Source organism: Oryctolagus cuniculus, chromosome 4 (assembly GCF_964237555.1).
Source record: "Oryctolagus cuniculus chromosome 4, mOryCun1.1, whole genome shotgun sequence".
NCBI lineage: Eukaryota > Metazoa > Chordata > Mammalia > Lagomorpha > Leporidae > Oryctolagus > Oryctolagus cuniculus.
The window spans coordinates 168,807,875-168,877,541 of record NC_091435.1 but is presented as its reverse complement, the minus strand read 5'-3'; the positions used below and the strand labels follow the sequence as shown (position 1 = coordinate 168,877,541).

At 54.4% G+C, this 69,667-nt stretch overlaps 1 protein-coding gene and 2 long non-coding RNA genes across 5 annotated transcripts; 2 read left to right on the top strand and 1 right to left on the bottom strand.

Annotated features, from left to right (window-relative positions):
• Window positions 1–9,109: 9,109 nt before the first annotated feature.
• GPD1L (glycerol-3-phosphate dehydrogenase 1 like) lies at window positions 9,110–58,248 on the bottom strand. 3 transcript variants are annotated; one of them, XM_051858915.2, is made up of 8 exons: window positions 58,070–58,248; window positions 40,446–40,623; window positions 30,382–30,522; window positions 28,443–28,581; window positions 21,822–21,934; window positions 16,894–17,127; window positions 16,568–16,674; window positions 9,110–11,549 (listed from the first exon to the last, which is right to left on the bottom strand). In XM_051858915.2, exons 1-8 carry the CDS (start codon window positions 58,114–58,116, stop codon window positions 11,453–11,455), a joined length of 1,056 nt encoding a protein of 351 aa, XP_051714875.1. In that variant the 5' UTR covers window positions 58,117–58,248; the 3' UTR covers window positions 9,110–11,452. The 3 variants fall into 3 exon arrangements, with proteins under 3 accessions (XP_051714875.1, XP_051714876.1, XP_051714877.1); XM_051858916.2 differs by having other exon boundaries at window positions 40,449–40,623; window positions 58,070–58,233; XM_051858917.2 differs by lacking the exon at window positions 30,382–30,522 and having other exon boundaries at window positions 58,070–58,234.
• Window positions 55,749–57,161, top strand: LOC138849410 (uncharacterized). Its single transcript, XR_011388237.1, has 2 exons — window positions 55,749–55,843; window positions 56,952–57,161. It is a non-coding gene; the product is annotated as an uncharacterized lncRNA (long non-coding RNA).
• Window positions 58,249–58,356: 108 nt separating the features above from the next.
• On the top strand, window positions 58,357–68,680 carry LOC138843062 (uncharacterized). The gene is made up of 3 exons (XR_007924465.2): window positions 58,357–58,507; window positions 61,314–61,404; window positions 64,118–68,680. It is a non-coding gene; the product is annotated as an uncharacterized lncRNA (long non-coding RNA).
• The last annotated feature ends 987 nt before the right edge of the window (window positions 68,681–69,667 follow it).

Sequence of the window (69,667 nt, the reverse complement as noted above, 5' to 3'; positions counted from 1 at the left end):
TTTGAGGTCTTGGTGACACTTTTTAAAAATACTACATTATTTCATATCCTTAAAAAAATGTTTTAAAAGTGGCCTCAGGGCAGAACATCCCAAATAGTTATGAACAAAGTGGAAAGATTGCAGCCTGCGAGAATTCTTCACGTCACACGTGTTTTCCTTTGATGTTGCGCCTTTGGTTTAAGCTGGGACACTCTGCAACACTGTTTCAAGAGCCTGGGAATCAGGGGGCGGGGTTGTGGCAGGGTGGCGTAAACCTCAGTCTGTGATGCCAGCAATCCCACATGAGTGCCAGTTCAAGTCCTGGCTGATCCATTTCCAATTCAGCTCCCTGCTAAGGTGCCCAGGATGGTAGCGCAGGATGGCCCAAGTCCTTGGACCACCTGGGAGACCTGGATGGAATTCCTGGCTCCTGCTTTGGCCAGGGCCAGGCCTGACTGTTACAAGCATTTGGGGAATGAACCAGTGGATAGAAAAATCTCTCTCTCTCTTTTACTCTGCCTTCCAAATAAATAAATAAATAAATCTTTTTTTAAAAGAGATTGGGAATTAAACTTCTGCATAATTCGTCATTTTCTGGGACAAAAATGAATGGAAGATCTTTGCAGAGCATATAAATAGCCAAATACAAAGAATAAAGAGTTTACATGCACTGCCTAAACTCCATTATATTCTTTGTGTGCTACATTTATGTTATACGGATGCACATTTGTACAGAATATAAATACATAGATTGCATACTCTGTAAGAAGCAAGTTGACTTAAAATACAGTAATACCTGCAACAGAATAGAAGACACACACAGCCGGTCCACAGGGGAAACCACGAGGGCCAGTGAGCGCCACAGACAGACTCAGCCTCTTTGGGAGTCAGGGAGAGGAAACATCAACCACAGGGCCGGTGCTGCGGCGCAGTAGGTCAAGCCTCTGCCTGCGGCGCTAACAGCCCAGCTGGGCGCTATTTCGAGTCCCAGCTGCTCCACTTCCCATCCAGCTCCCTGCTAAAGGCCTGGGAAAGCCGCGGAGGGTGGCCTAAGTGCTTGGGCCCCTGCACCCATGTGGGAGACCTGCAAGAAGCTCCTGGCTCCTGGCTCTGGATCGGCCCAGCGCTGGCCGCTGTGGCCACTTGGGGAGTGAACCAGCAGTGAAAGGCCTCTCTCTGTCACTCCCTATCTCTCTGTAACTTTGCCTCTCAAATAAACAAATAAATAAATCTTAAAAAAAAAAAAAACAGACAGACACTATTTCAGAGCTGTCCAATTGGCAAAAACAAAACAAACAAAAAGCCCTACAAACATCTGTATAGCATTCGACGATGCCCAGTGTGGGAAAAGAACTCTCGTATACTCCGCAAATACGGCTGCTGGGAAAGTATATTGGGCCAAAATCTTAGGAAAGCAGTTTCGCAGCATTTTAGTAAAACGGAAGAGGTGTGTACGCCATGACTTGCCAGTATACACCCCTGAGAAAGTGCTGCCAGCCAGGAGCTATGCACACCAATACGCTTCTACGCTTTTCTGTGTCAGTAAAAATTTCAAACGACCCGAAGGGAAATGGATACTCCTACTGGGATTTATTTGAGCGATGCAAAATGAGACAGCAGGTCAATGACTTCGAGCTACTGTATGTAATAAACGATTCATATTTTTGCTCCTAGAAATGAGACCAAAGAGTTAAAGGGAAAGCCAAGTTGATAAACACTCACAAGGCTGCTTCAAAAATCTCATGGAAAAATGGAGTTAAAAGGTCAATTTATTTTGGTGCAAAAAAAATAGAAATCCATGCATAGTTTTTATAACACACATTTTCCATCAACTTGGTGAAGACCCCGGTGTGCTGCCTGGACCTGCGCTGCCATCAGTTCCCCCTGCACTGGCACAGCCACGAGGCTGGGCTCAGGACTCTGCTCAGCAGGTCTTGGGGCTACAGGCGTGGACACAGACAGGGCCAAGGCACCGGTGCCACGAGTGTAGTCTGTCACACCGCTGCGTCATGGTGCCTGAGCCAGACAGGAGTCTACTGGGGACACACGCAGGGTCAGCAGGGCCCCCGGCTCAGGGAGACCCGGCCCGGTTGGCAGGACAGGACAGATGCAGACTGGTCAGAGGGAGATTCAGCTTGAAGAGAGAAGGGCCCCACGTGACAGAGGAGAGCTAGGACTCGGTGCGGGTGGGAAGAGGATTCTGGGAGGGAAAGGTGGTTGGAAGCAAGGCCGGGGTAGCCACGCACGCCTCCCTGCTGGCGCTGCCGTAGGACTGCCACTGCGTCCAGGTGAACTAGGTCATGGGAGAGAGCCTGGCACAGAGGGGACTCGCAGTAAACACTGGCACAATGGGAACAGGACCTCCCTGAACACCCCCTGCAGGGCCCCAGTTCACGCTCGTCCCAACACCTCTCCCGCCCCTATTTAATTCAACTCTATCTTGCTGCATGGCTCAGGGGCCACTTCCTCAGGGAAGCCTCGCCTGATCGCCCGGGATGGGTCAATGCCTTAGTCACAAACGGGCCTCCTACGGGTCTGGCCCTCAGGACCTGTGCAATCAATGATGGGGGTTGGACAACCGGTGCTCGGTGCTGCCCTCACGTGAGTCCTCTGAGTACTGCAGCCTTTCCCCTCCTGTGGCCCCAGACCAGGGCTTTGAATGAACCACTCCTGAGGAATGCGGTGCAAGCTTTCAAATGCCCCAGAGGGACAGGACGTGAACTTCCGTCCAGCCCCCCCCCCTTTAAAGATTTATTTATTTATTTGCAAGTCAGAGTTACAAAGAGAGGAGAGGCAGAGAGAGAGAGAGAGAGAGAGAGAGATCTTCCATCCGATGGTTCACTCCCCAGATGGCTGCAACAGCCGGAGCTGTGCCGATCTGAAGCCAGGAGCCAGGAGCTTCTTTCAGGTCTCCCACGTGGGTGCAGGGGCCCAAGGACTTGGGCCATCTTGTGCTGCTTTCCCAGAACATAACAGAGAGCTGGATAGGAAGTGGAGCAGCCGGGTCTCGAACCGGCACCCATATGGGATGCTGGCACTGCAGGCGGCGGCTTTTCCCACTACGCCACAGAGCTGGCCCCAGACCCTGCAGTCTTATTTAGCCACTACTGGGGCTGGGTTCCCACATCCCCCAGGGTCTCACACATACCCCCCTTATCTTCCACCAGCAGTAACTGCCTGGATGCTAACCTCACCCTAACAATGGCTCCCCGCCGCATCCTCCTGGGACCGGTAGTCCAGAATGTTCTCTGGCTTCCTGTACATCTCCTGGTGGATGCCCCAAGCAATTCAAACCCACACAGCTGACTTCTCCAGAAACTGACTCAGGCTATCATTTGTAGACACGGACACTGAGGCCTGGAGAGGTTGAGAAACGCGCCCAGTGTGGGTGGTGCCGTACAGCAGTATGGTGAGCCTGTGCCGGCATCCCACAGATTCGAAAAACAGCAGATGAGCAATTCGGAGGGAAGGCCGGGTGCTGAGAGCTTTCTCTTCCGATGCCCACCACTCCCCTGGCTCCCAAGCACGGCCGACTCCCTGTCCCCTCGAGTGTTTTCCTGGGGCTCCTGGAATCTCTCCCAAGAGCAAGCGGCAGGCCGCGGGCGTTACTGCTCTCCTTGGAATATCAGTGTCAGACTGGGAGAAAAGAAAACAGGACGGAGCAGAGGTGTTCCCAAGAGGGTTCCTAACACTCTGCACCCACAAGCGACAGCACTCCAGTCAGGTGTGGAGAGGATCCAGGCTGGAGGCAAAGACGACGCCGCTGGCCCATTCTGAGTTCAAGTCACAGCACTGCACGCCTCCTAGCACAAGCACAGCTGGGTTCCTAAGAAAGAGTGTCCGAAATCCCTGAACAATGGCAGCAGGGATGACGACGCTATTTTTGTTACAGGAGCCAGCTGCCCAGGGGTGGGGACCTTTTTTTCGGCCAAGGGCCATTTGGATATTGATAACATCTCATATGGACACCGGTTCAAGTCCTGGCTGCTCCATTTCCGATCCAGCTCTCTGCTATGGGCTGGGAAAGCAGTAGAAGATGGCCCAAGTCCTTGGGCCCCTGCACCCACGTGGGAGACCCTGAAGCAGCTCCTGGCTCCTGGCTTTGGATCAGCCCAGCTCTGGCTGTTGTGGCCATTTTGGGAGTGAACCAGGGGATGAAAGATTCCCTCTCTCTGCCTCCTCCTCTCAGTAACTCTGCCTTTCAAATAAATAAATAAATCTTAAAAAATAATAACATTAAAAAAATTAGCCTGCTACACATTTATTGAATTTCGAGCCCCTCCCACAGTTACCTCCGCAGGGCCAGGCCTAATGATTTGGGGACCTTCTACAGGCCCCTTGGGCCGGACATTCCCCACCCCTGGAGGGAAAGGGCACTGGGGACAGCGACCTCTAGTGGACATGAGGATCAAGCTTCCTAGGGAGCTGGAACTCACCCAGAAAAGCCACTCGCCCCCATTCTGCTTGTTTCTAAACAGCCCCCGGGGAGGGGGGTTTTGCCTACAGGCTGAACTTGTGCCGTTGGTGTTGCTTATTTCAACCCTCCTTGCAAACAGTCCCCTTCCTTGAACCATTTTGTGCCTACGCAACTTTTGTTTTGACAGGCAGAGTGGACAGTGAGAGAGACAGAGAGAGAAAGGTCTTCCTTTTCCGTTGGTTCATCCTCCAATGGCCGCCACGGCCGGCACACCACACTGATCCGAAGGCAGGAGCCAGGTGCTTCTCCTGGTCTCCCATGGGGTGCAGGGCCCAAGCACCTGGGCCATCCTCCACTGCACTCCCGGGCCACAGCAGAGAGCTGGCCTGGAAGAGGGGCAACCGGGACAGAATCCGGCGCCCCAACCGGGACTAGAACCTGGTGTGCCAGCGCCGCATGGCGGAGGATTAGCCTAGTGAGCCGTGGCGCCGGCCAATGCCTATGCAACTTTGACCACTACCAACTGTTAACAATTATTAAGGTGGCTGCTTTAGCACAATTACAGTTTTATTTAAAGATTTATTTATTTGAAATAGTTAGAGAGAGACAGAGAGAGAGATCTTCCATCCACTGGTTCACTCCCCTGATGGCCGAAACAGTCGGGGCAGGGCCAGGCAGAAGCCAGGAGCCTGTAATCCCACCCTGGTCTCCCACATGAGTGGTGGGGGCCCCAGCCTAGGACCATCTTCCGCTGCTTTCCCAGGCGTGTTAGCCGGGAGCTGCATCAGAAGTGGAGCAGCTGGGACTGGCGCTCCAGTATGTAGTGGTGGTGCCCAGGCCAGCCCCCATGCAGACATTTGAAACAATGTGCTCCTTCGCCGTTGCTATGGCAATTTCTTGTGTAGTGACTATCACAAGGTGTCAGAGTAACAGTGTGTCCGAGATGCTGATGTACAAACGCAGTACTCTGAGGAAAGCCTGCAAAAGCTTCGCGGCTTCTAACCTGCCAATCACTGGTTCTGCTTAATTCCGAATCCTCCTTACTCAAAGGAGGTCACGGAGCGCAGAGCATGAGCGCTTAAGGCAAGCCGTGTTCACACGCTGGCTTCAGCAGTCACTACCTCTGCTACTGGGCAAGCTATTCAGCTGCCTTGGGCTTTAGTTTCCCCACGAGGGGAGCAAGCTATTTTTTTTAAAAGGTCTATTTTATTTATTTGAAAGGCACAGTGACAGGGAGAAAGGGAAGGAGAGAGATCTTCCATCTGCCAGCTTACTCTCCAAATGGCTGCGATAGTTGGGCTTGGGCCAGTCCCAAACCAGAGGCCATGACCTCTACCCAGGTCTCCCACGCGGGTGCAGGGACCCACGGCCTTTGGACATCTGCCACTGCCTTCCCAGGCACATTAGGAGGGAGGGGGATCGATGTGGAGCAGCTGGGACTGCAACTGGTACTCCTATGCTGGCACTGCAGGTGCCACAATGCTGGCCCTGGTAAGCTCAATTTTGTGTAGAGAAATAGCAGTGCTGGCATCCCATATGGGTGCCAGTTTGTGTCCTAGTTGCTCCTCTTCTGATCCAGCTCTGTGCTTTGGCCTGGGAAAGCAGTAGAAGATGGCCCCAGTGCTTGGGCCCCCATACCTGGTGGGAGACCTGGAAGAAGCTCCTGGCTCCTGGCTCCTGGCTTCGGATCGGCCTGGCTCCAGCTGTTGCAACCACTTGGGGAGTGAACCAGTGGATGGAAGATCTTTCTCTCTGTCTCTCCCTCTCTCTGCAGCTCTGCCTCTCCAATAAATAAGTAAAATCATTTTATAAATAATATTAGAATTAAAAAAGGAACATATACAGACAGCCCTGTGGGGGATGCATGGACACCCAAACCCACAGGTGTTCAAGCCCCTTATATAAATGCCACAGTATTTGCATATAACCTGTGTAATCCTCTCGTCCATTGCAAGCCCTCCCTAGATTACATGTCATATGTAATACACTCGAAATGCTACTTACACAGTTGTTATACTCCCGTGTTTAGGGAATAACGAAAAGTCTGCCCATGTTCAGATGAAATAATACGCCCAGGGCCGGCGCCGCGGCTCACTAGGCTAATCCTCCACCTGCGGCACCGGCACCCCAGGTTCTAGTCCCGGTTGGGGTCGCTGGATTTTGTCCTGGTTGCTCCTCTTCCAGTCCAGCTCTCTGCTGTGGCCTGGGAGGACAGTGGAGGATGGCCCAAGTGCTTGGGCCCTGCACCCCATGGGAGACCAGGAGAAGCACCTGGCTCCTGGCTTTGGATTGGTGCAGCGCCAGCCGTAGAGGCCATGTAGTTAAAAAAAAAAAAAAAAAAAAAAAAAGACAGCATACGCCCAGCAACGTTTCTGACCTGCAGCTGGCTGCATCATGGGTACAGAACCCAGGGACACAGAACACTCGCTGTGTTTGAGCACAGAAGTAAAATTCTAGAGCACATTAAAAGCTGGGAACAGCGCCTGCATGGGGAACATGCTTCATTCGGACTCTGTGACCTGCTGAGAAGTTACTTTAAGAAAGTAGAGGTGGGCCTTTGGCCTAGCAGTTAAGATGCCCATTGGGGCACGTGAAAGGGAAAAATAAAGAGGGGCTGGTGCTGTGGTGCAGCAGGTAAAGCCACTGCCAGCAGTGCCGGCATCCCATATGGGCGCCGGTTCTAGTCCCAGCTGCTCCTCTTCCCATCCAGCTCTCTGCTATGGCCTGGGGAAGCAGTAGAAGATGGCCCAAGTGCTTGGGCCCCTGCACCCACTTGGGAGACCTGGAAGAAGCTCCTGGCTCCTGGCTTTGGATCAGCACAGCTCCAGCCGTTGTGGCCAGTTGGGGAGTGACCCAGCGGGTGTGGATGTCTCTGCCTCTCCTCTCTCTGTGTGTAACTCTGACTTTCAAATAAATAATCTTAAAAAAAATAAAATGCGCAGGGATTCCTGTCCTGATTCCAGCTCCCTGCTGATACAGACCCCAGGAGGCCGCAGAAGACGTCCCAAGAACTCGGAGCACCGCCACCCATGTGGGGCCTGGGGTTCCCGGTGCCCAGCTTTGGGGTCCTGGCTGCAGGAATTTGGTGCATCAACTAGCAGATGAGAGCTCTCTCACTCTTTGTCTTCTGCCTCTCAAATAAGTAGGAAAGAGAGGGAGAGAGCAATGATAAAAAAAAAAAAAGAACTGTAAATAGCACGGCTATCATAGCATAAAAGCATTTCTATTTGCAACAAGTTAAGTGACAGATTTGACAAATTACAGGGTACATTGAGCATGAGGGGAGGTACCTTCCTCTGGTTCTCTTTCCCCGACAACGTGCAAAGCACAGAGACGGGGAATTCCTTCATTTCTGAGGGCGTGAGAGCTGACGGCTGGCACGGGGCCCTGTCTCGGATCCAGCGACATTTCCAATTAAGAGCTACTGGAACAAACCCAACGTTCTGCGGACCCCCGCACCTGGCCAAGGCTTCTCCAGTGTTAAGGCAGCCGGGGTTGTAAATCCCACACCTTGTTGGCCACGGTCCTGGGGACACAGGGACAGCTGGGGACACAAACATCGCGTCTGGATTCTGCTTCTTACCTCGATGTCTTTTTAGTCAGTTAACGCTGGCTGCTGTGACAAGCTGGAAGGGCCACAAACAATGGTTTCTGTTTTGTGCCCGTCACAGTCCCCTGTGTACCACGGACGGGGTCTGCATCCACCGTGCTCTGTAGGGATCTGGGCTAAGAGCAGCTCTCCAATCTTCAGTCTTCCAGGTCGTCTTGGAAACTGGTGCTTGGCTGGCCCGCAGAAGACAGCAGGCGATCAGAGCACGGCACCCAGAAGTGGCCCTCGTTCGCTGCCATTGGCTGGTGCCACGGCACCCAGAAGTGGCCCTCATTCGCTGCCATTGGCTGGCGCCCCGAGACACGGTGCACCTCACTGCCTGGGCTGAGATGTGGTTTCACAGTGCATCTGCACCAAAGTTTAAAATAGCGCGGTGGGCGCGTGGCCCGGTTTCTTCCATGAGCAGCTGCTGCCACGGTCGTGACGTTTCTCCGTCGTCTTCCTTTGAGCCGACCTGCACAGCTGTTCCTCCCACTTTGCAATGAGGATGATGAACCGATTTGACTAAATGACATGAATATTCAATGGCTATGCAGAAGCTAAAGCTTATAAAAATGCTCACCATCAACTTAGTTTATAGTTAGTCATAAAAGGTTACAAAGACCATGTGATAAATGCTTAATGGAAATCCATTATGGAAAATACCATAGTATTGAATGCATACAATTAATTCTGGACAACTTCAGCCTTTGCTTTCTACAAAAATTGCCTCTTTCTTTTCTCTCTTCCACACCCCAATCAGATGTACATAGAATCTTACCCCTCTCTCCACTTACTTGTTAAATTCTCACTTCTTTTCTTTGCTATTTGCTAATATCCTCAGATTTATTTTCCAGTTTGTTAATCTATCTGCAGCTCTGTCAGATCGGCTGATAGGGCTGTCCACTGGATGGCTGGACCTGGAAAGTCCCCACCGCAAATGACAACAAAGTAAAAATAGCAGCAGGCGATGGAAAGAGATATTTGGGGGCTGGGACTGGACACAAAAGGCTTCAGCCTTTCTGGCAAAAACCGCCTTTAGCATCGATGATGCGACAATACAAAAGAGCTGGCTTCCATAAAACCGTTCACTAGGCTGAGAAAAAGAAAAACAGGATGCAGAGTACACGTGTAGAGGGGTCAACGTTTATTAAATCAAGCCTTTTAAATTATATGCCCACCCACAGTCTGTCAAAATATACAGTACACATGTAAGCGAAAGGCTGGCGGACCGATCCGGCAGAACCACCACAGGGCCCTTGCACATGCACCTCACCCAACACACTGGTGGGGCTGCTGCCGCGGGGCACGGCGTGGTGGTGGGGGTGGGGGTGAGTGGATCGCCGGCACGCAGCTCGCCCCCAGCTCCCCCAGGCCAGGCGTGTGTTCCGTATCGGAGTGGGGTGGGTTACAGCAAGGCAGCGGTGTAGTTTTACATTCACAGGTTGGCTGAAGTAGTACGAATTCAGATCCTGATCTGGGCGTCTCCCTCCCTGTTAGCGCGATCAGTGAGAAATGGGAGCGAAAAGAAACGACGGACCACGGGGGATCACAAAGATAGGTACCTCGGAGAATACACCTCAGCAGGGAACAGAGCTTAAGCTTGGAAACGCCGCCTTTTACATAACGTGCAGAAGCTATTCGGAGTGTGGCCAAGAGGTACAGTCAGCAGAGTTCAGATGAACAAAACCTAAAGTACAAAGCCCAGAGGAGGAAGCGGGGAGCAGAGGGAACGCAGGAAACACATAAACCCCCATCCTCACACCCTGCCAGGCCACCCAAAGCCGCCGCAGCTAGCTCGCCGCCCTCTACTCTGTGACTTGCGTACAAGCTTTGAAAAAAAAAATCCACCGTGAGACAAGCAAAACAGGTTAACAGTGGCCCCAGAACCGCGGGCACTTGCAATATTTTGTGCGCTTGCGTAAGTGTCCATGTCTCGGGTTTTTAGAACGCCCCGGATGTTTAGGGTAGAGTTTTCAAAAACTGCCACGGAAATCTATCATCATTTTAGGTGCAGAAGGTGGGGAAAAAAATCTAAGACTGCGAGGGAGGAGCAGGCCAAAATCCTACAAAGTCGGTGAAAATCCACGCATGAGGAAGTGACACTCATGCGCTCCCTAGCTTATCAAATGCTGCATAAGGTATCGGTGCAATGCTGTCCCGAAACCTTAACCTCGTCTAAAAAGACCCGGGACTCCCACCCTGACTCTAGAGGTCCAAGCACTTCTCCCTAGATTGTGCGTTTTCAGCGAGGTCGGCGTCTACCTGGCGTCAGTCGGCACCCGGCCTGAAAGCTTCACCAGAGGTGGCCTGAGTGGCACTGCCCGCCCCCCCCCCCCCGGCCACGGAGCTGTGCCAGGCCCGGAGCCCGCAGGGCGGCAGGCGGTCGCCCCTCGGATTCCTCCAGGGAGCCGAGCGGCCGTGGGAGCCGTCCCAGGGTCACCCTGGCCTTGAACAGTGCCCCGTGCGGACCCTGGCCGAGACGGCTCCATAGCTAACTGCCCCTCTGTGCCTCCGAGAGGGCGTACACACGCGGCTTCTCCCAGGGGACCCCGGGGACAACCGCTCGCTTCCCTAAGGGACAGGGTTTCAGGCATGCTTTGTATTTTCCCAGAGTAGTGGTTCTCGGCTGCAGTGAGTGTCGGGCACCAAGGCTTGGGGAAGCTGGGGCACCACACCACCTCGGAGCGCCGGGTGGGACCTGGGAGCCTGCACTGCCGAGCCCCCCCCAGGAGGTGGGCGACGCCTCTGCTCTGAGGACCAGGTGGAGGAGCGCTGCCCGTGACTCCTGGCTCCGTCCCTTGTTAGGCGGAAGAAAGTGGGTCCCGGCAGGAAAATCCCCGCCGAGGCTCCTGCCGTCTGCCAGTGCCCAGCCCTTACAAAGCACACGCCGGCAGCCAGCGAAGAAAGAGGCCAACGGCGCAGAGCCTTATGGCAAGGAGCAGATAGGACGTGGAGCCTCTGATTAAAAAGAGCTAATTGTTTAAAAAAAGATCAATCAACCCCCAATCAAAGGGGTTAATTCGGTTGGCTTGGAGAGAGTGATTGCGAGTTAAATACGTTCATCTCTGAAACGCACTCCGCCGTCTACCTTCCGGCTCGATGCTGATTAAACTTATCATCAAAATATGTGATGAACAACGTCTAAAACATCTGGCTGAGACAGTTCCGATCTTCAAGGCTACCACCGTGGGGGACACTCCCCAGCCATTTTTAAAAAGGGCATTGGATCTGCTGTGGAGACATCCACAGCATGGGAGTTGCACACACACGCCCACGTCCACACGTGCGTCTCCGCCAGTGAACTCCCTCTCACAGTTAAAAAAGTGAACCTGTAAAAATTCACACACATCCACAATGGGGTGACCGTCAGACGAGCATCCTGTTGCCAAGTCCTGGTTTCCACGCGAGCCCGCGACACGGACGAGAAAGGCAGGACTTGCCCGAAACGCGCGGCGGGATTCACTTTAGATGTGCTCTGGGTGGCTCTGGAGACAGGACAGCATCTCCTGGACCGGTCTGCCCTCGTAGCAGATCTGGTAGACGGCGGTGAACAACGGGAACCTGGTCAGGGAGAGGGCGGAGGGAGGGAGAGGGAGAGGGAGAGGGAGAGGGGGGTGGAGAGGGAGAAAGAGGGAGAGGGAGAGGGAGGAGGATGGGGAGGGGCAGGGAGAGAGGGAGGGGGATGAGGAGGGGCAGGGAGAGAGGGAGGGGGATGAGGAGGGGCAGGGAGAGAGGGAGGGACAGGGAGAGGGGGAGGGGGAGAGAGGGAGGGGAGGGGGAGGGGGGAAAGAGGGAAGGGAGGAGGAGGGGGCAGGGAGAGAGGGAGAGGGGGAGAAGGAGGAGGAGAATGGGGAGGGGCAGGGAGAGAGGGAGGGGGAGGGGGAGAAGGACAGAGGGAGAGGGAGAGAGAGAGGGAGGGAGAGAGGGAGAGGGAGGGGGGAGGGAGAGGGAGAGGGAGAGGGAGAAGGATGGGGGAAGGGGGAGGGAGGAGGAGAGGAGAGGGAGAGAGAGAGAGAGAAATAGAGAGGAGGTGAGGCCATCTGGTCGACTCCGAAGTCTGCCTCCCACACTGCACTTGCCTCGCTCCTTTGAAACCACAGTGCCCACTTCCCACGTCTCTGCACCGTTCGGTCTGCACTGAGCCTCTGCACGGCGGCAGTGAGGCCCTGGGTCCACCAGGCCCATGACGATTAAGTCCGGAGGGTGAACGGCGAGCATTTTTACCAAGAAGTCGTGGCCCCGGCTCCAGGGCAAAAACCAGAAGGGGTCCAAGGTTGTGTCGCTATTCACAAATGCACAGCGGGCAGGGGTGCTGTCCCCCACTCCACAAGGGACAGCCATGGTAACTCAGGCCTGGGGCGTGCCCGTGAGGACCACAGGGGCAGGGGTGCTGTCCCCCACTCCACAAGGGACAGCCACGGTAACTCGGGCCTGGGGTGAGCCCGCGAGGACCACAGGGGCAGGGGTGCTGTCCCCCACTCCACAAGGGACAGCCACGGTAACTCGGGCCTGGGGCGAGCCCACGAGGACCACAGGGGCAGGGGTGCTGTCCCCCACTCCACAAGGGACAGCCACGGTAACTCGGGCCTGGGGTGAGCCCGCGAGGACCACAGGGGCAGGGGTGCTGTCCCCTACTCCACAAGGGACAGCCATGGTAACTCGGGCCTGGGGCATGCCCGCGAGGACCACAGGGGCAGGGGTGCTGTCCCCACTCCACAAGGGACAGGGGTGCTGTCCCCCACTCCACAAGGGACAGCCATGGTAACTCGGGCCAGGGGCGTGCCTGCGAGGACCACAGCGGGCAGGGGTGCTGTCCCCCACTCCACAAGGGACAGCCACGGTAACTCGGGCCTGGGGCGTGCCCGCAAGGACCACAGCGGGCACCCACGATGAGCCAGGTGCTGACCTCACGTGGGAAGCTGGATTTACTGGGCCTGTTCTTCCAAGACTTACGCGAGGGGCGGGGATGGCTGAGGGTACAAAGCAGTGGGCTGGGAAGAATCACCGTAAGAGGATAACTCGCACCCAGGGAACGCTGGCTCTGCAAGTTTGCTTCTAGTGATAGAAATCGCTTTTAAAAAACAAAAACCAAACTAATTTCTGGCAGGCTTTTAAACACACACACACACACACACACACAGCCCAAAGTGAGCCTGACAGAATCAGCAGCATCTTAGAGTCCATTCTGAAAATGAGCTGGGTAGCATCTGTAACAACTGTTACTTGGCAACAGCAACAGCGCTGACAGATCACATCTCTATTAGAGTCCATCACCGTGGCTTTATGTTTTTTCTCCTCTTTTCTTTTCATTGTAGATTTAAGGAGTGGAATGTTTTGTTGTGTTTTGCAGTCGGGTCGGACTAACTCTGGGGAAGTTCACCAAGCCCTCTGCCTCGGCTCGCTCGTGTGTAAAATGGGGCTGGACACACGGGCCTGCTCCGAGTCCTGGGGGACTGACACGTCCAGGGCACGGTGCACTGAGCCCACGGGGGACAGGCGAGCGACGGCTCCTCAATGCCGCCACGAGATGGTCACAGGGCCTGAGTCCGCCTTGCAGCCTGGCACAGCGCACAGCCAGGGACAGGCGCCCAGGGAGTATCTGCCCAGTGGGTTCTTGTGAGTGAGCCTCAGAGCTGGGACATTGTCTTTCCGTGTCTGAGTTTCCCTGATCCTAACATGGGAACTACGCAGTATGGCACGTGCTGACCGGCCACCCAAAGTCTTCCCCACCCTGCCTCTCCTCTGACCAGGGCGGATACAGCCTCACACATGTATCTCCCACCTTTCTCTCATAGAACTAGCCATGTGACCCATTCAAGTCAGCCAGATCTAAGACCTCTGGGAGAATCTCTCCTTGAGACGTACTGGGGGGAGAGACTTGCTGCCCCCACTGCTCTTGCTCTCTCCCTGAGCTCAGCAGTGTGTGTAATGGTGGGAGCTGCTGCAGCCATCTTGAGGTTCAGGGGAAGGCTAAGTGGAGACTCTTAACCAGAGCCAGGAGCCAACACCCACCCTGCCCACTGCCACGCCCCTCGCTGAGCCACCCTTGCAGCCCAAAGCACTCCCAGCTCTGCAAACCAGCATTTCCCAATTACACGGCACAGACAGGAAGCTGAGCAGAGAACAGAGTGTGGCTGGTGCAGGCCTCGCGCTGACCCTACAGGCTAGAAAACAGTCTCGCCCCCATCCTAGACACAAGGAGACGGAGGCCCGGTCTCTGACTCTGGAGCCCACACCCCAGCCCCAGACCATGGCACCCAATTTCTGTGATACAAAAATGCTTATGGGGCCCGGGGGGTTCTGGGAGCTTTCTCTACAGGTGCAGGTAGAACAAAAGACATTTCAGACTCATGGTTGATGCATCTCCAAGTGCCAGCCATCCCCAGTCAGGGACACGGACGGCTGAGGCTGAGGTGCGTGGCTGTGCCCTCTGGAGCTGGCAACCCTGTGCCCGGCCCTGTGCCTACGATGAAGCCCTCGCCCCCGGCATCTCAGAAGGGGGCTGCGCTCGCAGGCTGGGCCTGCAGGGAGGCGGCTAGGTTCACCCGAGGGCATCCAGGTGGGCCCTCGGCTGCCCCGGGGAGGCTGGCGGTGGGGAGAGAGGACGCAGGCGGGAGAAGCGGGCGGCAGCCACGCCCTGCACCGCCCCAGGAGAAACCATGCCTGCAGGGCAACGCAAGCCTGGCGCTGAAGGAGATCGGGGCAGGCAGCACACGCCCACATGTGCTCGGGAGACACATGAGCAAGGGACGCCGGCGTGGGACAGCTGAAACCCCACTCAGCTCTAATGTCCCCGGGAGGTGGGCGAAGCGGGGGCCTTCCCAGCCGGCGGACCGTCCGCAGCCGTGGAGGACGGAGGTCCCAAAGAGGGGCATGTCCGGCTCAAGCAGGTACAGCAGGGCTAACAGGACACCCTGCTGGGGGTTAAGTGAGCGCCAGACCCAGGGGCCTGCCTCAGTACCAGCCCAAGGCCTCAGGGAGGAGCAGGGTCAGGGCGATCAACTGGTCTACCGTTTTTACTATGTGTACAAGGACAGAAGGGGCACGGAACAGCTAAAAATAGGAACCTGCTGCCCTCCTGCCGACTGCTCTCCTAGAGCAGTGCAGAAGGGGGGTGCAGGAGGAGGGGGCGCAGGGACACCCCAGCAGCGACGGCTGCAGGGACAAAGAGATCCAGGGAGAGGACGGTCCGTCTGGTCCTGGCCTTGTGGCTTCTGGGGGTGGGCGGTGTCGCCTCCGACCACACAGCAGGGTCAGCGAGCACAGACATAGCCGCTCCCACTCCAGTCAAAGGAAACACCGACAGGCCCGGGAACACAGCGCCACCTGCTCGCCCACGCTGCTTGTTAGAACAGGTGGCGTCCTAGCGCCAGCCCACGTCCCCAGGGCCTAGTGATGCACCCAGACCCCTGCCCACAGAGCCCAGGCAGAGGCACGCTCGGAGGCTGCTGGGACACACAGGCACTTGCTGTTCAGAACTAAGAATTCCCTGAGGCCCGACCACTCCCATGTGCTGTGCCGGCATTAGCGCCTGCTGCTGGGCGGGGCCAGAAAGCCAGGCAGGCCAAGGGCATTTCCCTTTGAGGCCTGATTAAAAGGTGCCTCTCCTCCTCTGGTGGCCTGTTTCTAGCTCTCCCTGGCTGGTTCCCAAAGCCACTTCAGAAAAACCAAGGGGAATGTTAAAGTGGGAAGACCACTCCCTGTCCGTCCTCATTACAACTTCCGATTAGGACCGCCTCGGCTGGCTCACCTGCGCGGGGGCAGGGTAAGGTCAGGATGTGGGTGGGAACCCACAGACCACCAGCCTGACGGAACAGACGAGGGAGACACAGCCAGAGGGCTGAGACAGAAAGTGGCGATGGGCGGCGGCCACACAGCGAGCAGCCACCTCCCCCCACAGCAGCTGTATTTTCCCTCCCCCGGGAGCACTAAGTGGAGTTAAGGACACACGCCATACACAGGGAAAGACTCTACAAGGTGGAGTTGGATCCTGATCCAGGGGAACCACAGGGCTGGGGGCTGGAAGGCCAGGTGGCAATCAAGCAGTTTCCGCGGGGGGCTACAGGGCTTACCTCACAGTCAGGGGCAGAACAAGCCGACCTCAGCTCACCTGCAGCACCCGACTCAGCTGGAGGGTTGGGGAGGATGATGTAGACACCCATGCATCCACGGGCGCCAAGGACTGCACATCGGACCTCAGCACATGTCCCGGCTAACTGCCCGTCCCTCTTTGCTGAGTTGCTTGGTATTTGATGAACAGGAATATACCTTTTTCTTAAGCCAAAAAAGTCATCCTTTTTGAAAAATGTCAATCTTGTGGCACGGCGGCCTCACCCAACACCCCCCAACACACACATACCCACAAGGCCAACTGGGGTTAGAGGCTCCACACGGTGTCCGCAGGCCTCACATGCTGAGCGAGGCTGGGTGTAGATGCTCATTCCTGGGACGGGCGGGTAGATGTTTTCACCTCACCCGAGGTTGGAGGAGATTCAGCGAAGTTGTGGGTGCACCTGTGACACACTGGCATGTGGGACTGGCAGCCCAGGGACCTGAGCTCAGGATGACGGGAGACTTACCGGTCGGTGAGTCCCTTCTGCGAGAGGATGCGGTATACTTCCGCAGAAGTCTGAGGTCCCTGCAGCTTCTGCCCATTCAGCATCTCCTTCTCCAGTTCCTCAATGGTCTGAAAAACAGGATCAAAAACAAACCTAGCCCCAGACCAGAGAAGACCCTGCCTCAAGAGGAGAGTGGGGTGGGGGAAGAGGGTGGCGCCCCCTGCAGGCAGCCAAGGGCAGATACACACAGGCCAGGGGCCGGGGACAGTGCTAACAGAACAGGCCCAAGCACAAGGGATGCTGGTGGGATCTATGGAGAGTGGGGATGGGGCCGGGCGGGAGGCTACCTTGCCTGTCCTGGCGAAGGCCTCGGCCACCCTGCGGTTCCGCCCTCCGTAGCAGGTGGTGATCAGGTCGGCTACCCCGCAACTCTCCAGGAAGGTGGCGGTGGACACCTGGCCCCTGCAGAAGATCTTGGCAAAGGCAATCATTTCCATGAGGCCCAGGCGGATGACGGCGGCTTTGGTGTTGTCGCCACAGCGGAGGCCATCGCAGAATCCGGCTCCCACGGCCACGATGTTCTGTGGAGGACAGAGCCCCGGGGGCCGGCTCAGCACCTGCTGCAGAGTGGGAGGAGGCAGCGACTCCCCCCTGGAAGGCTCAGCCCGGGGCAGGTGCTGGGTCCACAGTCGACACGCTGCATAGACGTCCATGAACCACATCAGCCTCCTGGCTCCCAGTCCCAGCTCCGGGTGCTGACCCAGCTTCCTGCCCTGGGGCAGTGGTGATGGCTCAGTGACTGGGTTCCTGCCAGCTAGGAAGCTGACCTGGATGGAGTTCCTGGGCCATTCTGGGCAACTGGAGACTCAACCAGTGATGGGAGCTCTCTCTTCAGTCTCTGCTTCTCAAATAAACATTTTTTAAAAGATGTTCTTGTATGAATGAGCTATTTTGACAGAAGTGATAGGGCTTCTATATTCCCATCAAAAGGACCCCACATTTGGGGTCAGTAAGAGTAGTGGCTGAGGGGCCTGGGCTAACAGTTGTCTTTGATCAAACACTGTTGGGACAAACTACTTTACCTTTTGAATTTTTTTAAATATTTATTTATTTATTTGAAAGTCAGAGTACATATATATAGAGAGGTCTTCCATCCACAGTCCACTCTCCAAATGACCACAATGGCTGGAGCTGGGCAGATCCAAAGCCAGGAGCCTGGAGCTTCTTCCTGGCCTCCCACATGGGTGCAGGGCCCAAGCCCTTGGGTCATCTTCCACTTCTTTCTCAGGCACATTATCATGGAGCTGGATTGGAAGTGGAGCAGCGAGGACTCGAACCAGTGCCCATATGAGATGCTGGCACTGCAGGTGGTCGCTTTACCCATTACACCACAGCGTGAAGATACTGCAATTTACTTATTCATTCTTCTATCTACTTGCATTGGGGCAGTGTGGGGACATCACAGAAGGTGCAGCTGTGGCCACGCGGTATACCTCCCTCGGTGACTCTGGGCAGGCAACTCTGTAGGGTGCGACCCAGGAGTTAAGATGCTGTCTCGGGGCAGGTGCTGTGGCCCAGCAGGTGGAGCCGCTGCTTGGGATGCCCACATCCCATACTGGAGCTTCTGTCCTGTCAGTCCGATGCCCAGCTCTTTAGCATGGACAGGACCACAGACATTGTGATCATCTTGTATGAAGAAGACTACTAAGGGTTGCTAGCGATCTGTATAAAAGTCAGACGCAGGAAGCCGCAGGAATGGGAAGACCCAGCGTCAGTTTCGGAGCGAAGGTGTGCACACGGCGTGCAAGGTGCAAAGTATGGGAGGTGCTGGGGCTCCTGCAAGCAGACCTTAAAGGGCTGATGGTGGAAGCCAGGTTTCCCTCTGCCCCTTCCTGCCCTTCTCCTCCAGGCAAGCCAAGGAAACAACTCCTCCCCAGGCCGACGGGAGACACCAGAGCCCCCTTCCCCAGAGTCTGCCCTGAGACCTGCACTTGTCACTACAACCTTCCCCCCACCTTTCCATGCAACTGCGGGCCAGGGATAAGGTAAGACCCCTGCCCCAGAAAGCGTACCCTGCAGCCTGGAGGGAGAGGTGCTACAGCCCAGGGACCTGGCTGGGTTGCCCCCCAGCTTCCACGGGTCACACCCTTTCTGTCCCATCGCATCCCCACGTGGCTGCCCACGCTGCAAACAGCCAGGCAGCCCCGGGTCCCCGGGTCTTTACCCCGAAGGCACCCTTGTCACACAGAACTATGATCAGATACAATAACGTGGCTTTTCTCCTGTCAACCTGTCTTTTGTCACAGGGGTGTCGGCCCTGAGCCTCTGTGGCAGGTGGGAGACGGATCGCCCTGTTTTCAGCCTCCACCAAATGTACACAGCAAACACTGACGGGGGTTACTTCAGCACAGGAAGTCTAGTGACTTCCTTTACAGCTTTCTTCCTTACCCCTTTCCATTGTGTGAAACCCAGCGAAGACGACGCTTGTACCATCGGGAGAAGCAGTGGCCAAACTACCCCTTGCACCACGAAGGCGACACCTGGCCACTGGTCCTCACGTTGGGCTCTGATACCCACTTTGCTTTCATCACAACACTGGATACAGCGGGCGACGCCACGCGAGCACAGCCAGCAAGGAGCACGGCACTGAGGCCGCGGGAACCAAGTTCCCACCGCGGCCACCCCTGCTGCCCTGGGCCCGTGACCCCCTCTGCACGTGGCTCTCCTTATCTGTGCGGGGCAATGGGGGGACTCAGAACCCACCGCCGTGCCCGCTTCTCCATTTCCAGAGACCTCAGAACTCACCGGATAACGGCGGGGGGGGGGGGGGGGTGGTGGTGCTACGTGGCCCCCCAAACCACGCTCCCCCAAGGCAGCAGGTGCACGCCCACCGACAAGCTTCCCCCGCAAACAGGAGAGACCTAAGGCCAGCCCAGCAGGGGCTCCCGCCGGCTCAAGCTTTCCAGGGCTGCGGTTGGCACTGATGGCGCCCCCTGCTGGCCAGTGGTCATTAGTTTAATGAAAGACTCTTAAAAACATAAAATCTCAACCAACAAAACTACACAGAGTGGCCCGGGACGGCACCTCCTCACAGGAAGAGCGCCCACGCCAGCAATTAGGAACACAGTGTGTGCGGCTGGGAGCCTAAGCCTGCAATTGACTTTAATTTGCTAAACGCTCGCTGTCCGTCATGACCACACACATACAACACTAATTTAAGCCAGTGGTTTGCAACTGTGCCTCCAAGGAGAGCCGCGCGACTTCATGAGAAGGAGTGGAGACCTCTGCACTTCTCACCTGTCTGGGGCTCCTGCCTGCAGGAGGCCTAACTGTCTCATAGGAGCTAAGATTCTTTTTGCTACAAAAGAGAGGACTTGGGGGCAGGCGTTGTGGCGGAGCAGGCTAAGCCTCTGCCTGTGATGCCAGCTTCCCATAGGGGTGCCGGTTCAAATCCCAGCTGCTCCACTTCCTATCCAGCTACCTGCTAATGCACCTGGGAAAGCAGTGGACCATGATCCAAGTGCTTGGGCCCCTGAACTCATGTAGGAGACCTGCATGAAGCTTCTGGCTTCTAGTTTCAGCCTGGCCCAGCCCCAGCCACTGTAGCCACTTGGAGAGTAAACCAGCTGATGGAAGATTTCTGTCCCCCAACTCCCCAACCTGTAACTGTGCCTTTCAAATAAAGATAATTTTTTTTTTTTTTTAAGTAACTTGAGGCTGGTGCTGTGGTGGAGTGAGTAAAGCCATTGCCTCCAGTGCCAGCATCTCATATAGGTGCTGCTTCAAGTCTTGGCTGCTCCACCTCCTATCCGGCTCCCTACTGTGGTCTGGGAAAGCAGTAGAAGATGGCCCACGTCCTTGGGCCCCTGCACCTGTGTGGAGGATCTGGGAAACAGTAGAAGATGGCCCAGGTCCTTGGGCCCCTGCACCTGTGTGGGGGACCCGGAGGAAGCTTCTGGCTCCTGGCTTCAGATCGGTACAGCTCTGGCCATTGTGGCCATCTGGGGAGTGAACCAGTGGATGGAAGCTCGCTCGCTCCCTCTTTTGCTCTCTCTGCCTCTGCCTCTCCGTAACTCTACCTTTCAAAGAAACAAATAAATCTTTTTTTTTTTTTTTTAAGATTTATTTACTTGATTTGAAAGGCAGAGTTACAGAGAGAGAGAAAGAGAGATCTTCCATCCGCTGGTTCACTACCCCCAGATGGCAGTAACAGCTGGAGCTGCGCTGATCCAAAGCCAGGAGCCAGGAGCTTCCTCCAGGTCTCCCATGTGGGTGCAGGGGCCCAAGTATTTGGGCCATCTTCTGCTGCCTTCCCAGGCATGCCAGCAGGGAGCTAGATAGGAAGTAGAGCAGCCAGTGCCCATATTGGATGCCAGCACTGCAGGCGATGGCTTTACCAGCCACACCACAAGCACCGGCCCCAAATAAATAAATCTTAGGGAAAAAAAAAAAGTAACAGGGTGGAAGTTTGGTGCAGTGGTTAAAAGGCCACTTGGGTGCCTGCATCCCTACTGGAGTGCCTGGGTTGGACTCCCAGCTCTGCTCCGGCTTCTAGCTTCCTGCTAACGTGCACCCTGGGAGGTAGCAGGTATTGGCTCAAGTAGCTGGGTCTCTGTCACTCACCCAGCTCCTGGCCTCAGCTGGGTCCAACTCCTCCCCAGCTTTGTAGGCATTTAGGGATTGAATTAGCGGATGGGAGTTTTCTGTGTCTCAGCCTTGCAAATTCATTAACGATCCAAGGAGAAGTACCCGAGGTAACCCGATGTGAACCGGGGCTCTGTCTCCTGGTCCCCTCCCACTGCGTTCTGAAGAATGGATGCTTGTCCCACCCATGAGTCACAAACAGAAGCCACTGAGATCCACAGCTCAGTGTGAAAGGTGTGTCTCTGATGCTCCCACGTGGGGACCTTGTCCTTCCAGGGGGCAAGGATAAAGCTATTCCCAGAAAAAGCTCTCAGGAGAAATCAATGGATGAGGGCGACCACTGGCTCCTGGGTGGACCTCTAGGAAAATCCAAATATTAATGCCATCCGTTTCGCAGGAAACACAGCCTCAGAAATCTCCCGTATTTACAAGCAAAAGCAAAAACGGGGCCGAGGGGAACTTGACCGGCCGGGGAAGCTGCAGCCCGAGAGGAAGTGATAGACAAGGCTCCCGATTCACTATTCTTCCCCAGAGAGCGCGCCTGGGACACAGAGCCCATTCTGCAGGGTCCCGCGCGATGATGCTGCCAGCGGCCCGGCCGGATTCAGCGCCTCCGCGCGGCTGACGTTACCTTCAGGGCTCCACAGAGCTCCACCGTGTCCGCGTCATCTACCACAGTGATCCGGAAGTTCGGGGTCTGCAGGAGCTCTTTGAAGAGGAGGCCGTTCTCCATGACTTTGCTGCCTGTAGACAGGTCGGAGGAAAGCAGTTTAACAACCGCCGCTCATCTCAGCTGTCCCATGGCCTCCGGCTGGAGAAGGGATACGCGTTTGTTGTGGGAAAGGTGGTAAATTCATGGGAGCAGAAACAGAAGGAGAAATGCTCCTGAAATCTCCCCAGGGGTGATCAGCTGCAACCCGACACGGGTCTTTAACTTGCTGAATATGAATGGTTCTTCTCAAACACGGGGAAGCGTGGCTATGTGGTTTCACCGAGTGCCTTCCCTAAATGTAAGGGGTCGCAAATGCACTCGGGGAGTCCTTGTGTGGGGGTGGGACTTGACCCAGTGGTCACGATGCCCGCATCCCACATGGGAGCGCCTGGGTCCCCAGCTCTGGCTCCTGACTCCACTCTCCTGCCAATGAAGCCCCTGGGAGGCGGCAGGCGGTGGCTCACGTGACTGGGGTCCTGCCACCCACGGGGGACACCAGGATTTCATTCCCAGCTCCAGACTTTGGCCTCTCTGGCCACTGTGGGCATTTGGGGAGTGAACCAGCAGAGAGAAGCGCACTCTCTCTCCCAAATACAGTAGAAATTAAGCGATGAATTTATTTTGGCGAGCACTGGGCCCCGCAGTTAAGAGGCCACTCGGATGCGTCTACTCCCTATTGAACCGCCTGGGCTTGATCCCAGCCCTGCTCCCGATTCCAGGAGACGCGCATCCTGGGAGGCAGCAGTGACACCTCAAGCGCTCGGGTCCCCGCCACCCACGCGGGAGACCTGCACGGAGTTATGGGCCTCCAGCTTTGCCCTGGCCCAGCCTTGCCCGTGATGCGAGCGCTGATGTTTCTGCATGTTTATAATTTTTGTGTGGTTTCAGAGATCTCCGATTAAAAAAAAAAAAAAAAAGAACAAACAAAAATAAAAGCCGCCCTTATGTGTGGTGTGTGGTGTGTCCTGGCTGCTGCTGGGGTGCAGGGGGAGGCAACCATTTGCCCTCCTTAGCCGGGCTCTGAGCACCAGGGTGGCAATGGACTCACCGTGGGGCCGGGCTGCCAGGCCGACGTCTCCACGCCAGGGCGGCACAAAGCGCCCGGAGCACCCGGCACCTGGAGGCAGGAGGGCCGCTCTTCCCAAGCTTGTCAGCACCTAGCCGTCACCCGGCAGCTCCAAAGACACCGCGCCCAGGCCGCACCTCAGCCCAGCTAAGCCACAGTCTGCCCGGGGCAGGCTTGGATACCGGCTGCAGCTCCCAGGCGGCTGCAACAGGCACCCAGTGCTGCAGACTCCGATTGAACCTCCTCTCGCTCAGCTTCCTGGTGAGGAGGAACGCTGCTGCACGCTCAGGCCCGCGTGACGTTCAGTAAGACTCGGAAGTGCAAACGGTCTCCAGCCGTAGGCAGTACTCAAGACCGTGCGTGATTATGATGGAGTCGGCTCACGTCGGCCTGCGTGTGAGTTTTCCCTTGACAGACAGGGGAGCGCAGGCCCAGAGAGGTTTGCCAACCTGCCCACGGTCACACAGCTAGGACACAGCCCAGATTCTAACCCACGTACTACCCTGGCTCTGTGCTAGGCACCTGTTAGGGGTGGGAGGAGAGAAGATAAACAAGCAAAGCCCAAACCCACACACAGCATAATGAGAGCTAACGCTTCCAGTGCAGAGAGACGCGTGACCTGGGTGGGTGCTGTGGCGAGCAGGTTGAACGGCCACTTAGGATGCCTGCGTCCCGTATCAGGGTGTTGGTTTGAGCCCCAGGTCCACGCCTCTGTTAATGCACCTGGAATGCAGTGGATGACCGCCCAAGTGCCTGGGCCCTTGCCCCCCAGGGAGACCCAGAAGGAGTTCCTGGTTTTAGCTTTGGCCTGGCCCAGCCCAGCTATTATGGCTATTTGGAGACTGAGCCGGCATAGGGAAGATAGCTCTTTCTCTATTTCTCCCTTTCTCTTTGTCATTCAGCCTTTCAAATAAAATGCAGAAATCGTTTTTGAAAAATATGACTCATGGGGCCTGCACTGTGGCACAGCCTGCAGTGCTGGCATCCCACATGGGTGCCAGTGTGAGTCCCGGCTGCTCCACTTCCAATCTGGCTCTCTGCGAATGCACCTGGAAAGCAGCAGAAGTTGGCCCAAGTGCCTGGGCCCCAGCACCCACGTGGGAGACCCAGAAGCAGCTCCTGGCTTCGGCCTGGCACAGCCCTGGCCATTGTGGCCATCTGGGGAGTAAACCAGCAGATGGAAGATTTCTCCTTCTAGCTCTCTTTCTCTCTCCATAACTCTGTCTTTAAATAAATCAATCATTGGGGAAAAAAAAAAAAAAGTCCGACTGCTAAGATTACACCCATACCATCAAGTATTCACCCCATCCTCTATCAGAGTGACGGGGTTCAATTCCTGGCTCTGGCTCCCAATTGCAGCTCCCTGCTAATGCAGACCCAGGGAGGCAGTGGCAATGGCTCACATGACTAGGTTCCTGCCGCCCTCGTGGGAGACCTGCCCTAAGTTCCCAGCCCCCGTCTTCAGCCTGAGTCAGTGTAGCTGCTGCAGGTGTTTGGAGAGAGAATTAGCAGGTGGGAGCTGCTTTCTGAATTAAAAAAAAAAAAAAAATACTCAGAAGTGACACAGTGTTGGGGCCTGCAGCACCAGCATCCCATATGGGTGCCAGTTTGAGTCCTGGCTGCTCCACTTCCAATCCAGTTCCCTGCTATGGCCTGGGAAAGCAGCGGAAGATGGGCCAAGTGCTTGGGCCCCTGCACCCTCGTGGGAGACCTGGAAGAAGCTCCTGGCTCTTGGTTTTGGATCACCTCAGCTCTGGCTGCTGTGGCCATGTGGGGAGTGAACCAGCGGATGGAAGACACCTCTCTCTCTCTCTCTCTCTCTCTCTCTGGCTCTACCTCTCTCTTTGACTCTTTCAAATAAATAAAATAATTCTTGAAAATAGATTTATTCTTATTTATTTGAACGATAGATTTACAGAAAGAGGTAGAGCCAGAGAGAGAGAGAGAGAGAGGTCTTCCATCTGCTTTTTAGTCCCCAAATGGCCGCAATGGCTGGAACTGAGCTGATCGAAGCCAGGAGCCAGGAGCTTCTTCCAGGTCTCCCACGAAGGTGCAAGGGCCCAAGCACTTGGCCATCTTCCACTGCTTTCCCAGGCCATAAGCAGAGAGCTGGATTGGAAGTGGAGCATCCAGGATTAGAACCAGTGCCCATATGGCTTCAGACTGGGGCATTAACCTGAGCGCCACAGCACCAGCCCCAACTGTGCCTTTTCAGAAGTATGACTTCTAAAGAAGGATGATGAAGTGCTAACCTTAGTATCACTACCAGCCATAAGCAATGATGTGGCAGGGGCCCAGGCCACCTGTACAGAACAGGGAAGGCCCAACAGCCATGCGGCAGAGTTCCCAAAACCACCATGAACCAGGGACAGGACAACCCCCTCTCTGTCTTACCAGTTTTAGAGATAATCTAACTAGTCAACAAATGTGCTTAAAAACCTCTGTGTTCATTAGATGTCCCGCAAGGGGCCCAGGTAGCCTAGACTCGGCACTGAGCCAAACACCTTTGAATCCAGTCTGATTCTGCGGCCCCAGGAAGGAAGGGCGCTCTCGCCACAAGGGGGAGCTGTGGCTCACCATGACTGTATTAAAAAAAAAAATACTAGTGCGTTCTATGCTGCTTTTCTTCTAGAGAAAACTCAAGTGAGCCAAGATTCCTGAATCCACCATAATTAAAAACGAGCTGCGACTGGGCAGTGAGCCAGCAGAAGGGGACTCTGCCTGCCTGCCTCTCTGTGTGGCCATCAGCATCGCAAATAAATCTTGAAAATTTAAAATGCAATCGGGAAATGTAATAAGAAGTCCTGAGTTCAGGGTGTTGGGGGAGCAGTCTGGCCCCTATCAGCACCACTCAGAAAACAGTGCCCAAGAGCGTGCGCGGCTTTGGGCTTCGACCCGAGAGCACAGACAGAGGGACTTCCACGTGACTCCTCGCAGAGGGAGAGACTGGGACCACACACCACCCCGGAGCCATGGTCTGCTCTCCGGGCTCATCCTCTCCCCTGAAAGTCATCCACTCCCACTCCCCCCCCCCCCCCCCGTGAAGAGGGCCCTTCAGCCTCACCACGGGGCCCTCCGTGAGCTCCAGGCTCTGCCCCGCTCCTGGCACATCAGGACACTCGGGCGCTTTTCCTCCCGGCCACCTGCTGCCCGCTGGTTCAGACTCAGTTCCCAGCCCACACAGGGGGAGTTTGAGCTCCCCTGGCTTTTTTTTTTTTTTTTTTTTTTTTTTTTTTTTTTTTTTGACAGAGTTAGTGAGAGAGAGAGAGGGACAGAGAGAAAGGTCTTCCTTCCGTTGGTTCACCTCCCAAATGGCCGCTACGGCTGGCGCTGCACCGATCCGAAGCCAGGAGCCAGGTGCTTCCTCCTGGTCTCCCATGGGGTGCAGGGCCCAAGGACCTGGGCCATCCTCCACTGCACTCCTGGGCCACAGCAGAGAGCTGGCCTGGAAGAAGGGCAACTGGGACAGAATCTGGCGCCCATATGGGATGCCGGCACCACAGGCGGAGGATTAACCAAGTGAACCACGGCAGCGTTTTGTTTTTTTTTTTTTTTTTTTTTGTAAATATTTATTTATTTATTTGAAAGTCAGAGCTACAGAGAGGGAGAGACAGAAAGAGGTCTTCCACCCCCTGGTTCACTTCCCAGCTTGGCTGTGGCCGGGCCAGGCTGAGCTTCGTCCAGGTCTCCCATGTGGGTGCAGGGGCCAAGCACTTGGGCCTCTGCTGCTTTCTCAGGTGCATTAGCAGGGAGCTGGATCGGAAGTGGAGCAGCCGGGACATGAACTGGTACCCGAATGGGATGCTGGCATCACAGGCAGTGGCTGTAGCCGCTACACCACCCCTTCCCTGAACCTCTTTATATTATTTGTGGTACCACTCCTCCCCAAAAATACTACCTCTCAAAAAAAAGTATTCAAATATATGGAATTGCTAATATGATACTATGCAGCCATGAAAACGTAAGTAGACCACTTGGAAAGTTGTTACATAGTAAGTAAATAAAGCAATTATAAAAGGGCATATGGGTTACTACATACATAATAGTTTATGTAAATTGAAAAATAGGATAAGTAGCAAGGTAATGAAAATTAAAACTAAAACCTGTTTTTCTTTGATTATCTGCATTTTCCTTGACAATGAGGTAAAATCCCTGTGCCTTTTTTTTTTTTTTAAGATTTATTTATTTATTTGAAAGGCAGAGTTACAGAGAGGCAGAGGCAGAGAGAGAGAAAGGTCTTCCATCTGCTGGTTCACCCCTCAAATGGCCACAACATCTGGAGCTGGGCTGATCTGAAGCCAGGAGCCTGGAGGTTTTCCGGGTCTCCCACGTGGGTGCAGGGGCCCAAGCACTTGGCCATCTTCTACTGCCTTCCCAGACCACCAGCAGAGAGGTGCATCAGAAGTGGAGCAGTTGGGTCTCAAACCGGTGTCCGTATAGGATGCCGGCACTGTAGGCTTTGGCTTTACCCTCTGTGCCACAGCACCAGCCCCAATGCGTATGTGTGTGTGTGTTTTAAATATCTATTTATTTATTTGAAAGACAGAGAAAGGGAAGAGGGAGGGAGAGAGAAAGAGAGAGGGAGAGAAATTTTTCCACTGGCTGGTTCACTCCCCAAAAGGCAGCAATGGCAGGTCTGGGCCAGGCTGAAGCCAGGAGCCAGGAGCTTCATCCGGGTCTCGCACACGGGTGCAGGGCCCCAAGCACTTGGGCCATCTTCCACTGCTTTCCCAGGTTCATTAGCAGGGAGCTGGATTGGAAGTGGAGCAGCCAGGACTCGAACCAGGAGCCATATGGGATGCTGGCGTAGGCAGCGGCTTAACCCACTGTGCCACCACAAAGGGGAAGAGTGCACAAAGCTAAAACGCCCTCTGTACGGGTGCACGTAAGAACCTGGAGTGACAATTTCCCGTGCATTCCCTTTCTCAGGGACTGCCTGTCCCAGAACTGTCAAGAAGAAAGGACTCACATTGTTAAAGCACAAGTAAGTTCAACAAGCTTTTCAAAACATCTGAAAGTCCTACTCTTGGGGCCAGCGCTGTGGCACAGTGGGTTAAGCCTCCGCCTGTAGCACCGGCATCCCACGTGGGCACTGGTTCGAGTCCTGGTGCTCTACTTCTGATCCAGCTCTCCGCTGTGGCCTAGGAAAGCAGCTGAAGACGGCCCAAGTGCTTGGGCCCCCGCATCCACATGGGAGACCTGGAGGAAGCCTCTGGTCCTGGCTTCGGATCAGCCCAGCTCTAGCAGTTGCAGCCATCTGAGGAGTGAACCTCTCTCTCTCTGTGTCTCTCCCTCTCTTGTCTGTAACTCTGCCTTTCAAATAAATAAATACACCTTAAATAAAAGAAACATAGAAAGAGCTGACTGTATCAGCAAACAGCAGACTCCAACTCGGGCCCCGCTGCTCCATGGGGGTGGCTGCAGGGCGGGGAGAAGCCCCCACGGGGACACACCGGGGGCCCCGGCAGGCTTACCGATGGTGGTCTCGCAGAACTTCTCCGCGGCCACCTCGCTAGCGATGTTGGCTCCCATCAGCACGCTGATGTCAATGCCCATCTTCTCTCGGATGATGTCGGAGATGAGTTTCAGCCCCTCGGGGCCCTCGTCTATGCCCTGTGACCGTGGGGAGACGTTAGAGGGGAGCCACGGGGTCCTTGCTCCACGAGTAATCTAGATTCAGACGCCCAGTGGCACATACAGCTTGCGACACATCTCTTAGCTACCAGAGTGACCGCATACGTGGTATACAAGCTCTTTAAAGAGTAATCAGGCAAGCAGAACAAAACGAAGCCGGCACTCAGACTAAGGAGGGAACCTGGGGCTGGGCGCTGTAGTGCAGCAGGCTGAGCCCTGGCTTGCGAGGCCGGCATCCCATAGCAGAGTGCTTGGCACCGAGTCCTGCCTCTGCGTCCGATCCAGCTTCCTGCTCACGTGCCTGGGGGCAGCAGACGATGGCCCAAGTGTTTGGGTTCCTGCCGCCCACTTGGGAGATCGGGATGGAGCTTCTGGCCCCTGGCTTCAGCCTGGCCCAGCCCAGACTGTTGGAGGTATTTAGGGAATGAACCAGTGGACAGAAGACCTCTCCCCCTGCCCCCTACCCCTATTTTTCTGCCTTTCAGATTGATACATCTTTAAACAAGAAAGAAACAAGAAACGGAACATGACTGACAGCGTCTCTCTCCAGCTCCCTCCTCCTCCCCCCATTCTTGCCTGCTCCCCAGAGTGAACCCCGTCCTGGGCGCCATATGCACTCCTCCCTGGCTTTTCTCTCCACGCCTTAAAGATTTATTTATTCATTTGCTCGAAGGGCAGAAAGAAAGGGAGAGACTTAGAGCTTCCATCCACTGGTTCACCCCCCGAAATGGCCACAACAGCCAGGGCTGGGCTACGCTGAAGCCAGGAGCCAGGAGCGCCATCCTGGGCCCGCACGTGGGTGGCAGGGGCCCAAGCACCGGTGAAGTGGAGCAGCTGGGACTCAGACCAGCACTGGGATATGGGGCGCCGGTGTTGCACGCGGCGGCTTAGCCCGCTGCACCCCAAGCCGGCCGCTCCCTTGCTGTTCCCGACTGTCCTACTACTCCTGGTTTTGGTGGAAGGCTCTGGATGGCAGTGTACCATTCTTCCCTGGTGCGGTACTCTGCGACATTTCTGCTCTAGAGACGCGTGCCGGGGCTGTGTGAGCGCCCTGCTCCAGCCCGGGTCCCTGCCGCACAGCAGGTGGGCACCAACTCGCTGGGCCGCCGGCTGCATGCGGGTCGCTGCAGTCTGCTTCCGCAGTCCCCATCTCTGCACTCGGGAACACTCTCTGAAGACACACCCGCTCTCTCCACCTGGCTGCTTGGTGAAACTCTCAGATTCATTTCTGGGAGCTGCATATGCATCGAACAGAACCCGCAAGACTGCCCAGGGAGCCAATGAGGCCGAAGTTCAGTTATCAAACGTCGAAAAGACTCATTTGTGATAAACACACACACTGCGCTGTTAACTCAATCAGGCTGAGCCGCCGCGCAGGTCTAAGGATGACGGCCACTTCCGATTGGCCACGGCGCCCGGAGCCACCTGACGCGGCTGTACCCAGATGAGACCGCGCCCTCCGGTGACCGCAGAGTCACACAAGCTGGGACTCCAGCCGCAGCCCACGTGCGAGTGGAGAAGACGCCCGTTCCGGACGCAGTTAGCGGTGAGCCGGCCCGGGGACGCCAGGTTAAAAAGCCCCCGCTGTGGGGAGCAGACCTGGAGTGGGCACCCCGGTGGCCAGCTCCCCGGCTGGAGCCCCTCCGAGCAGCCGCGGGAAGCAGCCCTGCTCCTAAATCTGAGCGCTGCTCGGGTGTGCGCCCAGTGAGTTTTCACTTCCGTCCAGGCACCTTTCAAAGCCCAGGAGAAACCCAACGCGGCCACCCCCCCGCCCATCACCTTGATGAGCGTGATTCCCAGCGCTTTCTTGGGCACCCGCCCGGTGATCTCGTCGCAGATGCGGTGGATGAACTGGTGGGGAATGACGAACACCAGCAAGTCTGCGTCCTGCACGGCCTCGCCGAGGTTGGCCACGGCGACCTGCAAAGGCAAGGCACGGCCGAGGTGACCCGGGCTGCGGTGCCAGGACTCACGCCCTCGTCCCTGCAAGTCGGGGTGGGGGCGCTCCTGTCATGTGCTGCCTAGCACAAGGGCCCCCACGTTTCCTTTCCAAAGTGACTGCTTGGGGCAGGCGCTGTGGCACGTGCGTGGAGTCACGACGGCAGCCCCCGCATCCCCTATCTGAGCGCTGGTTCGAGTCTCAGCTGCTCCGCCCTTGACTCAGCTCCCTGCTAATGCACGTAGAAGGCAGGAGATGGCCCAAGGACTGCATCCCTGCCACCCACAGGGGAGACCCAGAGGAAGCTCCAGGCTTCTGCCTCCAGCCTCCTGGCCCAGTCCCAGCCGATGCCGCCACTTGGGGGGGTGGGGAGTGAACCAGCCAATGGAAACGCGTCCTCTCTCTCTCTCTCTCGCTCTCACTCTCTCGCTCTCTCTTCCTCTCTCTGTCATACTACCTTTCAAATAAATAAAATCAATTGTATAAAAAAAAAAAAAGCAGTTGCTTGCATTTTAACTATATAATTTGGGTGGACTTGGCCCCTTCCCTACTCCAGGGAGGGTCAGACACATCAACCCGCACAGCCCACGAGGACCCAGCAGATATCTGCTGGGACTTCTGGGGAACAGGCACTTCCTTCCTCTTCTGCAATAGCTACAGGTCTTTCTGGGAACAGTGTGGGATGACAGTGTGAAGTCTGGAACTGCTGCAGCCATTTTACACATATGAGGAGAGACCCTACGCCACAGTGCTCCCATGTGGACGAAGCCAGCTTTGTGGAAGGCAGAACAGAGAAACAGACGAAAACAGCCTTCTGCTACCATTTCAGCCACTGCAGCTGACACCAGCTCCAGGCCTTTGTGTTACAGGAACCCAACACTCTCCAGTGTAGTGCCAGCACACGAGGATCCATTACCGCTGCCGGGCCCGGGGAACTGTACCTTCGAGGGAATTCTCTCTGACCATCTCCTGGCCTCCTGTCTCTCACCCCTCATTCTCCCTCAAAGCAAGCTATGGAAAACAGACTTCTCTTTTCCTATGGCAGGCCACAAAGCCAGCCACAAAACCTACAGATGGGCCGGCACCATGGCTCACTAGGCTAATCCTCCACCTTGCGGCGCTGGCACACCGGGTTCTAGTCCCGGTCGGGGCGCCGGATTCTGTCCCGGTTGCCCCTCTTCCAGGCCAGCTCTCTGCTGTGGCCAGGGAGTGCAGTGGAGGATGGCCCAAGTGCTTGGGCCCTGCACCCCATGGGAGACCAGGAGAAGCACCTGGCTCTTGCCATCAGATCAGCCGCAGTGCGCCGGCTGCGGCGGCCATTGGAGGGTGAACCAACGGAAAAAGGAAGACCTTTCTCTCTGTCTCTCTCTCTCTCACTGTCCACTCTGCCTGTCAAAAAAAAAAAAAAAAAAAAAAAAAAAAAAAAAAAAAAACCTACAGACGTCACTCCAGTCTCCCCCTGCCTTTCTGTCCCAGGTTTGACCACAGAGAAGCTCTCTGGCCCACCTTGTCTGAGTAGATCTTCAGACCCCCATTTCGGAAGGGGTCCTGTGCTGAGCCCGGGGGGAAGGATCCCCGCAGACCGGTGCCACCCCCCCACCCAGCCCGCCAATGTCACATCAGAGCCTCTTCACCTGCTCCCACGGCCATGGCTGCCCACGTTTCACCCAACCCGAGCCCAGGAAGGTTAGGCACAGCCGTCCTGGCTCCGTGGGTCTTCAGAGGGAAGGCCCCCGCGGCACACGAAGCTGTGTCAGCCATGACGCCTGACGATGGTAAGAACGGGCTCGCTGCTTTGACTCGGGCCTCTGGAGACTCCACCCCTCCAACGAGGCAGCTCCTCATTCTACTCCACAAACCTCTCCGTGCCCACCACAAGCGCCCTGCGCGTCTCCCGTGGACAGAGTTCATCAGGCTCTCATGCACTCGCCCGGGGTCCCCTGCCCTTGGCCTTGAGAAGCACCAGACCCGCACCCCCTCAGCTATGAGCCTCATCTAGGCAGCCTGAACTTTTTTTTCTGTTCTAATAAAGATTTATTTTATTTTTTGAAAGGCAGAGTTATAGAGGCAGAGGCAGAGAAGAGAGGGGAGTCTTCCATCCGCTGGTTCACTCCCCAAAGGCCTCAATGACCAGGGCTGGGCCAGGCTGAAGCCAGGAGCCAGGAGCTTCCTCTGGGTCTTCCACATGGGTGCAAAGACCCAAGCACTTGGGCCACCTTCTGCTGCTTTCCCAGGTGCATTAGCAGGGAGCTGGATGGGAAGTGGAGCAGCCAGGACTTGAACTGGCATCCACACGGGATGCTGGCACTGTAGGGAGCAGCCTAACCTGTTGAGCCACAGCGCTGGCCCGGGGAGCCTGAATTTCAATCAATCCCTTTCCAGGTCTCCAGCCCCGCTGTTCCTTGTCTCCCCTGCTCACCTCCACCACGGCCCCATCTCCCCCCTTCCTCCTTCCCAGGGCATTTTCAACACAATCAAAGGTAGATGGTGCAGGTCTGAAGGTCTGGGGTTCACATCGGCAAGGACCAGCTGTGCGACCTGTGGCAGGTGACGTCACTGACGTCAGTCACTCACACACAGAGGGGGGATACGAGCCGCATTTCCTATCTGGCTACTTCCCAGAACGCTTTCAAACCAAGTAGCATAAACGAGAATGTTTTGAAACTACAAAGACCCCATGTCTTCTGTTAAAAAAGGAAGGGGCTGGCTGGTCAGGATTTCTTCATGTCTCTTACATTTCCTTATAAAAATAAAGGGGCCGGCGCTGTGGCACAGTGGGTTAAAGCCCCGGTCTGCAGCGCCAGCATCTCATATGGGCACTGGTTCGAGTTCTAGTTGTTCCGCTTCTGATCCCGCTCCCTGCTAATGCACCTGGGAAAGCAGCAGAAGATGGCCCAAGGGCTTGGGCTCAAGCACCCACCGTGGGAGACCCGGGAGAAGCTCCTGGCTCCTGGCTTCGGATCAGTGCAGCTCCGGCTGTTGTGGCCAACTGGGGAGTGAACCAGCAGATAGAAGACTTTCTCTCTCTCTCTCTCTCTCTGCCTCTGCTCTCTGTAATTCTGCCTTTTAAATAAATAAATAAATCTTAAAAAAAAAAATCAAAGAAGAGCCTGCAGGTGGTGGGACTGCTCTGGGTCTCCATCACTGAGGGCCTGCGGTGGCTGAGGAGGTCCTTCTGTTCTCACGGGTGGGTCACTTAGGGGTTAGTCCACGGGTGCGATGTATAGCACGTGGCCTTCACGCATTCGGCCTCTTAAGTTGTGGGAGTGGGCATTTGGCCTAGAGGCTCAGACACCCCCCAACCCACACTCTCCGAGTACTTAGGTTCAACCCTGGCTCTACCTCCTGACTCCCTAGGAAGCAGTGGGGATGCTCAGGTGGTCGGGCTCCTCCCACCCACGGGGAGACCTGGGCTGAGCTCCTGGCTGCTAGCTTCAGTCCTGGCCCCGCCCAGCTCTCTCGGCATGTGGGGTGTGAACCAGCAGACGCGAGCTTTGTCTACCTGAATGTACTGAATGGTACAGTGTGTGGATATCTTAGCAGAGCACTTTCTTGAAAAAGCTGGCAGAGCGTGGAAGACAAAGACGAGGGGTGGGGCAGGTGCTCCGCGCAGTGGGTGAGCTGCCACTTGGGACACCCGGCATCCTATGCTGGAGAGCTTGGGTTCAAGTCCCGGCTTTCCTTCTCTTCCAGCTTCCTGCTAAAACCGCCTGGGGGCAGCAGGGGGTGGCTACAGCTGGAGACAAGAATAGAAGGGCCTGGAGCCCAGGCTGGCTCTAAACACAGGCTCTGGGTCGTGAGCTGCACTCCAGGATGGACAATTCCAATCGCGGGGTAGCAGGATGTCACCAGCTTTCTCTCCACTCCGGCCTGGGAGACGTCACACGTTCAGAGTGGCCCGGCTTCCAGGGAGCACGTAAGGACATGGTGACATCATTGCTACAATGGCTTCTCTGTGGGAGGGGTCACATGATGAGTGCGGATGGGGGTAAGGGTCAGGTGGGGAGCAGCTGGGGTCCCCCCCCCCATCCTTTTAGATTCACAGTCTCAAGTCAGCACGTCACCAGACACACGTCATAAACAGCGATCTGGGTGGGGAGAGCTGCAGCAAGGCCCTCTGCTGGCCAGTCACAAGGCAACGATGATTACAAACCAGCCAGCTACGGGACCGGCGCTGGTGCAGTGGGTCCAGCTGCCCCCTGTGACTCCAGCATCCCACATGGGTGCAGGTTCAAGTCCCAGCTGCTCCACTTCCGATCCAGCTCCCTGCTAATGTACCTGGGAAAGCAGCAGAAGACGGTCCAAGTACTTGAGCCCCTGCACCCACAAGGGAGACCCGGAAGAAGCTCCTGGCTCCTGGTTTCAACCTGACCCAGCCTTAGCTAATGCAGCCATTTGGGGAGTGAACCAGTGAATGGAAGACCTCTCTCTCTCCCCATCTCTCTCTGTAACCCTACCTTTCAAATAAATAAATATTTTTAAAAAAATTTTAAATGCCTTGACATAGCATTCTCAAAATATACATATCAACATATCATTTTGTACAGCACAAATATATACATAGGTCACTTGTCAATTAAAAAAAGCTAGTCTCTTACCTCCAATCCACACGAGTCAATTAATTTCTATATCTGATTCTTGTTTTAAAAATAGCAATAGTATTACCTATCACTAATTGAATTTTTATTTGTTTGTTTTTAAGATTTATTTATTTGAAAGGCAGAGTGTGAAACAAAGAGAGAGATCAATCCTCCTTCTACTGGTTCATGCCCCAAATTTCTGTCACAGTCAGGACTGGGCCTGGTTGAAGCCAGGAGCCAGGAACTCATCGAGGTCTCCCATGTGGGGAGCAGGGACCCAAGTATTGGGCCATCACCCGCTGCCTCCCAGGTGCGTGAGCAGGATCTGAAGTGTAGGTGAGACAGAATTCCAGGGACTCTGGGGAGAGATGACGGTGTCTCAAGCAGAGGCTTAACCTGCCGCACAAGCCCCAGCCCTACTTGATTTTTTTTTATTTGACAGGAAGAGTTAGACAGTAAGGGAGACAGAAGGAAAGGTCTTCCTTTTCCATTGGTTCACCCCCCAAATGGCTGCCACGGCCAGCGCTGCGCCAATCCGAAGCCAGCAGCCAGGTGCTTCTCCTGGTCTCCCATGCGGGTGCAGGGCCCAAGCACCTGGGCCATCCTCCACTGCACTCCCGGGCCACAGCAGAGAGCTGGACTGGAAGAGGGGCAACCGGGACAGAATCCGGCGTCCATATGGGATACCAGCACTGCATACAGAGGATTAACCAAGTGAGCCATGGCACTGGCCCCCCTAATTGATTTTTTAAATGATCGAATGAGCTGTTTTTAAAAATCATTCAGAGGCCAGTGCCTCGGCTCACTAGGCTAATCCTCCGCCTGCGGCGCTGGCACACCGGGTTCTAGTCCTGGTCGGGGCGCCGGATTCTGTCCCAGTTGCCCCTCTTCCAGGCCAGCTCTCTGCTGTGGCCAGGGAGTGCAGTGGAGGATGGCCCAGGTCCTTGGGCCCTGCACCCCATGGGAGACCAGGAGAAGCACCTGGCTCCCGGCTTTGCATCAGCGCGGTGCGGCCACAGCAGCCATTGGAGGGTGAACCAACGGCAAAGGAAGACCTTTCTCTCTGTCTTTCTCTCTCACTGTCCACTCTGCCTGTCAAAAAAAAAAAAAAAATCATTCAGAAATAAGCACATTATTTTTATTTAAGAGGCAGAGAAACAAAGAGATGGAGAAAGGGGTCCCATCTGCTGGTTCACTCCCCAAATGCCCACGACAGCTAAGGCTGTGCCAAGGCTTTTAAAGCCAGGAGCCAGGCACTCAATCCAGGTCTCTCACATGGGTGGCAGGAACCCAACCACTTGAGCCATCACTCCTGCCTCCCAGGGTGAGCTTTGGGAAGTCGGAATTGGGAGCAGGAGCCTAGGACTGAACCCAGACATCCAAACGGGCTGTGGGCATCTTAACACTAGACCAAATGCCTGCCCCTGAAATAGCATATTTTTGAAATTACTTTTTAAACTACTCTTGCTAAGCTAAGAGGTGTATGTGGGTCATCTTCTTTACTTCACAAAAACCCTAAAGTAAGGTACAAGGGGCTGGCATTGTAGCATAGTGGGTAAAGCTGCTGCCTGTGTGGCCAGCATCCCATATGGGTGCCGGTTCGAGTCCCGGCTGCTCCACTTCCGATCCAGCTCTCTGCTAATGACCTGGGAAAAGCAGCAGAGGACGGCCCAAGTGTTTGGGTTCCTACCACCCATATAGGAGACCTGGATGAAGCTCCTGGCTCCTGGTCTTGGCCTGACCCAGCCCTGGTCATTGCGGTCATCGGGAGAGTGAACCAGCAGATGGAAGATCTCTCTCTCTCTCTGTAACTCTAACTTTCAAATAAATAAATAAATCTTAAAAAAAAAAAAAAAAAGGCAAAGTACAAGTAAGAGCCCACCATACTACGGGTGAGCTGTAGTCCAGAGCCACTCAAGGAATATTCAAGCCCAAGCCAGATGGCTTCTCTGGTGAAAAACATTTTACTGAAATATGGTCTACATGCCAGGACATGCAGGTAAGTGTACAGATAGATCACTCACAACCAACACTCACATTAAGAACAAAACACAACCAGCACCCCAAGGGTCTTCACTCGTCCCCTCTCCATTTATTTTCGTTTTATGTGTGCAATAAGAGTGTCCTGTCATTTATGAATCAGTGCGGCAATGTTTATAGATCTGACATCCACAATTTTTATACTCTCCCTGTATTTTTTTTTTTTTTTTTTTTTGGACAGGCAGAGTGGACTGTGAGAGAGAGAGACAGAGAGAAAGGTCTTCCTTTGCCGTTGGTTCACTCTCCAATGGCCGCTGCAGCTGGCGCACCGCGCTGATCCGAAGCCAGGAGCCAGGTGCTTCTCCTGGTCTCCCGTGGGGTGCAGGGCCCAAGCACCTGGGCCATCCTCCACTGCACTCCCTGGCCACAGCAGAGAGCTGGCCTGGAAGAGGGGCAACCGGGACAGAATCCGGTACCCCGACCGGGACTAGAACCTGGTGTGCCGGCGCCGCAAGGAGGAGGATTAGCCTAGTGAGCCGCGGCGCCGGCCGTCTCCCCATATTTTCAACTAGGACAAATAAGTCTGTCTGGGTCTGGCTTATTTCACTTAGCACAGCGATCTCCCCACACTTCAGACCCACTTAAGTGCCGTGCACATGCGCTTGAAGCATAAAGAGGAACACGCGTGTGCCGCCCAGCAGCTGAGGAAGAGACATTTCCAACACCCGCTGCCGCGTCCCGGGGAGGAGGCAGGCTGTGATTCTGAAGCACTGCTGTGAGTGGCGCCACCACCGTGGAAACCACAGTGTGAGGGGCCCTGCGACCCTGGGTTGCACTCCTGGGACGCGCGCAAGGTCGTTCCCAGCAGCGCCCTCCGTGACAGCACACAGCCAGCGTCAGCTCCAGAGAACGCGTCTGTGCGTGTTCACGAACCTGCAAGGCCGTGGACACCAGGCGGGTCCTGGGAGTAGACGCTCTCTCCTTTCTCTCCCTACTCGTCCACACGTGGGGACCTGGGCGGGCGGCGGAGCCAGGCTGAGTGGGGGTGGCTCTTGAATCCCTCATACTCCCCCTGTTCACAGCACAGCTCTAGCTGCCCGCAGTCATTTTCCCAATAACCTTGAGTAGCGACGGTAGCAAACGCAAGGGGCTGGGTTCCGTGGGCGAACAAAGAGCCAGCAAGTGGGGCTGGCCTTGTGGTTTAGTGGGTTGAGCCACACTGCCTGCAATGCCAGCTTCCCATACGAGCACTGGTGCGAGTCCTGGCTGCTCTGCTTCTAATCCAGCTCCCTGCTAACACGCCTGGGAAAGCAGCGCTGGGTGGTCCAAGATGAAGTCTCAGGATCCTGGCTTTGGCCTGGCCCAGCCCTGGCAGTTGAGGCCATTTGGGGAGTGAACCAGCAGATGGAAAAATCTCTCTCTCTCTAACTCTGCCTTCCAAATAAAATAAACACATCTTTTAAAAAAATGAAGCCTTTAGTTTACAGAAGAGAAGAAACAATCAATTCTGATAAAAACAAGAAAAGTGATGGGGCCGGCTTAGTAGGTTAAGCCTCTAGCATCCCATGTGGGTGCCGGTTCAAGTGTCGGCTGCTCTACTTCCCATCCAGCTCTCTGCTATGGCCTGGGAAAGCAGTGGAAGATGGCCCAAGTCCTTGGGCCCCTGCACCCATGAGGGAGACCAGAAGAAGCTCCTGGCTCCTGGCTTCGTACTGGCACAGCTCCAGCCATTACCACCATTTGGGGAGTGAACCAGTGGATAGAAGACCTCTCTCTCTGTCTCTCCCTGTCTGCTGTGACTCAACCTCTCAAATTAATAAATAAGTATTAAAAGAAAAGAAAAGTGAAACTTAATTTTCTGCCCCAAAGCTGCGGCAGGACCAGCTGTTCCTTTTCCCCTCTCCGCAGGATTCCCGTGGCCTAACTTCCAAGTTCCCGACCCTAAGGGTCCAGCACCAAGAACATCTGTGGGGAAGGCCGGCTCACCCCGGCTCAGGGACACAGAGCCACAGAGCGGGAGGCTGTCTTTGCCTTGGGGCAACAGAGTCTGCAGGCTCAGCAGCGAGCCGCCCAGGAAGCAGGCACACCTCTGCCCTGCATGACCTTGGGCAGGGCTGTCAAGGTCATCAGCCTCCAGAGACTTGGGTTCCTCCAGCAAACAAGGAGACTCCTGATCCTAATGGGAAAAGGAACAGGATCAACCAAAGAAGGATTCCAGGAGACAAAATGCACAGTGCTTAGCGCCGCGTCTGACACTGAGCAACGCTGTGACCCCAGCACACGGGGCTGCAGAAAGCTGGGCTCTGCACCTCAAACCTCGCCACGTGCATTGGGTTACACGTCAGTCGCCCCTGCTCAGCTCCCTCCAGCAGCCAAGTCCGTCCTTCTCCCGTTCCCGTGCCTAGCACCTGACACTGAGTCTTGCATGCACGGCACATGCTCAGAAAGCATTGATGAGTAGACACAGGCAGCCAAGGGCACTTCGTTAGCAAGAGAGGTGACTTCTCAAGTTAACCACAGGAATCGGACAGCCGAAGACGTTGGCAGCGGACTGACAGAAAGCCACCGAGAGGCGAATCTGGCGACCAAGTTCTTAATTCCACAAGGATAAGCGGCAGGCACCTCCCCCTGCCCCCGGCATCACTCCCCACGCTTCTTCCTTGTCCTGCCAGCCAACAAGACGAGCCCAGGGAAGGGCCTCTGTTACCCTCTCCCACCCGTACAAGCTTGAGTTTTCAAGTGTCAATGCCTCGCTTTCTCCTCGCTCCCTCTGGGAGTCAGGCCTGGACCCTGATTTTAATGACAGGCCAGAGCTACCTGGCAGGAGCTACCTGCGGGGCTTGAACAGCCAAAGGCAAGGCTGTTAGTTCAGCTCCCATGCGGTCAACGCTCCCAACTCCAAGGAAGACACCATCATGGGCTGAAGTGCACCCCCACCAAGATTCAAATATCCAAGTCCTAACCTCAGTACCTTCGGGCGTCATTGTCTTTGGAGACCTGTGTCTTAAAAAGGTGCAAGCGCCTGCCAGTGATGTCGGTCTGCACAGGCAGGCTTGGAGGCAAGGCCACGGGAAGACACAGCCGAGCTTACGCCAAGGGGAGCCGTCTCAGAAGAAATCAACACCCCGATCTCGTATTGGAAGCCTCCGGAATTGTACAAAAATTAATTTCTGCTGTTGAAGCCAGCACGCCTGGGGCCTTGTGCCATGGGGCATTTTCAGAGTCAGGAAAATCCACCCAACAAGGGGAAGGGAGCAGGAGGAGAGGTGGGCAGCTCCCCCATTTCCAGATCCCGGAACCGCTCAGCAGAAGGAGCCCAATGCACTTGCGCCCCAGAGGCTTACCACGTTTTCCGGCAGCTTGTGACCGGGGAGATACTTGACATTTTCATGGTCGTTATTGATGATGTCTGTCAGTTTCCTCCCATTAACGGTTTCTTCAAAGACCCACATCTTGACTGTGGAAGCAAACTTCTGAAGTTTCTTGACATTATTGCCAATGATTTTTGCAACAGCGGAACCCCTGGGAAAGCAATCGCGGAAAAGAAAAACATAAAACTCGGTTGTGCAGAAGAGTAAGAAGCATTTAAGCAGGATCCAAGAGATGTGTTGTGAACTTGATTCAAGCACGGGGCTTCCCTCAACACGTGATGTGCGTCAGGCTTGAGCCTTCGGAAACGCCACCCCCTGCGGTCAGAAAAGCTCAGAACGCGTACAAGGTCTAAACAAGGTCTAAAGCACCACTCCCTGAAACATCAGGTTGAGATCCTACATCTGAAAACCCCAAATCCAACACGCTCCCAAATTCAGAATTTGGGAGACCTGGATGGAGTCCCAGGCTCCTCCTGGCTTTGTCCTGGACCAGCCCTGACCACTGTGGCCACTGGGGGAGTGAACCAACAGATGGAAAGTCTCTCTCTCCCTCTCTCTCTCTCTCTCCCTCTCCATCCCTCTCTCTGTCACTCTGCCTTTCAAATAAATAAGTCTTTTTAAAAAATTATAAAAATCATTGTATAAAATTACCTTCAGGCTATGTGCATAAATAAGGTATATATGAAATATAAATGAACTCTGTGTTCAGACTGGGATCTCAGCCCCAAGACATCTCATTATACATATGGAAATATTCCAAAATCTGAAAGACTTTTGGTCCCAGGCATTTAGGAAGGGAGATATTCAAACTGTACTAGGAATTAGCCTATCTTGAGGAGAGAGTCATGGGCAGAAGAGAAAGCCACCCAAAGGCATGAAGATGACACCAGGCTTTTCAAAGCCTCAATGGAAACAAGGTTATATTCCAAATTCATCGAGGAGGGCAATACGTAGCTACGGCAAAACACGCTGTGTTCAGATGAGCTGCAAGACCCAAGGTAGAATCCTAATGGAACAACAAGGACCTGAGTGGATGCCAGGAAGGGAGAAGGGAAGAGGGCTGCCCCCAGGTCTCCAGGTGGTTTGCATCCCTCCCCACCCTCTGCCCCTGTCCCCACACTCCCTTCTCCGCCACCTGGTAAGAGACATCGCCCATAGACTGCCCTACAGGGGAGGAGGAGAACTCCAGCCTAGTTAACACCAGTCCTGGGCAGCGATGATGCAGGCTCCAGAGGGGGGCTGGCCCAGGCACCTGTGCCTCCCCACAGAATCCGTTCATTGGGCGGCGGTGGACACCTGATGCCAGCTCAGCCAATCAGCCTCTGCCTCAGGACTTTGAACTTTGTTTCTTAGACAACTCTGCAGGTGTGAGGAGCAAATCACAGACCATGCTACTCAAGACAGTCTGGTGAGATGGAGTGGGTAGGGAGTGACCACAGGGAAGGGGCAGCCAAGCTGATGCAGAAGAACTTAGAGACACAGATCCCTACTCCCGGATGACCTCAGCTGTTCCAACCCAACGCCGGCTCGTTCCAGCATGGCAATCTTGGTGCTCTAACAACCAGGAAATGCAAAGAGTTCTATCATGCATGATAAGCATTCTTCCTCTCCTGACTCAGAATTGATAAACTAAACCAGTGGCTCTCAATGTTGGCTGTCCACTAGAGTTACCTGGGAGATTTAAAAGAACCTGACTCCCAGGCCACACCCCAGGACAATGAGCCTGGCACCTCTACGGTGGCATCAGGCCATCTGTAATTTTTAATTTATTTGAGAGGGAGAGAGACGGATACACAGGAGCAATCTCCCACACACTGGTTCACTCCTCAAACGCCGGTGACTGGCTGGAGCTGAGCTGAGGCTAAGGCAGGAACCAGGAACTCAATTATGGTCTCCCATATGGGTGGTAGGGACACGGCTACTTGAGCCATTAATACTATCTCCCAGGGCCTGAACAAGCAGGAAGCTGGAGTCCAGAGCCACAGGTGGAGGGGCTGGCGCTGTGGCGTAGCAGTTAAAGTTACCACCTGCAACACCCATATGGGTGCCGGTTCGAGTCCTGGCTGCTCCGTTTCTGATCCAGCTCCCTGCTAATGCACCTGGGAAAGCAGTGGAAAACGGCCCCAGTGCTTGGGCCCCTGCACCCACATGGGAGACTCGGAAGAAGCTCTTGGCCCCAGGCTTTGGCCTGGCCCTACTTGGCCATTCCAGCCATTTGGAGAGTGAATCAACAGATGGAAGACCTCTCTCTCTCTCTCTGTCTCTCCCTCTCTCTCTTTGTAACTCTGACTTTCAAATAATTAATTAAAAAAAGAGAGAGTCATAGTTGGGTACTAAACGCAGGTGCTCCAATGTGGATAAATGTCTGCCCCCGCCTGCAGTTTCTGAAGCTCCCCAGTAGCTCAGCCCGGGCTCCACGCGGCTGCTCTGCCCAGTGATCTCGAATTCGGATGTGTTCCTTGCTCACAACACAGCTATAAATATCAGGGCCATGCAGCTGTGCCTGCAAAATCCTCATTGCATGCCATCAGGATAGCTCATTCCACACTCATTCATCCAATGCTCCCGCACTCTGTAGGAGGGAGGCCAGGAATTGCCCCCCCCCCACCATCACCTTGAGTCTAATCTGAGACACAGCTGCTCGCACACTCGGCAGCCCAGAGCGTTCCACAGCATCAGGGAACTCAGACAAGGTCAATGAGAGCTGGGGGGGGGGGGGGGGGTTTGGATTCTGAGGGACCGAGCATCAGTGGGTGGGGGGCCAGCAGACCCCAGGAGTCAGAGTCTGGTGCCCCAAGAGGGCAAACAAGTACTCAAGAACACACAGCCGCCTCCCAGGGAAGGAAAACACTTGCAGCCAAGGGGCATTTTGTCTGTGGTACCCGCTGGAATGAATTAGGAAAATGCAAGCGACCACTGGTGCTGTGCAGAGCTGAGCCCACCAGACCGTGTCTGTCCATTCTTTGGGGTTCAGAGGGGCTTAAACTGACAGGACAAGGAGTGAGGGACACCCCAGCTACACCGCTTACTTCTGTGGGGTTGTCGAAAACAGGTCTCTGCTCCGGGAACTGTTCCAGCAGGCACACGGACCAATGGGACTGCACCTTGTGTGGCTGGCACAGTGACACAGGGGCCCCTGCAGGTGTCAGGGAGTTCCGGGCCGGGCTGGGGGGTGGCCAGGAGGAGAGAGAGAGGGCTAGGGCTGGGCTCTGAGGGCTGGGCTGAGTGGCCCTACCTGGGGAGGGGCTAGAGAGTCCCTGAGGCTGGGGAAGGCCCCTGGAACAAAGGTCAGCACTGGAAATTCTCTCCTGCAGCGACACAGTGACATAGCACTGCCCTCACTCAACCAGCGCCTCCAGGGAGGGGGCAGGGGAGGGAGTGGGGGGAACAAGGAGGAGGGGAGGGAGAGAGGAGGCAGGAGAAGGAGATGGTGGGACGGCGTGGGGAGGGGGAGGTGATTGGAAGAGGAGGCAAGGGGTGCACAGGGGCAGAGACGGCTTCAGTAGCACAAAACAGGGCGATTTGTTTGCAAAATGCCAGTTGCCCAATTGCCCATCCAGGGGCAGGCGCTGTTATTAACCCCTTCCTTAGTGAAGAAGCTGGACTTGGAGGGGTTGTGCGCTGCAGGCCGGGTCTTCGTAGCTCTGCGCTCTGCCCACTGCACTGGGTCCCGGCTGATGACACCCACAGCCGCACATCCTGATCTCCAGCTCAGCGACCCCCAGCGGGGCCCTGGCACTTGCTCTCTGCCCACAGCCTCCACGGCCTTCCTCTCTAAAAAGGTGTAATGTGTTCCCCAGACTGGGGATGTGCCACATCAGCCAGGGAACCTGCAGCCCCTCCCTCTCTGTTGCCAAGGAGGATGTTGAGGGGTCCGGGGAGGATAAGTGGCATGGGCTCAGCCAGCCTCCCCCCCTCCCACGCCCATCACTTCCTCGGGGCTCATCTCCAGTATGGCTTCATGAGCAAGAAAGTGGCCAGTTTGGCTTAGCAGTTAATAAATTCCCAGAGCTGGCATGTGGCTTAGTAGGTTAAGCCTCTGCCGGCAGTGCCGGAGTCCCATATAGGCGCCGGTTTGAGTCCCTGTTAGTCCTTTTTATTTAAAAAAATAATAATAATAAAAAAAAAGGTTTATTCATTTATTTGAAAGGCAGAGTTACAGCGTCCACATGGGAGGCCAGCATTGCAGGCGGCGGCTTTACCCGCTGTGCCACGGCACCAACCCCTGTTCTTCTTTTGATCCAGTGCCCTGCTAATGACCTGAGAAAGCAGCAGAAGATGGACCAAGTGCCGGGCACCTGCATCTGCATGGGGGACTCTGGAGAAGCTCCTGGCTCTGGCTTGAGATCAGCTTAGCTCTGGCTGTTGTGGCCATTTGGGGAGTGAACCAATGGATGGAAGACCTCTCTCTTTGTCTTTCTCTCTCTCCCTCTCAGTGTGTGTAACTCTGCCTCTCAGATAAATAAATAAATCTTCAAAAGAGAGAGAGAGAGAGAGAGATAAAGGCCCACATCAGAGAGTCCAGGTGGGATAACTGGCTCCAGCTCTGGACTCCAGCTTCCTGCTAATGCAAACCCTGGGAGGCAGTAAGTTCCAGACTCCTGCTGCCAGCCCTCCCGCCGCCTGTGGCCATTTGGGAAGTAAACCTACAGATGGGAGTGCTTTCTCTTTATCTCTGTCTCCCACATAATAATTTTTTAATGCAAAAAAAATTTGGTTGAAATAACATCTACACTCACAAAAGCAACACAAGAAAGAGAAAAATAATTATGACTAGTCTTAACACCCAGGAAGAACCTGCATGATTCTTTGCAGCCAAAGGGCTTTTAAAGTACAAATGCCAGTGCATTGGATGCAAATATAAAAAAGGAAGTATTTTAAAGATAGATTCAACTTGGACAATGTCTGTTTAATCTCCAGGTACAGAGGTTTTCTGAGCTTCTAGTCAAAGGGAGAAACCACAGAGGGGGAAAGATGAGAACATGAGCCACTTCACTTAAAGAGGTGGGATAGGAGGAGACCAAAAAAGGCTCCCGGCCCATCCAAACTGAAACTGCGGAGGGACTGCCTGGGAGACTTCCCAGAAAGCAGGATGCGTGGCGGCCTCAGACAATTCATACACACGTGCCGCCTACCCCAGCTCGGATGGCCACCATCAAAACCAGAAATAACCCGTGTCGATAAGGATGTAGAAAAACCAGAAGCCTTGTGTGCTGTCGCCATGATCCTAAAACAGTGCTGCCGTGGTGGGAAACAGGAGAGATGTTCCTCGCCAGTTAAAAATCAAACGACACCATTCGATCGGGGAGACGCCGCAAGCAGGCTCTCAGAGAGCTAGGTGCGTATCTGCACGCACAGCACCATTGTTTACAACAGCTACCAGGTGGAGGCATCCCTGCGTGTCCCCTGCACGTGGACGGATAAGCCAAGTCACATGCACAGGGAGACTCTTGGCCGTCCAAGGAAACTGTGGGGAGCAGCCGGGCTGGACTGAGTTACTGGAATTAGGACTTGTTCTGTGCATCTGCTCTCCCACAATATGGCGCTGGGAGAGAAGTAAACAGCTTCCGCACAGCTGCCTCCAGTTCAACTAATAAACTGTAGGACTTGCTATTGATTGGAGGAGAGCAGCGTACTCGGCGTGTGGGCAGCCGAGTTGGGATTGGTGGAGGAGGACTATAAAGGAGGAGGGAGACGGCATGCACCGGGAACATCTAAGGGGAACATCTACACCTGTGCAGCCCCCGAGAAGAGCCGGCCGGCGGTGTGCCGCTCCCCTGCGGAGGTGGGGAATGCGGCCAGGGGGAACTGCCCTTCCACGGAGGTGGAAGGGATAGTAGCCAACCCGGGAGGAACCAGCAGCAAACCTGGGGAGGGCCGAGCAGACGGGGGAACAGCGCAGGGTCCTGTGTCGTTCCTCCACGAAGACGGGGAGCGACATAATGGTGCCGTGACTCGGATATGAAGCCTAGGCAGGGTTTAGTGTCGTTCCTCCATGAAGAGGGGGAGCGACATAATGGTGCCGTGACTCGGATAGGAAACCTAGGACGGATAGCAAACTTAGGAGGGAAGAAACGGGAAGAAGTGGAAAATTACCGGAGAGAGAGACTAGCAAACAGCCTAGGGAAAAGCCGGACGAAAAGGGTGCCGGAAGAAGCTATTGAAAGCCTAGGCATAGACTCAGATATGGACTACGGGGGGAAGCTGGGAGAAATCTCTAAGGTCGAAAGCGAAAGTGAAAGCTAGAACAAACAGACTCGGATGCGGACTGTGGGGAGAGGCCAGGAGAAATGAGGGAGGAGTATTGTTGGAGGAAAGCTTGGGGAAACATACCGGGTAGAGAAAAATGTTAGGGAAATTGAAGCCGTGGGGGGCAGGCCAAGGCGGACACGAAAGCCACTTTGGGGTTCTCAAGTTAGCCCGGGAATAGGGGGCGAAAAGTTGAAACCAGAAGCTGAAACGTAAGCCAGATTGGGATTCGTCTGATTAGCCCGGGGAGCAAAGGACGGGAAGCCAAACCGTGGGGCGGAGACGTATGCTGGGTTGAATTCGCCAGGCTAGCCCGGGGAACTTAGATTGAATGCTAGTGGCGGACACGTAAGCTACGCTGTGTTACTCGCGGAAGCCGCCGCGTGCAGAGAGAGCACGGGGCGTGAATAGATAGGGAACGGGGCTGGCGCGAGGCCGTGGTGCAGACGCGAAGGGCGTGGAGACCGCGGAGCGCGCGAAGCCAAGCCGCGCAAAGCCAGGAAGCTGCGCAGATGAGAGAGGCGCTGGCTGAAGCGGCGCAGAGCCGGGAAGCTGCAGGGATAAGAGAAATAGAAGTTTAGAAGCAAAGTGAGAGAAATAGGAATGCTGGAAGATAGAAGTAAAATGGGAGAAATAGGAATGCCCGGAGATAGAGAAATAGAGAAATAGAAAGGCCTCCCTACAACACTGCAATGTGAGAGCTTGGATTCGGTCTGCCCGATTAGTGAGGCGATGAGCACCTGGGCGGCTAGCAGCTTATGCGCCGCAGGTCACCGAAGACAGGCACGAATTAACATCAGTAAGGCCTCCCCACAAAAAGGCAATGAGAAGGCTTGGATTCGGTTTGCCTGATAGGGCTTGTAAGCCCCTGCAGGCTCGACCAGAGCATGCGCTGCAGGGCACCGAACACAGGCACGCATCAGCGCCTAAAAACCTCCTCACAACATGGCGAAGAGAGGACCCGGATTCGGTTTGCCTGATAGGACTTGTAAGAACCTGTGGCAACTTTAGCAAGTAGAGCAGAGTGTGTGCCACGGGGCACCGAAGACAGGCGCGTATCAACGCCAAAAATAAAAAGAAAGGGGGATCTGTGGGGAGCAGCCGGGCTGGACTGAGTTACTGGAATTAGGACTTGTTCTGTGCATCTGCTCTCCCACAATATGGCGCTGGGAGAGAAGTAAACAGCTTCCGCACAGCTGCCTCCAGTTCAACTAATAAACTGTAGGACTTGCTATTGATTGGAGGAGAGCAGCGTACTCGGCGTGTGGGCAGCCGAGTTGGGATTGGCGGAGGAGGACTATAAAGGAGGAGGGAGACGGCATGCACCGGGAACATCTAAGGGGAACATCTACACCTGTGCAGCCCCCGAGAAGAGCCGGCCGGCGGTGTGCCGCTCCCCTGCGGAGGTGGGGAATGCGGCCAGGGGGAACTGCCCTTCCACGGAGGTGGAAGGGATAGTAGCCAACCCGGGAGGAACCAGCAGCAAACCCGGGGAGGGCCGAGCAGACGGGGGAACAGCGCAGGGTCCTGTGTCGTTCCTTCACGAAGACGGGGAGCGACAGAAACTCTGACACATGCTACAGTGTGGAATGCTGAACATACAAGTCTAAGTGAAATAAGCCAGGCACAGCATAACTCCACTGACACACAATACCGAGCGTCATCAAGTTCATGGAGAGACTAAGTAGAAGGGTGGCTGCCAGGGGCTGCCGGGAGACAAGAACCAGGAATTGTGGTTCAATGACTATAGAGTTCGGTTGTGTGAGATGACAAGAGTGCTGAAGATTGGTTAAACAATGTAAATTCACAGTTCTGAATTGTATACTGAAAAATGGTTAAGATGGTACATCTTATAGACATTTTACTACAATTAAAAAATACACAAAAATAGGGTTGCAGGAAAGCACACGAGAGCAGTCAGGTCCTAATCAAAGCATGGAACATGGGCCAGCATCGTGGTGTAGAGGGTACAGCCACCACCTGCAACACTGGCATCCCATATCGGTGCTGGTTCGTATCCTGGCTGCTCCACTTCTGATCCAGCTCCCTGCTAATGGCCTGGGAGGAGCAGAAGGAGATGCCTCAAGTGTTGGGGTCTCTGTCACGCATGTGGGAGGCCCGAATAAAACTTCTGGCTCTTAGCTTCGGCCTGCCCCAGCACTGGCCATTGCAGCCATCTGGGGAGTGAACTAGCAGGTAGAAGATGTCTCTCTCTCTCTGTGTCTCCACCTCTCTCTCTGTAACTCTGACTTTCAAACAAATCTTAAAAAACAAAACAAAACAGAGCATGGCTCACAGGAATGGATATTTGGCACAGCATTAAGACACAGCTTGGGACACTCAGATCCCATATTGGAGTGCCTGTACCAGTCGCAGATCGGCCCCCAATTCCAGCTTCCTGCTGAGTGCACACTGGCAGGCAGCAGCGGGTGGCTCACAGACTTGGATCCCTGGCACCCGGGTGTGACACCTGCACTGTGTTACCAGCCGCTGGCTTCTAGATGGCCCAGGCCCAGCTGCTGTGGGCATTTGGGGGAATGAACCACTGGATGGGAGCTGGAGCTGGCTCTGGCTCTCAAAAAAAAAAAAGTATGTGGCTCATAGATGGGCAGCCAAAACATCCCTGGGAGCTTGTAAGAGATGCTGAGCCTCAGCTCCTGAGAGCCGTGTGCACCTTGGGCTGGAGGAGTGCTAACAGTACAAGTGCTCAGCAAACACTCGGTGCATGAACACATCACGTTCTGGTTGGCAGGATTACAAGCAAACGGACTCTAACCCTCGTACTTTTCGGTAGTTTCCGAAAACAGATGTGTGCTGTTTACGTTTGCTTCCCTCTGATTACAACTCATCCCCAGCTTTTGAGGTGTTTCAGCAGCCAAGTCCAAGGCAGGCAAGTCACAGCAAGTGCCAAGGCCGGGCGGCCAACCGGAAAACAGAGACCAGCGCAGCAACGGAAACCCACAGCCCTAATCTCCACGTTTCCCATCGGGAACACAAAAGCAGGGCTTCAAAGAGCAGCCAAGTTGGAGCAGCTCTGGGTAGACCACACCCCTCCTGGTCGGTCCTAAAACACCCACCCCCGACAGCCCCGCCACGCTGTCGAAGCTGGGACAACGTCCACCCAAGCAAATTTGGGAGGCAGCAGATAACGATACCTGGGCCCCTGCCACTCACCTGGGGGAGCCGGGTTGAGTTACAAGGTCATGGCTTTGACCCGGCTCAGCCCTGGCTGCTGCAGGTTTGGGGAGTGAACCAGCAAATGGAAGATTTCTGTCTGTTTGCCTCTCAGACAATAAATTAAACTGTGCAGCACACATTCTAACAACCACTGGCACCTGTTCTTTGTTGACACACTAACTGAACAGCCTTACCACACTGCCCTGGCAGCAGCACTGGAAACTACTTCCAAACACCCGCTGGAGTCTCCTGCGAAATCTGAGCTCTTAAATCCAAGCCGACCCGACCCCAGACGTGCAGGGGGATCCACAGTCAGCAAACTCTTTTCCGCGCACATTTCTGCGCCTTCCATGGCCGGGATGCTGCCCTCCCCCTCCCTAACACTTGCTCATTCCAAAGTGAAAAATGAAATAAGCGATCACAAGGAACTTGCTTCCCACGTGTTGTTAACAGTCCTGGTGGCTACAGATGTATCCACAGATGGGTGAGTAGGTTGTTCACTGCTGAACTGTTAATAAAAGCAAAAAATAAATAAATAAATAAATTAGGCATTCCTATAAGCCCCTCAAGAGGGGACTGGTTAAACGGGAACACCCATCCCCGAGAATACAATCAACTATGGGAAAAGAACTGAGTTCTCCAAGGACAGACACAGAAGGATCTGCAAGACATTAAATAAAAAAGGACAGGGGTTGGCCCTGTGGCGCAGCAGGTTAAGCCTCTGCTTATGGCACCAGCATCCCATGTGGGCGCTGGTTCAAGTCCCAGCTGCTCCACTTCCAATCCAGCTCCCTGCTGATGGCCTGGGAAAGCAGTGGAGGATGGCTCCAAGTGCTTGGACCCCTGCACCCATGTGGGAGACCTGGAAGAAGACCTGGAAGAAGCTCCTGGCTTCAAATTGGCCCAGCTCAAGTTGTTGCAGCTGGCCATTTGCGGAGTGAACCAGCGGATGGAAGATCTCTCTCTCTGCCTCTCCCCCAACCACTCTGTAACTCTGCCTCTCAAACAAACAAATAAATTTTTTTAAAAAAAGGACAAAAATAGTATATCCAATGTGGTAGCCATATGCAGTATTTAAATGTGAATTCACTGAAACTAACATTGAAATCTCCTCCAAATTCCCACAAGTAAGGTGAGCAGAGATGGTCCAGCCGTTCCACCCCTTAGCAACTACGTAACTTGGAGCATGTTGCACAACCTGTGTTGGTGCCAAGACCCGGTACTGGTACCGCGCGGATTAACTCAGCTAGGACAGAAACTGCCTAGACGCCTGGCCTGTGGTAAAGATTCAAGAGCATTCGTCCTCGTGACACCTGTGCAGCTGTAGGCCAAAGCGGAGCAAGAACTGGCAAGAACAGGGCCTCGCAGATGGGCAGTCCTTTGGCAGAGGTAACCAGAACAAGTGGCAGTAAATTAGTCCACCCTGCCAGTCCCCTGCCCAATCCCAACCCCCAGCTTCCATAGATCCCAGCAGCCTTTCTTCTTCAGAATCCTTCTCAGCACAGAACTCTCATGTAGCCAATTAACTACACTCAGTGCCTGGGATGAAGAGAGTTGCTATCTTTGCTGGTCTTGGTTCTGAAGATCAGAATGTGCCCCCGACTCTCTGAAGTTCATTATAAGCAGAGAAATCATCCTAAGATTTGCTGAGAGTGAAGGAACACGTTCACAGTGCACCACCGTCCCAGGCCGATGGGAACGCGTGGGCACATCACTGCACACGGGAACACACTCCGACCCGTAATCATCTCTAACACAACATCTGCAGCTTTCCGAGGGTTTGTGCGTGCAGAACCTCGACAGCCAACATCCAAGAGCAAGAGCCCTGGAGCTCAGTCACGTAGGGCACTTCCTAGCGCGGGGTGGACCCGCCCCAGGTGCAGTCTTAGACAACAGAGGTTTAGCTGCTTCGAAACAGCTTCCATCAAAATATGTTAGTTATGTGGCTGACTCATCTCGTCCTGGTGATGGCTGTCCACACAGCCAGAGTTAGAGCTCCTGGTCAGAATTCTCCCTCTCCAGGGCTGGAGAGACACAAACTCGGGTCTTCTGTTGCTTGCAACCCATGCAAACCTGTTTCTTCTCTTAGTGCTGAAAAACCAGGTAGAGACGAGCCAGATGAGGTAGATACTGTTGTCCTAGGAGGCCCCTGTGCACCCGGGGAGGGGTTCCAGCTGTGATGCTGAGCGTGAGAGACTGCTTTACCGTGGAAGAGGACACGGTTTCTCAGCCTGAAGTTCAGCAGGAACTCAAGGGAAATATCAATGTTCATCACTCACAGCAACACTTGCAACTGTGAAACAATTTGTGTCCGGTTGTATCTGAGCGTCCTGGGTCATGATGTCAACTGTATGTCAGTTGGCTGCAAGCCATAAGTACAAAAAGTATACAGACAATCATGTAAGAGGCTAGGGGTCCCCTAAATCTGCAGACGGGAAAAGCCCCTTGCTGGAAAGGTGTGCCCACATGGGATGCTGGATTCCCAGGTGGTGGCTTAACCCGCTTGCACCGTGATGCCAGGCCCCAGGTGCTGGTTCAAGTTCTGGCTGCTCCACTTCTGACCCAGCTTCCCACTAATGTGCCTGAGAAAGCAGCAGAAGATGGCCCAAGCGCTGGAGCGCTTGAACCCAAGCGGTAGACTGGGATGGAGTTCTAGGCTCCTGGCTGTGCCCTGGCCCAGCTCTGGCCATTGCAGCCATTTGGAGACTGAAGCAGCAAACGGAATCTCTCCCTCTGTCTCTCCTTCTCCCTTTCTCTCTCTGTCACTCTGTCTTTCAAATAAATAAACCTTAAAAAACAAAACAAAACAAAACAAAAACGGGGCCGGCACCGTGGTGCAGATTAATCCTGGGCCTGCAGTACTGGCATCCCATATGGGCACCAGCTCGGGTCCCAGCTGCTCCACTTCCAATCCAGCTCTCTGCTATGGCCTGGGTGCTTGGGCCCCCGTACCTACATGGGAGACCTAGAAGAAGCTCCTAGCTCCTGCCATTGCAGCCATCTGAGGAGTAAACCAGCGGATGGACGATCCCCCCGCCCCGCCTCTCTGTAACTTTGCCTTTCAAATAATATAAACAAATATTTTAAATAAAGAGTAAACTATGATCCGGTCCTGCTTTAGGGAGAAATTATGCTTCCTGAGACTTCGTTTCTACTTGGTTTCTCCTGACTGGAATCCCAGGTTGGGCTTTCCCTGGGAGAATAGATTCCTTACATTTTTATGACGAGATTTGTTCTCTGGTTAAAAGCATGCTTCTCACTGGAAATGCAAAGAATCTGTAGGGACACGGAGTTGCAGAGAGAGGATCTGGGTTTCAACACCACCTTATTAGCTGACAGTGAACACATTTTTTTCTAAATGCCAGTTATGTCATATGGGGATAATAATAGTACCACAAGGGGTTGTCAAGAAATTTAGTGAAATAACAGACATAGAGAAAACGATCCCTAAGGGGTGGCCACTCTGATCTCTCTAAGGGAGAGGAGGAGATGGAGGAGGAGAAAGGAGAGGTGAGGTGCAAGGCTGGGGTGGGCATTGCGGCGCAGTGGCTTAAGCTGCCACGCACACTAGCCGTTCCCATGTGACAGCACAGGTTCGAGTCCCAGCTGCTCTGCTTCCAATCCAGCTTCCTTGCTAGTGCACCTTAGAAGCAGCAGATGATGGCGTAAGTACTTGGGCCCCTGCCACTCATGTGGGAGACTCAGATGGAGTTCCTGGCACCTAGCTTCAGCCTGAGGTTGCATCCACTTGAGGATTGACTGGGAGATTCAAGATCTCTATCACTCTCCCTTTCAAACAAGAAAGAAGAAAGAGAAGGAGGGGGAGAGGGAGGGAGAGAGAGAGAGGGAGAGAGACAAAGAGAGAGAGAGAGAAGGAGGTCTTTCATCCACTGGTTCACTCTCCAGATGACTGCAATGGCTGGAGCTGTACTAATCCAATGCCAGGAGCTTCTTCTGGGTCTCCCACGCAGGTGCAGGGGCCCAAGCACTTGGGCCATCTTCCACTGCTTTCCCAGGCCACAGCAGAGAGCTGGACTAGAAGAGGAGCAGCCAGGACCTGAACTGGCACTCCCATGGGATGCTGGCACTGCAGGCAGTGGCTTTACCTGCTATGCCACAGCGCTGGCCCTAGTACTGGTGGTTTTTATACCAAGCAGGTGGGGGAATGATACACACTGCTGCCGAAGTATCCTTTTTCTTTCTAATTGCACAAATCTTCTCACCCTGGTGCACGGGGGAACCTTGAATATGCCAGCCCATTCCTCACGCAAGTCTGCATGCAGCTCCCACAGCCGAGGGCAGATGGCGCCACCGCGCACAGGGAAGGGACTACGCCTGGCCCCAGAGGAGCCAGGAAGCAGCCGGGTCACAACAGGGACTGAACAGCACAGAGCACCGGCACCAGGAGCCCGAGCGGACGAGGCCCACACGCAGCTGCGGTCGTCCACGCGAAGTGGGCAAAAGCTCTCCCTAGTCTTTAGTCTCAGAGCAAGTGTCTGGCTGAGGGGTGATAGAAGCTGAGACGAGATGGGCAGTGCTCCAGCCACACCTCAGTCTCTCCACTGGGGTTTTGTCTTCTCCCCCATCCTCCACCAGGTTGGCCTGACTCCAAACCAGTGCATTGCGTGCCTTAATAAAGGCTCTGGACAAGGATGGGGAAACCAATGAGAGCAGCGGCTGACGCTCACGGGGTGCTCGTCACCACGCACACGCCCCGGATCAGCTCCCGTAATCCTAACCGTAATCCCCGACAGCAAGACCGGTGCTGTAAGCAACAGAGAGGTGGGCTGCCAAGCGCGGCCCGGGCAGCAGGACTCCCACAGGTGGCTCGGGCTGTGTGTCTGGACGCTTGCTTCCCTGCCAATCAGGTCCCATGGTCTTAGTTCTTTTTTTTTTTTTTTTTTTTTTTTGACAGGCAGAGTGGACAGTGAGAGAGAGAGACAGAGAGAAAGGTCTTCCTTTTGCCGTTGGTTCACCCTCCAATGGCCGCTGCGGCCAGCGCGCTGCGGCCGGCGCACCGCGCTGATCCGATGGCAGGAGCCAGGAGCCAGGTGCTTTTCCTGGTCTCCCATGAGGTGCAGGGCCCAAGCACTTGGGCCATCCTCCACTGCACTCCCGGGCCACAGCAGAGGGCTGGCCTGGAAGAGGGGCAACCGGGACAGAATCCGGCGCCCCAACCGGGACTAGAACCCGGTGTGCCGGCGCCGCAAGGCGGAGGATTAGCCTAGTGAGCCGCGGCGCTGGCATGGTCTTAGTTCTTGACCTGGATTTGGGCTGTGTGTGGATTACCCTCCCAAGACACTGGTAAGGAAACCTGGTTCCCCTCTGGTTTGGCTTTTGTTTTTTTTTCCCCAAGGCACAAGGCACAGACACAGCCTGAGAAGTCATGCAGGTTAGGAAGCCCCCACCCCAGCAAAGCAGGGCTCAGGTCGATGCCAAGGGCACCTCCTCAGGCCTCCTCCTCCCTCTGGCCTTTCCGGGGCAAAGAAGGTTCGCCAAGGGCCGCGACAACGGCACGTTACATAACCCTCTTCCTTTCCCGCCCAGGTGCCTGGCAAGCCAGCCAGCCAGCTTCAGAGAAGCGGACGACAGGTGAGACAGGCGACACTGGCGAGACACTCACCGAGGGCTGGAGTACCTTTCACCTCTGAGCTTCAGAGCGACAACACCCCATCTTCATGAGCAGCCTGGGCGAGGTCCAAATCCCAAGAGTAAATATTGCTTAAGCAACTTGACATTCCTGGCGGGGGGGGGGGGGGGGGGGCAATCCGGAAGGGCAGGTCTACCTCTTGGTGAGTCGTTCTAAAATCAGCAGGTCAAAGGACCTTGGGGGAGGGCAATCTGTCTGTGCCGCCCTCAGGAATGGGATTCGGCGAGTGTAGCTTCAGGGGTAACGCCCATGCACCTGATCTTGCCACCAGACTTGCAGGAGCTCTGTGTAAAAGGTACCATCTCATCTCAGACTTTGTATTTCTTTTGATCTTCCATGCCCCTATGCATTCTCAGACCCGGAGGTATGTGGCTTAAGGGCAGGGATTGGAGCCACTGGTGGCTGGCTACCTAGAAAGACCTCAGTACCTCCATGGGGTCCACTGGGCCAGAAGTGCACCCCCGCCCCTCGGGCTGCGCTCAGTTTCCAGCTCTCTGGGGAGCCTGTGCTTTGCTGTCTAGGACTGAAGCGCCTCTGCACCCATGGCAGTGACCGAGAAGACGCAACCCTTCCCAGCTGATGCCATAATTAGCGGAGCCAGGCAGCCAGCCCAAACCACCGGCACGTTTCTCAATCGCTCTGCCTCAGCCTCACTGGCCAAGTTTTACCCCATGTCTCGGGGCTGCAGTGGGCCAAGAAAACAGCAGAGCACGTGAGCATGCAGCAGCCACATCCCCGGGGAAGCAGGCAGGGGGTCCCCTCCACTGCTCTGACTCAAACGCAGTGTGGCCAAGCTGCTGCCCCTGGCAGAGGAGGACAGGGGTGGCATCTGTGGGATTTTACAGAAGAGGAAACTATAGTTAGAAGAACAAGCGCTTTTCCAGGGACACGGCCAACTGGGCAGCTGACACCTCACTCGAGTGACCTTGGGGTCCCCGGGGCAGAGCCAAGCTTTGAGTGTAAATGAAGCTCTGCAGTGGACGGGGACCAAGTCCATGAACTGCTGTGCGAAACGCTCTTTCACGGGTTGAAAAAAGCAGCTTACAGAAAAGTGCGTAAAACCCTGGAGTCCAAACTAGTAGTTGTTTACAGGAATCTGGGGAACCGTTTGCTTGGGTCTGGTGGAATTCCTCCAGAAAGCACAGAGCAGTTACTAACAGGCTGTCCTCCAGGAGGTACGTAGGGGGACAAATGCAGATGGGAAATGTTTCCCTGTATTTTTTGGCACTGTTTGCTTTTTTTTTTTTTTTTAAATGCCTGGATGTATTACCTAATCAAATACAGTTTTAAAAACTAGTTTTCAGGGACCAGCGCTGTGGCTTAGTAACTTAAGCCTCCACCAGGGGCGCCAGCATCCCATATGGGCGCCGGTTCTAGTCCCAGCTGCTCCTCTTCCGATCCAGCTCTCTGCTATGGCCTGGGGAAAGCGGCAGAAGATGGCCCAAGTCCTTGGGCCCCTGCGCCCATGTTGGAGACCCGGAAGAAGCTCCTGGCTCTTGGCTCCAGATCAGCCCAGCTCCAGCAGCAGTGGCTATTTGGAGAGTGAACCAGCGGATGGAAGACCTCTCTACTCTGCCTCTCAAATAAATAAATAAATCTTAAAAACTAGTTTTCAGACATTCGGGTAGCATTTACTTAGCCAGCGTCAGGCCGGAGGGCAGGTGCTCTTCTCCAAAGCCGGGTGGGGAGTAGAGACAGAGCACCTGACAAGTCACTACAGTGTGGGCGCCAGGCGCGCGGGGAGGGGGCCCTTGCTTTGCTGAGGGCGGAAACGCGGGCACCAGGGAAGGTTTGCCGCGAGATGCACTTCCTAGCACTAAGTACCTCGAGTACCTGCCACAGGACTCCTAGAAGACCCAACTGTGGGGCATGCCAAGCCTCGGGAAAGGACAAGTGGGCACAAGCCATTACAGGACAGGGTCCCGCCCAGCTATTCTATGTCAGGCCCTCACCCAGGGTGAGAAAGAGTGCGCGCAAAGCAAAAACGGGCTGCAAGTGCCAGATGCCATATTCTGCCTTCCTCCCCAACACCAGGAATCCCCCCGGGAAGGGCACCCACAAGGCTGCCATCTGCGAAGCGCTGGCCAAAGCCCGGGGCACCACGCGCTCTCTTCCCGGTCAAGTCCCACCGAGCCCGACGGGGACACACAGCACCGCAAACGCCTCCCCGGGGAATCCGCGACGCCCGTAGCAGCGCGGCCTGCTGAACTTGGCTTTGCTTCCGGATACCACGTTCCCAGGACCCCGAGAGCCTGGCCTTAGCAGGCAACGCCGGCCGCGCCAAACACGCGGGCGTGGCGGGCAGGTGGCCCGGGCGCAGACAGGTGGCCCCCCGCGGGCGCGCCCGCCCAGCCCCTCCCGAGCCGGGGCCCCGGCGCGGCCTCCCCCCGGGCGCACGGTGCCCAGCCTGGCCGCGAGGTCGCCCGCGCGCGCGGTGCCCGGTGCCCACGCCGCCCGGTGCGCCCCCGGAGACAGCGGCTTCCTGGGGGCGGAGCTCGCGCGCGCGTCCGCTGCCGCTCACCAGTTTCCCGATCCCACGATGCACACTTTCAGGGGTGCCGCTGCCATGGCCAGGCCGAATGCAGCAGCCCGGGCCGCGCCTCCCCAGCCGCTCCGCCTGGCCCGCCTGCCCGCCCGCCGGCTCCTCTCTGCCAATGGCCGCGGCCACCCCCGCCCGGGCGCCTGGGGCCACAGCTGACAGCCGGGAGGCCCCGCCCCGCCCCTCCCAGGACCCACTGCGCACGCCCGGCCCCTGCCCGAGGCCTGTCGGGACTTGTAGTCCGCGCCCCGTGGCCGGCGCATCCCTGGGCGGCCTCTCCTGCCTGCGCCACGTGCAGGCCGGAGTCGCCAGTTTGCTGCGCCGCTCGTGCGCTCCGCCCCCTCCCCGGGGCGCCCAGGGCCTGAGCCCGCCCCCAGCGGGTCCCCCAGCGCGGGAAGAGCTCCGCACTGCGGTTTGGAGGTGAGCGTGGCTCCTGGGTTGCCTCTAACGTGGAGTGGACCTGGGGCGGAGCGCCGAGGGCCCACCCCACACAGCCTTGGCGGCCTTGCGCTTGATCGTGACCTGGGAGTTCCTGAGGCCTTGGGGACTGGGTTGCACTGGACCCACCCACTCCTGGGTTGAAGCTTTTTCTAACCGGAGTCCCATAGACAGGTGCAAGGCAGGGGGCGTGGTCCCTCGCCTCTGGCCTGCGGGCCTTGCTCCCTCTGGCACTGCGCTCTTTGACTTCTCCCGGTTGGCGTTAGTGCTCCGGGCGCCACCTTTTCCCCTCTTCCCGGCAGATCAAGCTTTAACTTGTAGGCGCCGAGCCAGGCGCGCCGCAGGAGGACAGAATACTTGGCAAACTGCTGCGCAGTGGAGGCCTAGCCCAGCCCCGCCCCGCCCCCGCCCAGCTCCAGCCCCTATCAGCCACATCAGAAACCCCTGGGGTGCCGGTGCCAGGATTTCTTTGAGTTCAGGAGATGACGGGTACCAACCCTGAAACATCCATCCGTGGAGACGGACAAAGCAGATACCTTGGTAGCTGTGAAAGACCTGGGCCTGCTGGTCTGATGGCCCGAGGATTAGCTGATTACTGTTTTCGCCTCCACCGTCTGTGTTAATTAAGGAAATACTTACAGGACTGGGGGAGGCAGGGCCTCTGTCTGCTCCCTCTCTCTTGGTTTGCAGCAATGCGGAGATGCATATGCAGGAATATCGGTTCAGTGGTCAAGCTGTGTTAATTCTTCCTGCGTTTGCCTTACAAAACGCGCTTGTCAAATTATGTGATGAGGTGGTGCTGTTGGCTGGTAGCTGTGCACGGCGGAGATTTGCACTAAGTGATGCACTTGACTTTTTGGCCTTTCCCCGGAAACTTATACCTCATCTGAACACGCTCATTCCTAAATGGAACAATTACACCTGCCTCATCGGGGCTGCCTGACTATGCTGTGGACGTACCGGGCCCAGCACCGTCCTGCGGTGTCCGCTGAGCACCTGACGTGCACGACACGTTGTGCCAGGACCAGCCACTGAGATCAAAGCTAAGGCTAAGTAGGTCAGATGCACACACGTGATGTTGAGAGAATAAAATGAATTGCAGGAGCAGGCAAAGTAGGATCCCATTTCTGTTGGCTCAGAAACAAGCAAATTAAATAGAGGAGGGTACTTCAAAGAGTTCGTGGGAGAAATGAGCTAAAAGGTAACCTTTTGAAGTCACTTCATTTCACTAGGGAGCCTGGTGTAGTGAAACCATTGAGGACGAGATAAGCACAGATACAGGTTTGTGGGCATGGTGGAGGGAGCATACTTGTTCATTCTGCAGTTAGCATATACTGTAACCACTTTGGCGTAGCTACTAAACGGAGGTCTTGGGGAGAGGCTGCCTTCTCCTTGTGCTGAGAGCTGGGAGACAGGGGAGTGCCTGGCGTGACCCCCGCTTTCCTGTCTGGCCAACAGGATGGATGTCGGTTGCTGAAACAAAGCTGGCCACAGATTGGACACTCAATAAATATTGAATGAAAGTGAATGAGGTCGCTGAAGGAAGTGGGTCAAGGAAGGAAGGCAGACAGCAGGACGGGACTCTGCCGTGGACTAGGTGTCCAGTGGGAGGGGGCTGAGAGAGAAGCAGTGGGGGTACTGGGGGGAACCATGGTTCTGGAGAAAGCCTTTCGAGGTGGGGTGATCACGGGGGTTTGAGATTGGGCGAGTAAGATAAGGCCTGGAGCGGATCTCCACGGCTAGCAGGAGATGCACCCCGCCCCGTGAGCGTGTGCAGGGAGTACATTGCAGACTGGTGTTCCTAAGAGCTGTTATCTGAGAGGTGGAAGTCTTGGAGGAGGACTGTTTTTCCATTCTGTGCAAAACCTGAGAGCAGTTGCCTTTTGGTTTGGGGGCAGGCGCAGGCTCAGCTTGCGATGGGTGGAGGTTTCCATGGAAGGCAGAGACACGGAGCTTGAAAACGTGTAGCTGTGTCCCTCTGCTGCTGTGACAAAGCACCGCAGACTGAGTCACATAGGAAGAACAGAAACTTCTTACCGTGACGGAGGCTGGGAAGTCTAAAGCCAGGGTACCAGCTTGTGGGGTTTGGTGAGGATCTCCTGGCTGGCCCTCCCATGGAAGGGGAGTAGAAGGGCATGAAGGGCTTGGCTAGTCCCCTCTAGCCTTGTATAAAGACACTAGTTCTGGGGCAGGTGTTTAGCAAAGAGTTAAGCCCGGATGGGAGCATCATGTATCAGAGCGCCTAGGATTGAGTGCTGCCTCCACCTTGTTTTTCTTGAAAGATTACTTATTTGTTTGAAAGACAGAGGGACACAGAGAGAAGACCAGTCTTCCATCCCCTGGTTCACTCCTCAAATGGCTGAAATACCCAAGGGCTGGGCAAGGCTGAAGCCAAGAATCCATCAAGGTCTCCCACATGGGTGGCAGGGGCCCAGGAACTTGGAGCATCTTCTTCGCTGCCTTCCAAGGCACATTTAGCAAGGAGCTGGGTTGGAAGAGAGCAGCCAGCTTCTCAGGTGGTGGCTTAACCTGCAGCACCACTAGGCTGCTCCTCCTCCTGGCCCCTGCCGGGCCCAGTCCTGGCTGTTGTGGGCATTTGGGGAGTGAGCCGGCAGATGGAAGCTCTGTATCTCTCTCTCGCTCTCTGTGTATGTGTGTTACTCTGCCTTTTGAATAAATAATAAATGATCTTTTGTGAAGGCATAGACTCCATTAATGAGGGTGCCATGGTCATGACTTAATCATATAAAGGCTGCGCTTCCTAATGCTCTTGCTTTGGGGATTACAGGTCAACGTGAACTTGGAAGGGGCCACAGACATTCACCCCATGGCAGTAGGCAATGCTTTCTGGAAGTTTGACCAGAAGACAGGGACATGTGGTAAGGGAGAGGCAAAGCCAACGTGGGAAAGGAAGTAATTTTAGTGTTTGTGTGTGTGTGTTTTAAATCAAGTGGGGGAGGCTGGAACATATTGAAGTAGTCAGAGGAAGGAGGCAGTAGTAGACAGGGACAGATCCAGAAGACAGAAGGGGCAGGGGCACTGCCTGCATCCCGTATCAGAGGGTCCGACTCAGCTCCCAGTGCCAGCTTCCTGCTAGTGCACACCCTGGGAGGCAGCAGGTGATGGCTCAAGTAGTCTCCCACATGGGAGACTGGGATGGAGTTCTGGGCTCCTGGCTTCAGCTTGCCTGAGACCTGGCTGTTTTGACCATCTGAGAGTGAACCAGTGGATGGATGACCTCTGTCTGGCTGGCTCTTTTTTTTTTTTTTTTTTTCTCTCTGTCACTCTGCCTTTCAAATAAATAAATATATAAATATTTAAAAATAAATTTAAGGACTTCCCACTGGCCAGGTCTGCATCAACACAACCATCAAAATAAACACTACTAATGGATCTCCTTGAATACGTGAAATCCATGAGTCTATACTGATTTAGAGAAGTGAACAAGCTTCCACACAGGAATATCGGAGGGAGGGTGGGTGTCTCTGGGTAGCCAACACTGGGTGCTAAGCGTAGTGGTGCAAGTGTCCTGTGGGACAGGAATTCATTGGCTTCAAAGTCTCTGTACAGAGGAGGGAAGAGGAACCTTACCCTGGAGAAACCTGGCTGACACCACTTTTGTCCACAGCCCCAGAGGAGGAACAAACCAGCATATGTGCCGTCTTTAACAGGAATCGAAATGCATTTATTTCATATTGATTTGTTGTACAAAAATTTTGGGAATAGCTCCCAGGCTCTTTTTAAAGATTTTATTTATTTATTTGAGAGGTAGAGTTACAGAAAGAGAGAGGAAGAGATGGAGAGAAAGGTCTTCCATCTGCTGGTTCACTCCCCAGATGGATACAAGCGGATCCCAAGCCGGGAGCTCCCCCTGGGCCTCCCACGTGGGTGCAGGGGTCCAAGCACTTGGGCCATCCTCCACTGCTTTCCCAGGCCATAAGCAGAGTGCTGGGTCAGAAGAGGAGCAGCCGGGGACACGAACTGGCCCCCATAAAGGATGCCAGCAGTGCAGGCAGAGGCTTAGCTTACTATGCCACAGCGCCAACCCCAGACTTAGGGATCTTATAGATCGAAGGTATTTTTGGAGGTGGGTGTTTGGTGTAGTGGTTAACAGTGCTTGGGCCACTCACATCCACATCACAGTGCCTGGGTTTGAGTCCCGGCTCCATTCCCAATTCCAGGTGCTTGCTAATGATGTGCACCCTGGAAGGCGGCAAGGATGTTGGTTTCCTGATACCCACATGAGAGAACTGCATTGGGTTCTTGGATCCTGGCTTTAGGCCAGCCAAGTCCTACCTAGCTTTGCGAGCATTTGGGAAGTGAACCAGTTCATGGGCAATCTCTCTACCCCCCACCCCCTCCATCTCCCCCTCCCCTCCTCTCCTCTCCCCTCCTCTCCTCTCTCTCATTCTCAAATAAATAATTTCAGAGAGGTAGATGTACATAACGAAAACTTAAAACTAAGAAATCTAGTTTTTCTGAAAACTCTCCCGAAGTCTTAGTTCTCTCTAGCATGGAGAACTTCTTCACAGGCTGACACTGATTAAGTTATTTCAGGTGCGACACACTCTGGAGAAACATATTGTTTTAGCCATTTTCCTACACTGGCCACGGCTTTGCTTCCTAACTGTGCCCTGTGCAGACGCTGGGGTGACGTTTGTTCTGGGGACAGCGGCTGAAGGTGAAATCACCCGTCTTCAACATTGCCATTGACAGTCGAGTGAGAAATTGCAGACTTCGGGCTGAAGAAAACAATGCCTCCTTCTGGGAAGTTCCATGGGCTTTTATCCCATTTGCTCGGAAATAGAATCTCGCTGGATGAAAGGCACGTGTGGCCGCTTGTCAGAGCTGAGGGGAACAGCGGCCCCCTGCAGCCGCAGGTGTCAGAGTTGATTAAACCAGCGAGGCTGTCTGTGCACCAGGTTCTGTCCAGCAGAGGACTGCGCCTCCTCACCAGTCCTTCCAGCTGAGATCTGGAGGCTCTTCTGTGTCTTTGAAAGCCACTCCCACAGCCTACCTTCAGGTAGAACCCAGCTCCGATCCTAGCGCTGGATACTATCCATCAGATCTGGCGCGCCAGCCGGCTTGGACCGCCTGGACACTTTGGAGTTGTAAGGATGAAATCACCAGACTTCGTATTGTACCTTTTCAGAGAAGGGCAGAGATTTTTTTTTATGACTTATTTATTTATTTGAAAGGCAGAGTTACAGAGAGAGAGGGAGACACAGAGAGAGGTCTTCCATCTGCTGGTTCATTCCCCAAATGGCCTCAATGACCAGGGCTGGTCGAGGCCGAAGCCAGGAGCTTCCTCTGAGTCTCCCATGTGGGTGCAGGGACTCAAGTATTTGGTTCATCTTCTGCTGCTTTCCCAGGAGCATTAGCAGGGAGCTGGATGGGAAGTGGAGCAGCTTGGACTCAGACTGGCACCCCTATGGGATGTGCAGCTTAGTGCACTGTGCCATAGCCCAGCCACAGGTGGAGAGATTTAGTCAGAGTTTCTACTTGATGAAAAGTCAAGTGTCAGCCTGGACCTGGTTCTTATTTGAGACTAGTCCATTGGTTTATTCTGTAGACACTCCTATTGTGTTCCAGGAGCTGGGGCTCCAGTGTGGGAGCCTGCAAAGTCCCTGCCCTTGGGGGATTCGCATCTGGATAGCAGGACCTGACATGCTAGCAGGTGCCTTCAGTTAGAGCCAACTTGATGCTGTGCTGACGGACTCTGGGGACAGACAAGAAAGGTGCCAGCCCGCACCCAGTGTGCCAGGTAGGACTTTCTGGAGAAAAGATCTCTAGACTGAAGGAAGGGTGAGAGGGGAGTTCACTGTGGGGAGAGTGTGTGTGGCAGAGGGAACAGCAAAGGTGAAGGTTCAGAGGCAAAAGAGAAATAGGCATCGGGTTCCTTTGAGAAACCGAAATGTCATTCCATTTGGGAGTAGAGCAAGAGGTAGACGCAGATGAGGCATATAGGTGGGTAGGGGCTGGCTAAGGCGGGCTCCTGTCATAGAGGTTTGGATTGTATTTGGAAGGTGGTGGCGCAGTATTGAGAGCTTAGCTTGGAGTGATAGGGTGAGCTTGGTCTTTTAACTGGAAGCAGCGAGAACAGTCGGTTAAGCAGCAGGCAGCTGATGAGAGAACCTGCCAGGCCCAGAGCTGCAGCTGACAACTGTGGGGTCTGCAGGGTAACGGAGGGGAAGAGTGAAAGGTGACCTCTGGATTTTTAAAAAGTATTTGTTTATCTATTAGAAAGGCAGAGCAACAGAGAGAGAGATCTTCCACTTAGTAGTTCACTCCCCATATGCCCACAATAGCTAAAGCCAGGAGCCTGGAGCTCCATCCAGGTCTTCCCTGCAGATGGCAGGGGCCCAGGCAGTTGGGCCGTCTTCTGCTGCTTTTCCCTGGCCTCTAGCAGGGAGCTGGATCGGAAGTGGAGCAGCCGGGACACAAGCCGGCGCCCATGTGGGATGCCAGCATCGCAGAGGGTGCTTTACCTACTACGCCACAATGCCAGCCCCTTTAGGCTGCTTTCCAATGCATGATACGTGTTTAGCCCTCACAATATCACTTCATCAGATATAAGCTTGGTCCCTTTCCATAACTTTTTTTCTCTAAACTTTTAATAAAAAATTTTTTTTCTCCAAAAATTTTTATTTAAGGTATACAAACTTCATGCATTTCATAAGTATAAGTTTAGGAACACAATGATCCTCCCCACCCTATCTGCTCTCCTGCCCACACTCCCACCCTCTTCCTCCTCCCTCTCCTATTCCCATTCTTGTTTTTTACTAAGATCTATTTTCAATTAACTTTATGCATGTAAGATTAACCTTATACTACGTAAAGAGTTCAACAAATAGTGTGGGGAAAAAAAGCCTTCCTCAACCCTTGAGACAAGGGCTGTTCAAGGTCATTACATCTCAAAGTGTCAATTTCACTTCTATAGCTTGCCTTGGGCACTCTGTTAGTTACCACAGATCCGGAGGATACATGGTGTTTGTCCTTTTGGGACTGGCTTATTTCACTAAGTATAAAGTTTTCCAGTTACAACTACTTTGTTGCGGATCTCTAAACTTTTTGAAGTCAAAGTAACACATACACAGGGTCTTACAGTGATCTAGGACTAAGTAACACTGAACTCCCCAGCTGCCCCTCCGAGAAACAACCCTTCCAGCCATTTCTGCTGCTTCCTCTCATGTTTACGTCCATATTTCTGCATAATGACTTTATGCTGCTTTTGTTTTTTTGAAAACCCTTTTACATTAGTAGTACATTTCACATATTTCTTTTTTTAAAAAAGATTTTCTTTATTTATTAGAGAAGTAGAGTTGCAGAGAGCGGGAGAGACACAGAGGTCTTCTATCTGCTGGTTCACTCCCCAGTTGGCTGTAATGGCTGGAGCTGTGCTTATCCGAAGCCAGGAGCCAGGAGCTTCTTCCAGGTCTCCCACGTGGGTGCAGGGGCCTAAGGACTTGGGCCACCTTCTACTGCTTTCCCAGGCCATAGCAGAAAGTTGGATCAGAAAAGGAGCAGCCAGGACACGAACCGGTGCCCATATGGGATGCCGGTGCCACAGGCTGAGGCCACAGTGCCAGCCCCAACATCTCACGTACTTCTAAAATGAAACATAACGAATATGCAGGGGTGGGCTTTTGGCTCAATGGTTAAGATGCCACTTAGGACACCTGTGTTCCATTTCAGAGCACCAAGGTTCAAGTCCTGGCTCTGCTCCTAGTCCCAGCTTCCTGCTTATGTGCACCCTGGAAGGGAGCAGGTGATGGGTGACCCTGGACGCTGGGTTCCTGCTATCCATGTGAGAAATCTGTGTTGAGTTCCAGGCTCCTGGCGTAGGCCTGTTCCAGCCTTGGCTGTTGCAGACACTTGGGCAGTGAGCCAAAAGACAGATCTCTCTCTCTCTCTCTCTCTCTCTCTCTCTCTCTCTCTCTGAGATTAAAAAGCAAAGTAGATTAAGAAGTGTTTTAGAAGATGAGGGCCAGCATTGTGGTGCACTAGCTAAGTGTTTGAGATGCCGTATCAGAGTGCGTGGCTCAAGTTCTGGCTGCTCCACTTCTAATCCAGCCTCCTGCGGCTGCTTACTTGGGGAAACAGCAGGTGGTAGCTCAAGTACTTGGATCTCTGCCACTCACACAGGAGTCCTGGATGGAGTTCCTGGTTCCTGGCTGCAGCCTGGCCCAACCCTGGCCATTGTGGGCATCTGGGGAGTAAACAGTGTCTTTCTGTGTCTCTCTGTAACTTGGCCTTTTGAATAAATAAAAAGTAAATTAATCTTTAAAAAAGGAAAAACGTATAATGCTGCTGGCACCCTGGTTCCACACTTGTGTGAGAACTGAACTGGGGGGAGATAAGCATTGGTTGCCCAAGCCACGCAGTTACGGTTCTATGTCACGGCAGCCTGGATGAACATAGCGTCCTCTTTATTTGTTAAACGGATGGACGTTTTCATTATTTCCAGTATTTCTTTTTACAAAACACACTGTAGTCCATAAACACGCACAGATGTTACTTTGCATGTGTCTGTAAGATAAATTTCCATAGTGGGAAGTGCTGGGTCACAGGGTGTACGTGTTTGTCATGTTGAGAGATGCGGCCAGATGGCCCTCATCAGGAATCAGGCCAGTCTCTAGTACCAGCAAAGCAGGAGCCTGCCGGCTTCCCCGCAGCCTTGTCCAGAGAGCGCGTTCTCACGCTCGGTCTCACCAGCCTGGTAGGCTGAGCTATTTCCATTGTAGTTCCCTTACTCTGAATAGAGTTGAATTTTCTGCTGCTTCCTGATTCCTGTATAATTCAGGAAGCCTGTAATGGTATTTGACAATTGGCCTCTTTAACAGGAACCCCACTCCCATACACACGTCCCCTCCCCCACACCCCTTGGGCTTCATACAGTTGTATCACGGTTCTGGGTTTGTTCAGTAATCTGTTTTCATTAATATGCCATGAACATACATTTAGCATAATGCCAGAGAGTGTCCTGAATATGTAAACATTCCCTCCTGTGTACTTTTTCCCCAGATTTCTCCTAACTTAGTAATTGCCTTTTTAAACTTTTCATTTATTTATTTTTTTATTTTTAAAGATTTACTTATTTATTTGAAAGACAGTGACAGACAGGCTGAAGAGGGTGAGATCTTCCATCTGCTGGTTCACTCCCCAAATGGCTACAACCACCGGGACTGGGCCAGGCTGAAGCCAGGAGCCTGGAACTCCATCTGGGTCTCCCACGTGGGTGCAGGGGCCCCAGCACTTGGGCCCCCTTCCACTGCTTTCCCAAGCGCGTTAGCAGGACTTGAACCCAGAACTCATGCGATGCCAGGTGTTGCTGGCTGAACCCGCTGCACCACAATGCCGGCCCTAGTAGTTGCCATCTTTTAAAGTTCATGTGTTTTTCACCTGTTTATCCTTAAAGTTCTTTCTCCACTTGCTGCGTTGGACCTAGAATATTCCCGGTGGTAGTTTGCTGCCAGTGATCCAGTGTGTTAGATTTTCCCCTAGCCTCCCTCCCACCCCAGGCCTACTTCCCGGAATCCAGGTGTTCCTTTCTCTTGAACTGCCCCGTGTTAATTAGAACACACCACTCAAGAACTTCCAGAAGCTTCTAGGGGCATGTCCAGGTCTTTGTGGACCCCACCTTTGGGATTGGAGCCGTATGGCATTCACGATAGGGTACACGCCCCTTCCCTCCCAGGCAGTGTCCAGTGGGGCTGTGAAGGAAGACAGGTCCTTTAATTCCTGTCTGTGGCACAGGCCTCTGTCTTACAATACCCATTTTTTTTTTCTTTAGCAAAAGAGCACCTGCCCTGCAGCCTCGTTGGAGGCTGGCCTTGCAATGCTTTCTGGTGAGTGGGGTGCGAGTTGAAATTACACTCTCCACGGCCAGGTTGTGTCCCACAGAACCAGCATCTGATAGGTCTCTCCCTCCTCCCCATGCTGGGATGCAGATGTGATGCAGGGACCTCAGCTGCCCCCTGGAACTCTTGAGTCAAACTCCATGAAGATGTTTGCAGAGCTGTACTTACAGCCCCGGATTCTACCTCTGACCTGGGCTATGAGTCAGGAATAAGAATGGATTCTTCAGTAACGCGAGACAGTGCTTCCAAAAGCTCATGGCAAGTGGAATTAAAAGATAAGTTCGTTTTGGTGCAAAACATTTTGAATTGCCAACATCATTTTTCGTGATACTCACTTTCCATGAACGGTTTGAAGCCCCTGCACTCTCTCTGCCTGTGATCCCTAGGGTTTTCCTTCTCCTCTCTCTCTGGAGTTGTAGGATCCTCTTTTTTACCCTCAGTGCTCTGGAATTTCAGGACTGTAGCCCGGTCCCGAGCCTGCTGTGCCCTTTGCATCTGAATTGATGTTTTGCAAGTCTAGAAATAGTTTTGCCTTTGTTATTCAAGAAGAAGCTCCTTTCCATTTTCTTTGTAATTTCTGTCTGAAATGTTCTCTTTTATTAGTCATCCTCCTTCCTTAAGTCTTTTCTTTCCTCATTTCCAGTTATTTGCCTGTTTGAGTTATTTTGGTGAATTTTGAAAATATTAAGACCATATGTTTTTTTAAAGATTTATTTATTTATTTGAAAGGCAGAGTTACAGAGAGGCAGAGGCAGAGAGAAAGAGAGAGAGAGAGGTCTTCCATCCGCTGGTTCACTCCCCAATTGGCCGCAATGGCCAGAGCTGAGCTGATCCGAAGCCAGGAGCCAGGAGCTTCTTCCAGGTCTCCCACGTGGGTGCAGGGCCCAAGCACTTGGGCCATCTTCTGCTTTCCCAGGCCATAGCAGAGAGCTGGATTGGAAGTGGAGCAGCCGTGACTCGAACCAGCGCCCGTGCTGGCACTGCAGGTGGTGTCTTAACCGGTATGCCACAGCGCCGACCTCCCTCCCCCCAAAGAGGAGTTTTTAAAGGGACAGAGATAGTTGCAGGGTGGGGTTAGACATAAAACAATGAGTCTGTTCCATTGGCAGCTGTGCAGGTGTTCAGCCTTTGTTCTGATGAGGGTCCACTCAGCGCCTATGGGGAGGTCCAGGGCATCCACCTGGTGGGGGCCTCTGGACCCTGGGGCTCAGGGTCAGCTGGCGGAGGCTCCTCGGTGAACTGGGCCAAAGTCCACCATGCCAAATCACCTCCCCTGGGAGGG

What these genes read in the sequence shown, in the direction of transcription:
- GPD1L (XM_051858915.2), bottom strand. Translation starts at nt 58,116, where the DNA reads ATGGCAGCGGCACCCCTGAAAGTGTGCATCGTGGGATCGGGAAACTG. An exon ending in ATCGTGGGATCGGGAAACTG is followed by an intron (nt 40,624 to 58,069) that starts GTGAGCGGCAGC and finishes TTGCTTTCCCAG; the next exon opens with GGGTTCCGCTGTTGCAAAAA. An exon ending in GTTCTGCGAGACCACCATCG is followed by an intron (nt 21,935 to 28,442) that starts GTAAGCCTGCCG and finishes ACCTGTCTACAG; the next exon opens with GCAGCAAAGTCATGGAGAAC.